Consider the following 72089-nt stretch of genomic DNA (forward strand, 5'->3'; position numbering starts at 1 on the left):
GAAATCCAACACCCTAGCCTTCCATGCTGAGCGGTAAACGTTGATACCACTAAACCTCTTGGGTCTTCTTGGTTGCATGAGGACCCATGAACCTTTGTTTATCCTTTGTCCAACCCATTGGTTGTCTGCACTTATTGAAGCTGGTATTGTAATTGAGGATATGCTACTACTTGGCCTTCTAGGCAAAGTGCCGTTGTTGTTTGTTGGTGTGAGAGACAGTAAACACCTTGAGGCTCTTGGGCGAGAAGACGTGGATGCCATAACTCTCAGAGAAAAGCTTTAGTGGAGGGAGATTCACTTTGAAAGCATTCTAATGGAGGGAAAGTGTTTCAAAATTCCAATATCTTGTGCGGGCTTAATGGTCACCCTCCAGTACGTTAATGACCATGAGAGAATATCAGAAGTGGGACCACACGCAAGCACCTAAAAGCTCGGTAAAAGTAAGGAAATTACTATGCTACAATCCTAGTTTCGTGAAAGTTTTATGCTATTTTCCTATTTTTTGAGTTTTTCCAGGTACTTTTCTACGTAACGTAGCCTTTATGCTCATTGGACGCGCTCTATTTTTCTCTCTCTTCATATGGCCCTCCAAATGACCTCCAAAATTTCCTAATGTGTAGATTACAAGATTGTGTTACTCAGTCTACTACAGAGGCTGAATATGTTGCAGCATCAGAGGCATGCAAAGAATCAATTTGGCTTAATCGACTAGTAACAGATTTGGGAATCAAAGAAGAGATGCCTGTGTTATATTGTGATAGTCAAAGTGCTATACAATTGGCTCGCAATCCAGTTTATCACTCAAAGACAAAGCATGTGGATGTGAAGTATCATTTCATCAGGGAAATGCTCGAGGATAAGCAACTTCAGCTTGTCAAAGTTCACACCATAGAAAATCTTGCTGATCTACTTACAAAAGGACTTCCCTCAGAGAGCTTTGCGCATTTTCGCAAGCAGTTAGGTGTAGGGTAGTACATCACTTCTCTACATCTCTTGTATATTAGCTTGTATAGTAGCTTCTCTCACACTTAAAGTACCACATTGGACTTTAAGTGGGAGGTTGTTGGGGTATAAATCCCAATGTGGTCGCCCAGGTAAGTGGGCGGGCCGCCAGGTATGTACACATATTCTTTTGTAAAAACCTAATAAAAACTCACTATGCTCTACACATTACAGTAGAGAGAGATTTCACCATATCCTCGTGCTCTTCTTCTTGCACTCTCTCTCGCGTCGCACTTCCGCTCGTACTCCTTCAATAACTTTCTCACGAAGGGAATGGGTAACACTTAGCCTATTGCCGTGGAGAAGATAACCATCCTGCAAGGTGAATGGTTCCTCTTTCTTCCCCAAAGCAAGGGCTGACATTATGTCTCTAAAGTCAGGGTCAGTAGCATACTCATCTATCATAGAGGATAGATCATTGTGAGTATCTATAGACACCGCATTAACTTTTGGTCGTCGTGAAAGTGCATCGACAACTTGATTGTGCTTACCAGCTATGTGAGCAATATGGAAATTAAATTGCGAAAGAAAATTTGCCCACCTCATTTGTTTGTCGGAAAGCTTGGTTTGCGTCATGAAATACTTGAGACTTTGGTGTTCGGTTTGTAGGATAAATGGAGTCCCCAATAGGTAGTGCTTCCATGTGTCTAGGGCATGTAGAACAGCTAAAATCTCTTTCTCATAAATGCCCAAGACTCGTTCATCACTATTGAGCCTTCGGCTCTCATATGCTATGGCATGCCCTTCTTGAAGAAAAACCGCTCCAAGGCAATCACCACACGCATCACATTGGACCTCAAATGGCTTTGAGAGATCCGGAAGCATGAGGACTGGTTGGGAAGTAAGCTTCTCTTTGAGTTTTTCAAAAGCATTTTGCTCCTTAGCAGTCCATACAAACTTAACGTTCTTCTTTGTTAAGTCGTGTAGTGGTCCTGCTACTTGAGAGAATTTTGCTATGCAGCGTCTATAGTATGCACACATACCAATAAATCTTCTTAGCTCATGTAGATTCCTTGGGTTAGGCCATGATTTTATTACCTCTAACTTTGATGGATCCATACGAATACCATCGTGAGAGATAATATGACCTAGATATTGAATCTCTTGAAGGAAGAATTCACTTTTCTTTTGGTTGAGAAAAAGTTTGTTCTCCCTCAAGGCTTGAAAAATCACTTGGAGATGTTGCTTATGTTCCTCCAAAGACTTGGAGTAGATGATGATATCATCAAAGAACACTCCAGTGATTTTACGATATGGTCTAAAAATTTTCTCCATGAGACGATTGAAAGTAGCTGGTGCATTAGTCAAGCCAAAGGCATGACTAGATATTCATAAAGACCAAATGTTGTGCGAAACGCGGTCTTTAGGATATCTTCATCCACTATCCTTATTTGATGATAGCCACTCTTAAGGTCAATCCTACTGAAGTAGGTAGAGCCTTATAGCTTATCAAACAGATCATCTACCCCGAGGCACGGGAAATCTGTTTTTGATAGTGATATGGTTTAGTGCTCGATAGTCCACACACATATGGTATGTACCATCTTTCTTTTGCACTAAAAGGACTGGAGAAAAAAAGGGAGAGGAACTAGGCCTCACCATCCCTTTGTCTAACAATTCCTGTACTTGCCTCATAATCTCCTCTTGTTGAGCTTGTGAGACTCCATAAGGAGGTTTGTTAGGCGGTGAGCTTCCTGGAAGGAGCTCAATACGATGGTCATCATCCCCTCGTTTTGGAGGTAGGTCCATAGGGATATCATCGATGAACACATCTTGGAATCCTTTTAGAAAAGTAGAACAGTCTAACTCTTCTTGATTCCTATCATTTTCATTTGATGAAACATTATTAGCTTTTAGAGACTCTTTGACATAAATCATGTACGTAGAAACCGAGCTCTTCATTGATTTATCAAAAGAAAGAGGATTTACAAGTGGAATAGTGCGACCACGCTCACTAGCATCTATATACATGTTCTTTCCCCTGTAGGTGAAGTAAATTCTCCTTTCAGGGAACTTCATGTTGGCAGCCATGCGATCAAACCATGGTGCCCCTAGGATAACATCCTGATGTTGGAGAGGAGAGATGAAGAAGTCTTCTTTGTCGACATAGCTTTGGACATGAAGCCTCAACTTCCCAATCAAGGGAGTAACGGAGGCTTGTTGTCCCTTGAAAGCTGCATCAGTTGTTACTATATCTCCCATCTCAAAAGCTTGAATGCCCAACTTGGTGGCCAACTCTATTGATATGAAGTTGAGAGTAGAGCCTGGGTCAAACAAGATGAAGGCATCATGCTCTCTTACCTTTCCCCACGCATAGGAAAGTGATGATCCTTTGCAATGAGCATCCTCTTTTGGAGCTTCGATGGTGGAATCCCTAGGAGTCTCATTGCGAGTATTCTTCTTGGGGCAAGAACGATAGCCATGTCCTTGTTCCCCACACTTGAAACACTTATGGTCCTTGCGAAAAGCTTCAAGCTCTTCAGGAGAGAGTTTGTTTTTATCTTTGTAAACTCCCTTCTCCTTGGACCGATTATTGTTGTTGTTATTGTTGTTGTTGGAAGTGCCTTGGGAATTATTTTGAGCATTGGATTTCCCCTTTGCATCATTTTTATCTTTGTTTTCCATGGGCTTGACATTACGTCTAGCCCCTTGATGGCAATTGATGCGTGAAGCAACCATGGTGTGGTGGATTACTTCGGTAATAGTACCGGGCCATTGAGAGTTGATGTATTCGGCCATCTCTTCAAGTAATCCCGCACAAAATTGCTGTCTTTGCTCAGCAAAGTCTATCTTTTGAAAGACAGTAGCTTTGAGATGTAAATCCCAAAACTTGTCTACATACTTGTTGATAGACTCATGAGAGAGAAGCTTCAAGCCGCGCCATTCGGTAAGAACTTTATCTTTAGTATCACTTGGAAGAAATTGCTTCATGATGGAAACTCGTAGAGTTTTCCATGTCTTTGGGGCTTCTCCATTGCCACGAAGGCTAGCCCACCATTGACGAGCTGATTTTTGAAGGTGCATAGCTACATGGAGTAGCTTGGAGGACTCTGTGAAGCCCTCGTCCCCAAAGGCCGCATCAAATTACTGGATGAAGGGTAACACTTTGTCGGTAGCACCAAAGGTGCCATCATAGGTGAGAAAAGAGACACTCTTTCATCCCTCCTTGAACTTCTTTAGCTTTTGTGACCTTCACCATGCAGGAAATGATTTGCAATTTCCTCCCCTCTTGTATTCTCTAGGAGAATAGTCATAACTTTCATCGTTTGAGGAAGGTGAAGAAGAAGGAGAAGAGGGTGACCTCTTCCTAGCCCTTTTCTTCCTTTGTTTCCTCTCTTGCCTTTCAGAGTGATGAGGAGAAGGACTATAGGTTGCTCTTTTCCTCTTGGGAGGAGTAGGCGATCGTCTAGACCGCCGTCTTCATGGAGCCACATCTTCAGAAGAACTTAGACTGTCATTGCTTTCTTTCTCTTTGGATTCCTCCTCTCGAATGGGAGAGAGTCTTCTTTTGGGGGTCTCTTCAAGAGGCCTCCTAAGCTCTCTCTCCTCTGGGAGAGGAAGGGAAATTCCATAAGCACGAAGTTGTTGAGTAACTTCGGCTTGCAAAACAGGGTTGCCCATAGCTTGTTGCAACCTAGTGACGAGATAATTCACAAACATGGGAGCATCATCATTAGCACCTTCATGTGCAAAATCAAAGCTATCAATGTTCATTCTACTCTCTTGATTATTGTCAGCCATGTTAACAAAATTTATGTTTATACTTAGTGTATGCTTTGGCAATACAAAACCTTAGTTGCCACTCCTCTTAGCCTTTGAAAATCGGCTCTTAAGTATCTACACCCACGGCTCAAAGTGGTTAATTATAGAGAGTAGAGGAGTAGGTCTAACATAGCAGAGTTGCCAAGGGCTAGCTCCTTTCGGACTTCTTATGGCTCAATAATGGTAAAGCCGTAGGCAAGTCTAAAAAGACTCCATTATTAAGTCCAAAGCTCCCGAGGTGTGCACCATCCCCCACATAGTGGGCTTAACAAAACCGATATTAGATCCCATTTCCACTTACTCTATTATAATTAACAACATCAACCATTTATAGGCTACTTAAGGACCTCTCTTCTTAAGCAAGAAAAGAGAAACCAAATGCTCTGATACCAATGTAATGGAATTTGCCTATTCAACTTGAGAGTAGCGGAATTTAATGAGAATACTTTCAAGAAATGATTTTGTGAGCATAGCGGGTAGACATAATTGAAGATAGCAACATAATCATAGCAATTAGTTAACTTGGCATAGACAATACTTTTGCAAGAGAGATAATTTAGAGAACATGACAACAGTTGAGGACCGGATTTATGTGGAGCCGGTCCCCCCTCCAATAGGCATTTGTATTATGATTTCTCCCATAAAGAGAGACTTGTTACAATACATTCTTTGTGTTCCTTGTGACCTAGGTGAAGCAATGAAGATGGAAAGCTTCATGCATCACCATCATAGCATAACCTAAACTTGAAGAAAGCTTTAACTATACCAAGCCTCAGTCCCAAAACCTCAAACACCTTCGAAGGTGGAGAGAGCTAGCAGGGAATGAGGGTAGGGAAGAGGAAGAAGAAACATTTCATACGAGAAAGAGCTAGTTCCTCACTTATCATAACTCTTGAGCTAGCATACATAATAGCACAATAATGAAGAATAAGGAGATGACAAGCTCAAGCATTGAAGCATGGCTCTTGGTTGGATTTGCACTCCATAGCCAAGAGTGTTTGTGTAGGCTCTCAACCTCTACTTGCTTGGAGAGGGAGCTCTTGCACTTTGCATAGCACACAATGAGAGTGTTTGTGAGTGTGTGTGGGTGAGTATACCCCCTAAGCACCCCCCTAGCTTGCTTGGGTCGACCCCCCCTTGTAGCTCATGCTTGAAGCTCATTGGACCCTTCCAGGCCTAGCCAATCACAAGCAGGAGCCATTACAAGCAACAGGGGTAGCCTTGGGACAAGTGTCCCCCTTTCCCCTTTGAGAGATAGGACTTGATAAATGCAAAATCAATTAATTAAATATCCTAAATTATCATTGGACCCCTTGGGTGGCCAACCAATAGGCTTCAGGCACACCATGAGGGCAACATGAGCAGGAACTTGACAAGTGTCCTTGCTGCCTCTTCAAGCTGGGGCTTCCCTTGTGTGTGTGTGTGTGTGTGTGTGTGTGTGTGTGTGTGTGTGTGTGTGTGTGTGTGTGTGTGTGTGTGTTCTCTCTCATCCCCCCCCTTGTAGGCTCGCCCCCCCTCCTTGTAGGGATCTTTTTGACTTTGGATGAGCAAGCCCCGTAGTCATCAAGCATGACTAAGCACTTGAAGTAGGGGGTGTTCCCACAAGCATCTCGGGCAAGCTTCTCAAGGCACCTCAAGCACCTTAATCATGCACCAAGTCAAGCACCTCAAGCATGGAGCCAGTCAAGCACCTCAAGCATGACAAGCACCTCAAGCACGACAAGCACCTCGAGCACCGAGGGCATGGTACCAAAAATTCCACAAGTTTATGCTTTCTCAAGGCTACAAACGTAGTGAGTTCGATCACTGTCTATATACAAAGAAGGCTAAGGATGGTAGTTGGCTGATCCTTATTTTGTATGTGGATGACATGTTGATTGCTGGCAAGCACTTGGAAGAAATTTCAGCTTTGAAGTCAAAGATGGAAAAATCGTTTGACATGAAAGACATGGGTGAGGCAAGTCATATACTTGGTATGCGCATTGAGAGAGACAGATCAAAGAAGTTGATTTGGTTATCTCAAACAGAGTATATTGACAAGGTTTTGCAACGTTTCAATATGGAGAAGGGAAAGGCATTGAGTGTTCCATTGCCACCATATGTGAAACTTAGCAAACAAGATTGTCCTGTGTTTTGAAGAACAGGCTGAAATGGATAAGATTCCATATGCGTCTGCAGTGGGTAGTTTGATGTATGCAATGATTGCTACTCGCCCAGACGTTGCATTTGCAGTGGGAGTAGTAAGTCGATACATGTCAAACCCAGGCAAGAAACATTGGGAGGCAGTGAAAGGAATATTGAGATACCTGAAAGCTACAAAGAGTATGCGTATATGCTATGGGAGTCAGGAGCTAAGTGTAAAGGGTTTTACAGACTCGGATTATGCAGGTGACTTAGACAACCGAAGGTCTACGTCAGGGTATGTCTTTACATTGGCTGGTGGAGCAGTATCATGGAGTTGTAGATTACAAGATTGTGTTACTCAGTCTACTACAGAGGCTGAATATGTTGCAGCATCAGAGGCATGCAAAGAATCAATTTGGCTTAATCGACTAGTAACAGATTTGGGAATCAAAGAAGAGATGCTTGTGTTATATTGTGATAGTCAAAGTGCTATACAATTGGCTCGCAATCCAGTTTATCACTCAAAGACAAAGCATGTGGATGTGAAGTATCATTTCATCAGGGAAATGCTCGAGGATAAGCAACTTCAGCTTGTCAAAGTTCACACCCTAGAAAATCCTGCTGATCTACTTACAAAAGGACTTCCCTCAGAGAGCTTTGCGCATTTTCGCAAGCAGTTAGGTGTAGGGTAGTACATCACTTCTCTACATCTCTTGTATATTAGCTTGTATAGTAGCTTCTCTCACACTTAAAGTACCACATTGGACTTTAAGTGGGAGGTTGTTGGGGTATAAAGCCCAATGTGGTCGCCCAGGTAAGTGGGCGGGCCGCCAGGTATGTACACATATTCTTTTGTAAAAACCTAATAAAAACTCACTATGCTCTACACATTACAGTAGAGAGAGATTTCACCATATCCTCGTGCTCTTCTTCTTGCACTCTCTCTCGCGTCGCACTTCCGCTCGTACTCCTTCAATAACCTTCTCACGAAGGGAATGGGTAACACTTAGCCTATTGCCGTGGAGAAGATAACCATCCTGCAAGGTGAATGGTTCCTCTTTCTTCCCCAAAGCAAGGGCTGACATTATGTCTCTAAAGTCAGGGTCAGTAGCATACTCATCTATCATAGAGGATAGATCATTGTGAGTATCTATAGATACCGCATTAACTTTTGGTCGTCGTGAAAGTGCATCGACAAATTGATTGTGCTTACCAGCTATGTGAGCAATATGGAAATTAAATTGCGAAAGAAAATTTGCCCACCTCATTTGTTTGTCAGAAAGCTTGGTTTGCGTCATGAAATACTTGAGACTTTGGTGTTTGGTTTGTAGGATAAATGGAGTCCCCAATAGGTAGTGCTTCCATGTGTCTAGGGCATGTAGAACAGCTAAAATCTCTTTCTCATAAATGCCCAAGACTCGTTCATCACTATTGAGCCTTCGGCTCTCATATGCTATGGCATGCCCTTCTTGAAGAAAAACCGCTCCAAGGCAATCACCACACGCATCACATTGGACCTCAAATGGCTTTGAGAGATCCGGAAGCACGAGGACTGGTTGGGAAGTAAGCTTCTCTTTGAGTTTTTCAAAAGCATTTTGCTCCTTAGCAGTCCATACAAACTTAACGTTCTTCTTTGTTAAGTCGTGTAGTGGTCCTGCTACTTGAGAGAATTTTGCTATGCAGCGTCTATAGTATGCACACATACCAATAAATCTTCTTAGCTCATGTAGATTCCTTGGGTTAGGCCATGATTTTATTACCTCTAACTTTGATGGATCCATACGAATACCATCGTGAGAGATAATATGACCTAGATATTGAATCTCTTGAAGGAAGAATTCACTTTTCTTTTGGTTGAGAAAAAGTTTGTTCTCCCTCAAGGCTTGAAAAATCACTAAGAGATGTTGCTTATGTTCCTCCAAAGACTTGGAGTAGATGATGATATCATCAAAGAACACTCCAGTGATTTTACGATATGGTCTAAAAATTTTCTCCATGAGACGATTGAAAGTAGCTGGTGCATTAGTCAAGCCAAAAGGCATGACTAGATATTCATAAAGACCAAATGTTGTGCGAAACGCGGTCTTTAGGATATCTTCATCCACTATCCTTATTTGATGATAGCCACTCTTAAGGTCAATCCTACTGAAGTAGGTAGAGCCTTATAGCTTATCAAACAGATCATCTACCCCGAGGCACGGGAAATTTGTTTTTGATAGTGATATGGTTTAGTGCTCGATAGTCCACACACATATGGTATGTACCATCTTTCTTTTGCACTAAAAGGACTGGAGAAAAAAAGGGAGAGGAACTAGGCCTCACCATCCCTTTGTCTAACAATTCCTGTACTTGCCTCATAATCTCCTCTTGTTGAGCTTGTGAGACTCGATAAGGAGGTTTGTTAGGCGGTGAGCTTCCTGGAAGGAGCTCAATACGATGGTCATCATCCCCTCGTTTTGGAGGTAGGTCCATAGGGATATCATCGATGAACACATCTTGGAATCCTTTTAGAAAAGTAGAACAGTCTAACTCTTCTTGATTCCTATCATTTTCATTTGATGAAACATTATTAGCTTTTAGAGACTCTTTGACATAAATCATGTACGTAGAAACCGAGCTCTTCATTGATTTATCAAAAGAAAGAGGATTTACAAGTGGAATAGTGCCACCACGCTCACTAGCATCTATATACATGTTCTTTCCCCTGTAGGTGAAGTAAATTCTCCTTTCAGGGAACTTCGCATAGCTACATGGAGTAGCTTGGAGGACTCTGTGAAGCCCTCGTCCCCAAAGGCCGCATCAAATTACTGGATGAAGGCCAACACTTTGTCGGTAGCACCAAAGGTGCCATCATAGGTGAGAAAAGAGACACTCTTTCATCCCTCCTTGAACTTCTTTAGCTTTTGTGACCTTCGCCATGCAGGAAATGATTTGCAATGTCCTTCCCTCTTGTATTCTCTAGGAGAATAGTCATAACTTTCATCGTTTGAGGAAGGTGAAGAAGAAGGAGAAGAGGGTGACCTCTTCCTAGCCCTTTTCCTCTTGGGAGGAGTAGGCGATCGTCTAGACCGCCGTCTTCGTGGAGCCACATCTTCAGAAGAACTTAGACTGTCATTGATTTCTTTCTCTTTGGATTCCTCCTCTCGAATGGGAGAGAGTCTTCTTTTGGGGGTCTCTTCAAGAGGCCTCCTAAGCTCTCTCTCCTCTGGGAGAGGAAGGGAAATTCCATAAGCACGAAGTTGTTGAGTAACTTCGGCTTGCAAAACAGGGTTGCCCATAGCTTGTTGCAACCTAGTGACGAGATAATTCACAAACATGGGAGCATCATCATTAGCACCTTCATGTGCAAAATCAAAGCTATCAATGTTCATTCTACTCTCTTGATTATTGTCAGCCATGTTAACAAAATTTATGTTTATACTTAGTGTATGCTTTGGCAATACAAAACCTTAGTTGCCACTCCTCTTAGCCTTTGAAAATCGGCTCTTAAGTATCTACACCCACGGCTCAAAGTGGTTAATTATAGAGAGTAGAGGAGTAGGTCTAACATAGCAGAGTTGCCAAGGGCTAGCTCCTTTAGGACTTCTTATGGCTCAATAATGGTAAAGCCGTAGGCAAGTCTAAAAAGACTCCATTATTAAGTCCAAAGCTCCCGAGGTGTGCACCATCCCCCACATAGTGGGCTTAACAAAACCGATATTAGATCCCAGTTCCACTTACTCTATTATAATTAACAACATCAACCATTTATAGGCTACTTAAGGACCTCTCTTCTTAAGCAAGAAAAGAGAAACCAAATGCTCTGATACCAATGTAATGGAATTTGCCTATTCAATTTGAGAGTAGCGGAATTTAATGAGAATACTTTCAAGAAATGATTTTGTGAGCATAGCGGGTAGACATAATTGAAGATAGCAACATAATCATAGCAATTAGTTAACTTGGCATAGACAATACTTTTGCAAGAGAGATAATTTAGAGAACATGACAACAGTTGAGGACCGGATTTATGTGGAGCCGGTCCCCCCTCCAATAGGCATTTGTATTATGATTTCTCCCATAAAGAGAGACTTGTTACAATACATTCTTTGTGTTCCTTGTGACCTAGGTGAAGCAATGAAGATGGAAAGCTTCATGCATCACCATCATAGCATAACCTAAACTTGAAGAAAGCTTTAACTATACCAAGCCTCAGTCCCAAAACCTCAAACACCTTCGAAGTGGAGAGAGCTAGCAGGGAATGAGGGTAGGGAAGAGGAAGAAGAAACATTTCATACGAGAAAGAGCTAGTTCCTCACTTATCATAACTCTTGAGCTAGCATACATAATAGCATAGTAATGAAGAAGAAGGAGATGACAAGCTCAAGCATTGAAGCATGGCTCTTGGTTGGATTTGCACTCCATAGCCAAGAGTGTTTGTGTAGGCTCTCAACCTCTACTTGCTTGGAGAGGGAGCTCTTGCACTTTGCATAGCACACAATGAGAGTGTTTGTGAGTGTGTGTGGGTGAGTATACCCCCTAAGCACCCCCCTAGCTTGCTTGGGTCGACCCCCCCTTGTAGCTCATGCTTGAAGCTCATTGGACCCTTCCAGGCCTAGCCAATCACAAGCAGGAGCCATTACAAGCAACAGGGGTAGCCTTGGGACAAGTGTCCCCCTTTCCCCTTTGAGAGATAGGACTTGATAAATGCAAAATCAATTAATTAAATATCCTAAATTATCATTGGACCCCTTGGGTGGCCAACCAATAGGCTTCAGGCACACCATGAGGGCAACATGAGCAGGAACTTGACAAGTGTCCTTGCTGCCTCTTCAAGCTGGGGCTTCCCTTGTGTGTGTGTGTGTGTGTGTGTGTGTGTGTGTGTGTGTGTGTGTGTGTGTGTTCTCTCTCATCCCCCCCCTTGTAGGCTCGCCCCCCCTCCTTGTAGGGATCTTTTTGACTTTGGATGAGCAAGCCCCTTAGTCATCAAGCATGACTAAGCACTTGAAGTAGGGGGTGTTCCCACAAGCATCTCGGGCAAGCTTCTCAAGGCACCTCAAGCAGTTTAATCATGCACCAAGTCAAGCACCTCAAGCATGGAGCCAGTCAAGCACCTCAAGCATCTTAATCAAGCACCTCAAGCATGACAAGCACCTCAAGCACGACAAGTACCTCGAGCTTGGGCCGGGTTCCCACCTCAAGCTCAGCCCTAGCTTATTACCTACGGTCAAAGGACTTTTACACACATTATTGGAGGTCTTCAATGAAGCTAACCCTAAGGTCTTATGCTCCATTGGTTAGCCTTGCTCTTGATAGAACATCTCCCATTTTGGGCCCCTTTACTATTGGCCCCGTGTTGAGATAGATCTATAAGCACATATCTATATCTTAACACTTGTTCCCGTTTATTCTCCCACATTAAGTGATCAATTTAATATGAGAAAATCATTTGGGTTGGTTAGATATTAGATTTTATGACAGACACAAACGCTGATTACTGCCTGGATATTTAGCCAATATGTGGAACTCCCCATCTTTGGTCTTTTTTGTAGCAACTCTACCAAAATCATGTATTTTCTAACGATGTAATAAACAAGGATCTCTGCACATGCAAGTCAAATGGTGGGACAAAGTAATATTTGACATTTGGTCTATCCCCAACGAATTTAAATTCAAGTTTTCTTTGTGGAGAGTCTGTATTGGAGTGCTCCCTACTACTCTTAACTTCTCTAAGAAGTGGTTCACTGATGGGAAATGCAATGTATGCAAGAAGGATGAGTCGGTCAGACATGTTTTTTTGGCATTGTAAACTTGTAGCTGAATGGTGGGAAAGTTCAATCAATGTGTGGTTAGATGCATGGGGGTTACATCTCACAAAATTTTAGTTGATATTCTGCAAAGTGTATACTCATCACGATTCTGCGCGGCATGCCTTGGAAGTTTCAATCCACTCATACCGAGTTTGGTTTTTGTGATTCATCTGGTCCATGCAAAATGCACGTGTATTTGAGGATGCTTCTAAGCCTAATCATATAGACCCTATGTCTCTCATTAGGGAAAGGATGACAGAAGATGCATTAGTATTCCCAAAAATTAATAAGGAAAAGAGATAAAAGCGTAATGATGCATACAATGAGAAATTTGAAGTCAATTCATGGATCAATACAAGTACTTGTCTCTATCTATCGAGCATGAAGTTAAAATAGTATAATGTCTAATTTAGCCTCTTAAGTCCTAGCACTGATACTAGTTGATGGATCTCAAGGAGGATCAAGCAGCACAATAGTTATAATTAGTTAAGCACGCACGTATTTCCTAAAACAAGCATTTACATGGAGACGATTTTATGTAGTGTCCGTTGATCTCACAAAAAGGATAGCTTTTACGTGTAACAACTTTTCATTTGACTTATCACCTTCATCACAACTTTGTGATCCTAATAAATACTTGAATGTAAGTTAGGTTTATAGTAGGGTTGGCTCTAAGTAAAGGATGTTGCAAGATCTACAATGCCATCATTTGTGCCGCTTTGGTGTCATTTGTCTTGCATCCCAATAGCTCATTAACCCATGCTATAAATGGATTACATCAACATCATACTAAAGCCACTATCACAAACTCACTCTCTATCTCTCCCCCCCCCCCTTGAGACATGTGTCATTTATAGATGGGGAGATAGGACTCTCCCCATCTTTGCAAGCACTATGCAGCATGCGCCAATCCGAAACTATCATTTGTAAACTTGCTAATTACGAGTAGTAGGCGTTTCATTTTTTATAACTAGCCTACAAAAGAAACTTCGCTGAACGCAAACTCACACACTTTCAAGGGCTAATTACAACGACAAAGAGGACTTGCTCTGCATCATCAACATCCACAAGAACTTCATGACATATTCCCTAATGGGTTTCCAAAGTGGAGAAACCTTTGGCATAAAGGAAAAGTCATTCCCATCAAGAAATACATGTATTTCTAGTGAGAAATTATGTATTCCCATATAATAATATGTAATTGTTCCATTTGGAAAAAAAAGTTCCTTATGATAATAAATATCCAAAGTGGAAATATAACTATTCCAACATGTTTTTTTCCCACTTTCATCAATCGTAAATATCTTCATTTCCACATGGAAGTTTTGGAGGGAGTTTTTTTCCCACATAGAAATAATAGAATGGAGAATCCGACATATCTTCATTTTCACATGGAAATTTTCATTTTCCATGTAGAAATAATGGCACTAATTTCTGTAACAAATTTGATCAAGTCTAGAAATAGTGTAGAATAATAGCACGAAGCTAAGCTTTATAAGCTACAAATCCCTCTCTTCTTCCGGGGTGTGTGTATGTGTGTGTGCTAATAAGAAGAGGAAAATGGTATAGCCTTTCTATCACACAAGTGTGGTAGATTGGTTATGCCATTTCCCTCTTGAAGAACGGATCTTGAGTTCAACTCTCCTCATCAGAAAGATCTTTAAGGTGTCTTGGGATAGTTTCCTACAATGTTAAAATTATTTCTCTCTCTCTCTCTCTCTCTCTCTCTCTCTCTCTCTCTCTCTCTCTCTCTCTCTCTCTCTCTCTCTCTCTCTCTTACACAAACATATTCACGCCTGCATGTGTGTGCACAGATTCCCTACTGAGTAGAAAACTTTGAGTTCAAGGCCAATCACATGGATCTTATAGGTATCTTGAGATTGATTCTATGATGTTAATAGACTGCTAGCTCAATGTAGAGAAATATAATTAGTAGCATAGGACTATTGAGATATGGTGGTGTTGAATATGGTGTAACAAGACAATCATGTGGTAATATCATCTGGTAATTAATACCGCATGCTTGATAAATGTTATATAATTGGATCGCTTTCTTTGTGGGTGACTACACTTTTTAAGAGTGACTACATCATATACTTTGAAAGGTTGTTATCATTGCTTACCACATGCAAGTAACATTAAAACATTGTGAGATAGATGTTTGAATGTTTGCCTACTTTAAACCTCTCATAACACAAGCAAGAATATTATTTTAAAAGTATAGGAAGATTATTTTAAATGTACATTTTATGCCTTCACGTTGTCAGGGACATTGTCATTTGCCAAAAAAACAATTTAGAGTGACAATATAACAACTATGAGAGAGCTCCACAATAACTCAAACTAATACCTTTTACTAGTAATACACAAAAAGACTCAAAAAATGCCATATGAAGCAACTTCAATTAACTTTTAAATAGCATGTGCCATCCAATACAAGCTTTGATAAAAAATCCTTAAAAGAGAAATTTCAATTCTTATCTAAAGACTGTACGCATCTATATATAATTGAAATCCTTATTTCTTTCAATCTCAATAAAATAATTTGAAAACTTGAAATAAGTCCCATCTATAGTTACAAGTTATATGTGATACATCATATTGTTTGTCCATGCTTTTGAATACCTGCAAAACAAGTCATAGACTAGTAAAAGACTTTTCATAAATCACTTACACAGTATATCACAAGACTTACCTAGTTGTTTCCACGTATCAGAATAGAGAAGATGAATTTCCAATCGACCCAAAAAGTTTCTTCATGATGATCACCTTTCTAGTAGAGCAATGCTTTCCTATTTACTGTATCAACACTTTGCACCAAAGCTTCTATTGTAGAAGCTTCAAGTCCCTTAGCAATTACAATGTCGCCCTCCTCTGGCCAAGAAGGAACACATCCTAGCCCCCTTGGAAGCACTAGACGATGACGTCGATCAGATCCATTGATTTCATACAAGACCTCCATATCAGCTCCTGCTCCTTGAATATAAAAAAACTTCCAGCAAATACAGTGAACTGGTAGCATCACTGAGATACACTGATTCCTTTTACTTTTGTGTAAGATGAACATTCCAGAATTGTCATCAATACCATCAAAGCTTTGCACAATGGCCTCCACCGTGACAAACACAACAACAACCCCTTCTTGCTCCACAGAAAATATTTTGATAGCCTCCCATAAAATTTTGACTCGTGATCTTTAGCTACTACCAAATAATCTCCTACATTGTACTTCACTTCATCTACAAAAACCTTGGAGTACTCGTAGCCATAGGAGCAGGGGTCTCCACTTGAGAGCCTCTTGATTGATTCTTTTTCATTGGCACTTAATAAGAAGGGAATTCTTCTCAATTTTTGTCCAATGACTATTCCATTTCTATTAAGCAAAGATTTGCAAGCACAAGAGTGCCCAATCTGAATAGCACTACTCCATAGCTCTCGAGCTTGCTTCTTTGAGGTTGCAAGAAAAGCACACAAAGAATGCCAATTATGACACACAAGGTTTGACGATTCATCAAAGCTCCTACATTGAGGTGAAAGCAAGCAAGAGTGAAGAGCTTTCATATATCTATTCTCACACAATAGCCCATCCTTTTAGATCTCTAATTGCTTCCATGTATTTGTAAACAAGATGCGACTATGGAAATTCGTATAGGATATCTCATTGGCTTTGTTGTTAGTTGGAATGCTTAAGTAGCCTGATATGCTTCTCTCAAAAGAAAAACACCAAAAACACCATGGCGTAAGATATCGTCAAGCATCTCATCGCTACCTATACAAAGAATTAATCCAAGCATCACCTAGTCAAAACTATATAATTCAAACACTTAAAAAAATCTCATTGAGATAGTATTCTTGAGAGTCTTATGTACCTGCCACATGCTCCAAAGGGGAGCTATTGGGACCCTTGTACTGTTCTGATAAGATTCTCCATGATAATAGTAGAGAGCGACATGTTTTGATGTCGCTCAATGACCATCCTTTTCTTCTAGAGAAATTGAAGAAGAAGTGAGCAATATCAACAAGAAGCATCCCAAGTTGACGTTGTTCGTCTGTGATTCCCTGCACTACATTTAGAATGTGAGGCAGACACCACTGTACAAATTTTTGGCACTCTTCTGCCTTGAACATTTTAAAGTGCTTCGATGGGTTCCTTGGCCATCGCCTTGAGTTCAAAATAATCTTTGGAATGACAGATGTAACCTCCTTAACAACATTGCCGATGGCACACTTCATTGGTGTAGTAGCAGATAAGATCAGCTTTTTGATGTAATTTTGAAATAAGTTCAGAGATAGTACATGCATAGAATCATATACTAAGTCTTTAGACTGGTCGAACGCATATAAGTGATACAATCTCCAAAGAACGGATTTACTAGAAAAACCTGCATCCCGAAGTATATCTTCCTTGCCTTCTTTAGTAGGAGAGTGTTTCGCTTGTCTGATTGCTGACCACATGTCTTCTACATTTTGACCTTGAGGAGGATGTCTAGCTTGAAACCTATTATTATCATACACATATCTTGACCCAGTTGCATCTTGCTGAAGTGATGCATGTGCTTTACACCGTCGACAAAAGCTCTTCCCGCCATCTTTCAACTTTCCTAGCTTACATTGAGCTGGATGGTCCCCACTGCACATCATTAAGATTCCTCACAACTTTGTTGTTTCATTTGGAAGCCCTTGATGAATACGGCTTTTACTATAGGCATAGTTGGCTTCAAAACCATCGAGAAATAAGCTTTCTAAATCCTGAAGCAAGGGTTCTAGAAAACAAGAGAGAATATCTCCATGCTTCTTTTCTAACTCTTTGTTTGACAGGGGAAGAAACAATACTGGAATAGAACCAAGAGTAGATCGTTTTCCTCCATTCAAGAAAGTGATCTCGACTACTGCACTATCTTTCATAGTTGTTGATGCTGCTTGAAATCCATCCCAATGCAAGAGAAGAGAAAAATTCCTTGGGTCTCCTCTAATAAGCTTCCTCTCTCCCCAAATTTGTTTTTTACACCTTGTACACGCAAACTCATAGACTTGTGTATCCTCGTTCTAGCTTCTAATAAGCTCTTTGCTTGACAAACACTTGGGAAATGCTCGATATGTCATCTTGCACTTGTCATTTTGACACACAACTGGAGCCTCCCAAAAGGCACCAGGATTCCAAAAGTCGTGATAAATCCGCATTTTCTCTCCATCCCATACTTCCTGCATAAATTCAGGATGTTGAGAGGGCTCCTTGCCCAACCATCTTTCTCGAGCTCTCCACATGCTTAAGAAATCATGACAATATTCTTCACTTTGACAGAGACATCTCAATTGATCTATCAAAGATGTGTATAAGAATGGCATCATCTCCTTTCTGCTTTTGCTGCACTTTGAACATCTTTCACAACAAACAAGGAAATCTCGCTCACGATGTCTTGATCGGACTCCATCAATGCAAACACACATGGAGGTGTCTCTATCAGCATCCTCTTTGCTAGGTGGAAAGACTTGTGGTTCATGGGGATGACTTTCACTGCCAAGACATAGTTTCCATTCTTGAGGGATAACCATACCTTTGTCTTTGTAGAGCTTCAGTATTCCAGAGAAGTTACTTGGTGTTTTGAAATCATTAAGACTTCCATTCCAATCATTGCTCTTCTCTGCCAAGAGCTTAGCAAGACATTTTTCGTTTCCTTCAGAAACAGAGCCTAAGCCTTGAAATAAGACACGCATTACATCGTCTTGAAGCTTTATGGAAGCTCGATGGGAATCCATCACAGATTGGATTCTAATAATGGTTTTCCAAATAGCTTCGTTAAGAGCATACTCCTGAGTGTGCTCTGTGTTCATTCTGAAAAATACGACAATCGCACATTACTAACTAGTAACAACCCATGATAACTCGACTACATGAAATCATTAGAGAAGTAGGCTCCTAAATTGCAATCTGGCTAGCACTTAACATTAGAGAAGCATGTTAAGCCTATCATTCGTGTTTCTCTCTCTCTCTCTCTCTCTCTCTCTCTCTCTCTCTCTCTCTCTCTCTCTCTCTCTCTCTCTCTCTCTCTCTCTCTCCACAGTAGCAATCAAGATACTATAAATCACACTGTTTGTACACCATTTGACATGTGCCGTATTCTAGCTTTGGAACCCTATGTGTACATGGACAAAGGTGTCAATGGGATGGATTATAGTTGGCATGTTTCTAAATTGAGCGGTAGAAAATGATGTTAATTATAGCTTTATGTGTGTTGAAGGGTAGATTCCGACTATACACCTTGCTAACATCCTATCAGAAGCAAAGCATTGTGGCGGTTGGCTTAGATAACTGCACAATATGATCTAGGGAGTGAAAGCATTTACCAAGATCTCCAGACTCCAGCTTAAAGTCTAGAAGATAATATTTGTGAATCTCCATCAAAAGAAACCCGGTAAGTTAGAAAAGGACTAATTATAAGCCTTTTCGATTCAAGACGTCCTAAGGGGCCAAATTAGTTCAGTTCATGCAACTACAACCAGACAAGCAAGAGAACCGACCCTGCTCTCAACCCATTTAAGGGCCAATACAATGGGAGTTGTGGAGATCTCGCATCGGGCCAGTGGCGACGATGATCAGCTAGCAAAATTAACGTTGCTGATCATCGTTAAGGAGGCCACACTCAAGGAGGCGCCTCCACAAGGATGATCAAAGATCTCTGGACTGAAGCCACCAACAAGCTTATCAATCAACTTGAATGAGCATAAGCTTATCAACTTGGATAGGGTTGGGTACTATAATGGAGCCTCATTATACAACATGGAGTAGCTTCTACATCCTACTTTTACAACATGAGCAGCGTTTTTTTTTAAAAACAGACTTAGCAAAATTCTCTATAATGCAAAGGTATGCTTTTAAGCATGCAACGGATGGGGGTTTGGGGTGTGGTCCCAGGCAAGGTGCACAAAAATCTCTTACTTCTATCAAATTTTCAGTGAGCCACTCTTTTGGAAGCATGGGCAACTTTATTTAACCAAGTAAAAACAATTCCAAAACCAGTTACGGTCTGACAAAGAAATAGCTGCATTAAATACACAGAGATAAAATCCATGCATGTATACTTATTCTCATTCACGTACATTAATGAACCAACTATCTATAGTAAAGCTTTTTCTATCATTGCTGTAATTACGTCCATCTATACATGCAAGCATGGCATTTGAGGCTAAGCTACACTAAAATTAAGTTTTGTCATGCACTGTTAATTCCGGAATCGAGAGAGCAGTGTACATGATGAGGGAATAAAGAGCTTGATTAATAGAGCGCCACGTCTAATTCCTCCGGACAATGGAAATAACTAGAGGAGAAAAAATGATAAGCACCTGAAAGATTTAAGAGAACTCAATGCCGATGAGTTGGAGTATTGCGACAGGCGACAGGCTACGCTGCTGCACGACGTCTTCTTCAATATGTCGAAGTGAAGCCTTCACAATTGATTTGAGCAACACGCTCGCGCGCTGGACCAGGCTTGATGGCGGCCTGCAGACTGCTATTCTGGCGTTGGCAGCTTCTTCACATGAGCTGAGATGCACCGAGAGATGAGGGAGATCAGCTACATCATGCGTTGGCAGCTCCTACACATGAGCTGGGATGCCCTGACAGACTACGGAGAGCAGCGCCACGCGTTCGCAGCCCCTACACATCAGCTGGAACCAGAGAGATAGAGAGAGACAGAGCAGCAAGTGATGGCGGCCCAGCTAGGCGCTAGTGTACCGATAGCTCCAGGCGATGGAGACCTGGCTTTCTGTGCCGCAGCTGAGAGAAGAAGAAGAAGAAGAAAAGTTTTCTGTGCCGCAGCTGAGAGAGAGAGAGAGAGGTGTGCTGGGCCCTGGCCATTTGGGCGGGACAAGGCGAGTGGGACCTGGGTCTGTTCATGGCAGCGCACAGTCAACATTGATTGAAGCATGATGTTGGTGGCAGCTAGCACCATGTGGAGACAGAAGGGAAAAAGACTGGCGCGCACTGGAATCTCCATGTCCACGGCAGAAGTCTCACGCTCAATGTGGGAGAGCCAAAAGGAGGAGTGATCTAATCGCTCATGCAGCACTGCTGGAGTGCGGGCCACCAACCAATCATTGAATATTGGAGCATTACATAATATTAATGTTAGTGTAACATACATACATACTTTCCTTGAATTTGCAAAGAGGAAATTTTAGAAAATCCGGCTATGTTTTTGGGTGTTTACACTACTTTTCTCTATTTTGGGGTGGAATTTCTTCTTTCCCCCTTGCTCTCAACCTACATTTTTGAAATTGAAAATGGCACGATATTAAGACCTGTGACGTGCGCTTCCGGGTTACTGTTTGAGAGATGGCCACCACTTTGGAAAGTTGGCTGGGCTTAAGAGGCTGGCCATCTGACAAAGCTTCTAGGCCCAAAATCACTTTTTGGCGGACGAATAGGGGGGCGCCACCTCCTCTTCGCCATGTTTTGGGTGCCCCAGTGTGACACGGGCCTAAGTTGAGACACATTTGTCGCAAACACTGAGTTTGACAATATTAGTATACAAGCTCGAAAAAAAGTAGGTTCTCTTTATCCACAGCTTGTTCAAAATAAAAAATGGCTGGCTCAAATTTGGGCAAGAAGGTTCTCAAGCCGGTTCATATTATGAAACTTTTAGTTATAATATGTGAAAAAGTTCCAAAGCCGGGTCCACAAAAAATGTTTCACGAGCCCTCATCCAAATTCGACTCAATAGACCCCGCCGGCTGTGCCTCGCACTTCAAAATTTACCAAAATATCCATGTGCCAATTTAGAGTGCATTAGCACGGGGCTCGGTTTACCCTTGCCAGGCTGGAAAGCTTGGCTTTTGCACAGGCTGCTACAGTTGATAACGTAGAACCCTACTCGGCAATCTCCAATCTCCACACTATATATCTATATATATATCCTCTTAGGGATTCTCTTACTACTCCTACTGCATACAATATTTATTCATAGATCCCATGTATTGGAATATGAAGGGAAAGTCAATCAATTAATTATCTATAAGTTGACACTCTACGTACATATAAAGCTTTACATATACAGTCATGGACATTGTGTATTTATACATGTGGTATCATAATTGTTATAGGTAGGTGTTTATATCCTATCTCACTAATTCCCAACTAGACAATACATGCAATACCATCATTAATATCGCCTCACATATATATATTTACATCGACGTAATAATTACTGTGGTATCATAATTATTATCACACCTTATTATCATGCACTGTCTTCTTATATCTCTTATTTACACATGCTGATGTAGTCGATATCAGAAACATGTACACTATCCACCCAAAGAAGGGGTATATTGAAAACTCTTCTAGCTTATTGTTGCTTATATGCTCAATCATTATCCAACTAGACTATATGTATCGCAATTATTAGTGTATATTATCTCTATTGTAGCTCATAGTTATTATCGTAGCTTATTAACTCTCTCGATGTTAATGTATCATATCTCAGTGTCCAACTAGACTAGAGGCATAGGCACATGTTATAAAGATTTACTAGATTGGCTCAATAGACAATATAACATTTAGACTAGCATCAGTACTATATAATAAACATTATAGCTCATGAAATGTAACAAGTCTATCTTTACATGTGGTATCATAATCATTGTAGGTTAGCGTTTATATCTTCTAGCTTACAAGTGACATGCTAACTCATCATCGATTTAGACTATATGTATCGTAACTATTAGAGTGCATCATTTATATCGTAGCACGTAAATATTATTGTAGCTCATCACCTCTCTCGATGTTAATGTATTATATCTGGGTGTCCAACTAGTCAAGAGGCCTAGGCATGCATCATTATTATCCTACATGCATAATTTATTTATAGATCGCACGTATTGAAATATGAAGGGCAACTCCATCGATTAAATATATATACGTATAGTCTACGTACGTATATACAAATTATCTTTATATATACAAGCATGGACATTGTCTATCTATACATGTGGTATCATAATCATTGTAGGTCAGGTTATTGTTTATATCCTATCTCACTACTTCCCAACTAGACAGTACTACATGCAGTGCCATCATTATTATATCATCATAATAATTTCATGTGGTATCATAGTTATTGTCAAACCTTACTATCATGCAATATCTTCTTCTATCTCTAATTTACAACCAATGTAGTGGATACCATAAACATGTACACTATCCACCCAAAAAAGGGTTATATATATTCACAACTCTTGTAGCCTATTATTGCTTATATGCTCAATCATTATTCAACTTATAGACTATATGTATCATATTCATTAGCGTGAATTATTTATATCATATCTTGTACTTATTATTCTAGCTCATTGTCTCTTTCGATGTTAATATATCATATACGAGTTTTTTTAGACTAGAGACCTAGGCATGCATGTATCATTATTATTTATTTATAGATTGCATGTATTGAAATATTCAAGGCAAGTCTGTCAATTAGTTATCTATATGTTGACATTTTACATTCATGTTAATATTAACTATCTATACATGTGGATCATAATTACTGTAGGTTTAGGGTTTATATCCATTTTCACTACTTTCTAGCTAGACAATATATGCACATGAATACCATCATTATTATCGCATCACATATCGTTGGGATCATCGTAATAATTACATGTGGTATCATAATTACTATCACACCTTATTACCATGCACTATCTTCGTATATCTCTAATTTACATCCTATCTAGTGGATATACGAAACATGTACACTAGCCACCCAAAGAATGAGTATCACAACAACTCTAGCTTGTTGTTTATATGCTAGATTGTTATCCAATTACTAGACTATATGTATCGTAATTTTTAGTGTGCATTATTTATATCGTAGGTCGTAGTTATTATTGTAGCTCATCATCTCTCTCGATGTTAATATATCATAGCTTAGGTCCAACTAGACAAGAGGCCTAAGCATGTATGATTATTATCCCGCATTACTTATTCATAGATCCCATGTGGATTAATTATATAGAGGTATAGTCTACGTACGTATATACATAGATTTATATATATAAGCATGTACATTGTCTATCTATACATGTGGTATCATATGTTGACGAGGGAGACGAGAGATGAGACGGAGAGAGAGAGAAAGAGAGAGAGAGACGGATCCATAGTATTTGCAAACCCCAAGAGTGTATAAAGTTATCACATGAGATAAGTTTATATAGAGGGGACCAGGGTGCTATATATAGAGATACTATATATAGCTCAACACCCCCACTCAAATGAAGGTCCCTAACTATGGATGAAAAAACCCTTGGGGGCTCAAGGGAAAAACCCACAGCTCTATATATACCCACTGTTATATTGAAATATTTCAAATATATATTTACAATGTTCAAAGGAGCTACATCACTCCTGTTTTACAATGTGTCCTTTCAAGGGTCTTTAACAAGACTATACATACAATTGATGCAAATTCTTCAATATCTTTGAAAAGCTTTAATATCTTTGAGTAGCTTGAATATCGTTGAGCCCCACATCACATCGGCATCTTGAATATCTTTGAACCTCTATACACAGTACTTGACATGACTTTCATCCTGTAAACAATATCAACTCAAGAAACATATCGAGATGCGAAGGTTAGAAATAACCACATCAGATTGTCCTTAGAGATGGTTTGCGACACTGCTCTAGAGACGACATAGAAGCAAACGTAATGCTGATGCAATCATATGTGCAGATGACATAGAAACAAATGCAATATCAATGTAATCACATGTGCACACATATATACAAAGCCAAGATGTAATGAACATATTGGGGCCCCCAAGATCTCAACAACTGGTAGTTGTCATCATCATGGCTTTACGTACCATGGCAACACGGTATTGACGATGACATAAGAGACGCTCAGAAAATCTTTGAAATAGAAATCATCATGGTTTTACGTACCATGACATCATATATGTCTTCTTCAAATCAAATAAAAACTGTAAAATAGTAATCCTCATCATGGCTTTACGTACCATGGCATCACGGTATTCACCATGGCATTAGAGACGCTCAGAAAAACTTTGAAATTTCAATCATCATGGCTTTACATACCATGCATGGCATCAGAGACTTTTTTCTCAAATTAAATAAAAACTATAAAATAGTAATCATCATCGTGGCTTTACGTACCATGAGATCGGAGACGCTAGTTTTGTGCAAAATCTGTAAAACCTCAAGACAATGATTAGTTAGTAGATAATGTCAAAGGAAAACTATCACACACATTAGTATACAGTCCCATAAGACGATCATAAAATTACGTGAAATATTTATGACAAATTGCAACAAGATCAATAGCAACAAATTACATGTTCTGACGTCCAAACATACAATCTCAATATGGCAAGACATCATAACTTGCAGGACAAGGACGCTTGTAATAGACTTGTCAAAGGATGCTAATAATAGACTTGCCGCGATTGCGTAGCACCTCAATATACAAATTAATCGGCTATTGATCACCATGTGCTAGTATAAAGCGTAACATACGCTTGTATGCACGCTCGCCACTCCAAAAATACAAGCTGCTAGGAGGATTCTAAGGATAAAACGCAACATACGCTATACAAAGCTCCGGCAGTATATGCACGCTCCTCATTATATATATACATATTTATAAATCTTTGTATTTCTTTAAAATAAAAATAGCATTCTGTTTCTCTGTTGCAGTCCCTTCACAAAACACAGATGATATCCTTTCAATCTTCAAAATGGAATATGCAAGAAATTAAGAATATAGTGTACAAGAAGGCTAAGGTCACTCTACTAACGCTACGCTTGCTACTGTGTTTTTATCCTCGGGCAAGTTCTACCCTAATTTGGATTAGCACGGAAGAGTTTCCTTGAACTAGAGTTCCTAAGAGTCACGGTAGAAGCAGTTCTCTCTATCGAAAACGCTGTCGTGCAGCTCCGCTCCCAAGCAAAGAAAGATGCCAGGAAAATGCACATTAAGTTTGTTTGAAGCTTATGTGTTTAATGAACAATGATGAAGGGCTGATTGCAGGACGAGTTCAATGCTGAATGTATGTCAAATGCGGCTGAAAGGGAAAAAATATGCTTTAATAATGCTAAAAAGTGGTATGCTTGAAGTGGACACGAATGGGGTATTGTGCCATAGGAATGCAATTCTCGATGTGCTCTACCGGCCTGTCTTTACGGCTCATCGATTGGAGCTACGGTGAAGAAGTTATGGCAGTTCGAAGTTTAAGTCAATTGCAGATCCGTGCCGGGTTGGGCAACAACGGCTGAGGGGATAGAAATGAAGTAAATGCACTAGGCTGAAGTGCTCGCTTTGTGGAGCATGTCGGTCTTTTCAGATCAGAGATATATCGATTGGACTTATGGTTATCGAATTATTAATTGTTTAACATTTACCGGGGGCCGAGTCCACGTTAGTCGGTCCACTCGGTTGGAGTGCCAACACTGCTATGGTTTGCTGTAGAAAACTGAGTAATTTGGCAGAGCTTCGCCGATATGTATGCAAAGGTGGCGGCTGCACAGAGATGTTTTTAATGGAAATACTTTAATCAGTATGTATGCCGATTGGGGAGGTGACAAGGCTGCAGAGTGTTTGGAAGTGCCTTTGCTGATTTGTATTCTACAAGTGATTCCTTTAGGAAGGCCGACCGCCCGAAATGATTGTGTCTGGCAATGCTTTGCCGATATGTATGTCAAATGTGGTGCCCTACAAGGGCATAAAACCTCCACCCAAAGCAAGGCCAGCCGTCCAAGGCCAAAAGCCAATGGCCGCCTTAACTAAAGAAAGTGTGAAGCCAAGCAAGGGAAAAAAAAAAAGAAAAGACCCATGGCGTGAAGACCAGGGGCGAAGGCGCAGAGGAGGGAGATGCACTCGTAGTGCGCGGTGTAAGGCCCGGATGAGCGCGCTGAAGAAACGAAAAACACTCAGAAGTGCCTCGCAATCGGATTTGGTGCTACTGCGGCTACAAACTGTGATGGGCATCCGACGGCCTGCCACGTCAGCAGGAGGCCGGACCCATTAGCGACATCGCTAATGGGTGCCTTGCCATTTTTAGAAAAGCATGCCCCATGGAACAAAGGGGAGGCTAAGATAAAAGCAAGAAAAACGACCCTGAGGAGGGGGAGAAGAATCATCTTGAGGGGGCTCCTTCTCATAATCTCAAAAGGCTCTCTGAAGCTCTCCTCTTAAGCTCCATCTTCGGGGAAGCTCCATAGCTTTAAACTCTTAAGCATAATCTTCGAACCTCCATAGCCGAAAATTCTTAATCTAATCCTCCTCATAATCTTATGCTCTTCTAGCCGCCTAATATGCTCGGAAGCTCTATACTCTTAAGCTCTGGATAACGGAAGCTCCATTTTCTTAATCTCCATAGCCTTAAGCCATTCATAATCGAGATTTTCTTAATCTCCATATCCGAGTCTCCATAGCCGGAACAAAGCCTAATCTCAAACTGTTAACAGTGTCCATTCGAATCAGGAAGCAGAAGGTAGAGTAAGCAGGATTCCATCAATTCTCTTGTTTAGCACCTGTTTTTTAGCCAGTATTTCTTCTTGTAAAGAGCATTTAAGCTCCATTAGTGATCGATTAATCATGGATTTTGTCAATTAACTGGGAATTAAATGGACTACCTATTTTAAATATTGTTGTCGATAAATTGTATCTGCTACACCTTGCTTGGAAAGCACCTCTCACAGCCAGGGCCCGGTGCCTTCCCGGCTCACATTTTGCACAATTATCCCCCGACATTCTTGGTGAACCCGACGCGAAACGAGCCGGGGTGGGAGGTAAAGATGGAGAACTTAGAGCAGATGATGAAGTTGATTGCAGAATTAAGTGCAAACGGTTTTGATGATAAGTCATCAGTTCCAGATTTTTCGAAGATGCTTCAATTGGTTCAAGGATCTCTGCTTGAAGTGGAGACCGTAAAGAAGAAAAATCAAATCGATGAAGCTTTGGATGCAGTATACGACGAGAGACGACTCTGTGATGGATACGATCCAGAGGGCTGAGCTAGAGACCAAGGTAACAGGGATACCAGAAGAGTTGATGGTCAAATATTTTGAGCAGTTAGTGAGTTCAGATGTGAAGGAGCAGATTCAAGAGGTTACCAGAGCCTGCAGCGGAAACTGGGAGTATTTCAAAGAAGTTATTGTGCAAGTAAGTTATGAGCAGTATGAAAGCTATCAGGAAAAGAGTACAAATTAAGTCTACCGGACTACGCAGATATCCGAGGACAAGTACGATCACAGTTAGAAGCTGTGATTGATGAGTTTATTGTGCAGGATGCTACCTTCTTACAGGCTAATGATGAAGACATAGTCAAAGCCGTGTATGCAAAGTTGGGTCTTGCAGATGCCGTACATGAAGTAGAAGCCTTTGAGGGTGAGTCTTTACAGCTTCAAGATACAGAAGTTGATTTTTGCCTAAAACATATACATGTAGTACAGGAGGAAAAGAGATCAGGAAATCAAAACAATGAAGTGGCTAAAGCTCAAGAGAAAATCGTACAGGTGAATGAGTGCAGCCATATTCAAGTAGACATGCATGAAGATTCGGTTACAACTGATACGTTTGTTACTGACTCAGAATCAGAGCAAAGTTTTTCTGGTACAGATTCTATCATAGAGGTGGGTACAGGTTTTGCCAAAGGGTTGATTAATGATGCAAATGTCAGAGGTCAAAGCAGGGCTGCTGTTGAGAGCAGCATGACCATGGTTTTTGGTATACCAGATTTATCGAATTTGGATGTACCAGATTTTGAGGACTTGGCTAAAAAAGATTATGTGCTTGCAGATCTGCAAAATGTTGATTCAAAGGGGGTGCAGACTCCTTTGATAAGTTTCTGTGACCTAGAGCTACACATCTGGCAGACTGGTCCTGAATTTGATGATATTGATTTAGAGAGAGAGAAAAATTCCTCTCTATCAAGAATTTGTGACACATGGCTCACACTATGACAGAATGATCATGACCTTGATGATGCTGATTCAGAGGGGGTGCGTAGTGAAGTGCCATCTCTTGTTGATGAATATGATTGGTTTCATTGTGCCGATGATACAGACAGGGCAGTAGATGAAATTTTCAATGGGCATGCTGAACTTTGTGCTACAGAAGTGCAAAGATATGTGGATGAGGGCGCAAGACTTGAAGAGAAATTTATAGTAGATACATTTAGTATGCATGTCATATGTGAAAATCTTGGTTTTCTGCAGCAGCCCGAGATGTGCGAGATGAAGGAACCTTCTCTAGCGGTGGACCTAGATCTTATGTGCTTACTGGATAAAGCTTTAGAAGGATTCTCAAACACAGATGCTAAGGATATCGATCAATCTGGATTCATGCATGAGCAAGTTTGTTCAGATACAGTAGATGATGACCTTATGCAGTTGTTAGATGCTGCACTACTTGATTTTGAGCCTCTACGAGATAGAGAAATGTTTTTAGATGCATCCTTTGAGCCTAATGAAGAGGATTTTACTAGAGACTTGATGTCCTCAGGTATGCATGATTGGGATTCCAATACTAATGAGAGTGAAGGTGCACTACCAATGCTTTTACCTGTGATTGATGATCGACAATTGGATGAGCCAATTGCACAGGGGATATGGTAGTATCTGATGCTACATGATGCTATATGGAATCTGATGTTACCTTATGATGTAGGGGATTTTGAGCAAGCTTTTGACCCAGGAGGTGACAAATATATGCATGGTCCTAGGCAATGGACTTATATGCCATATGATCCAGGCGGTTTGTATGAAGATTTGAGGGCTAATTTATGTTTATGCTATACTGATTGGAAATTCTTGTATTTTTCCTATGATCCTGGAGCATGGAGCAAAATTTTTAGATGAAGGCTCACAATGTGTCAAATGATTGGTTTCCCGTTTCATCCCGGGGGCTACTAAAGTGCCAGTTGCAAATTTGAAGAGTACCAGCTATCTAATGTAGCAGGTTGCATGGTACAAGGTTTTGTTTTCTAGATTATGCTAAGTCAGAATAGCTTTGGTTAGGCATTCAATAAGATTACATGGCTGGCTTCGAGCTGACTTCTTTGGACAATTGATGAAGTATCTTCACATCTTTTGAGTTGGTTCTGCTAACAGAACTTGAGGTAAATGACTTGACGGCCATTCCATGTGCAAACAGAGTAAGACATACTTGAGCTTGACAGGGTTCCCTTAAGAGAACTTAATGGTCAAGCCGTGTGCATAAGTAACCGGAGCACTTGAGTCAGGCGGGGTTCACTAAACCGGAGCACTTGAGTCAGGCGGGGTTCACTAAACAAGTTATCCATGATTGAATGCTTTGAAGATACAACAGATGTGATTCAGAGATTTTTGATGGTAGCTACCTAATGATGAAGCTAGAACATTGATGATAGACGGTGTAAGCCTTAGTTTATTTTTCATATGTTTACCAGTTGCATGAGTCTGATGATGGCAAGGACCTAAACCTATAACAGATGCAGATTGAAGTACAGTTGGCACAGACCGGAGGCTGTGCAAGTTCAGAGGGGGTGGATGTCGTGCAGATCCTCTCCCAAGCAAAGAAAGATGCCAGGAAAATGCACATTAAGTTTGTTTGAAGCTTATGTGTTTAATGAACAATGATCAAGGGCTGATTGCAGTCTGAGTTCAATGCTGAATGTATTTCAAATGCGGCTGAAAGGGCAAAAATATGCTCTAATAATGCTAAAAAGTGGTATGGTTGAAGTGGACACGGACGGGGTATTGTGCCATAGGACTGCAGTGTTCAATGTGCTCTACGGGACAGTCTTTATGGCTTGTCAAAAGGATCTACGGGTAAGAAGTTATGACAGTTTTAAGTTGAGTCAATAGCAGATCTGTACCGGATTGAGCATCTGCTAATAAAAGGTCAAAGGTGATAGGAATGCATGAGTCCGAAGTGCTCACTTTCAGGAGCATGTCGATCTTTTCAGTTCGTCAATCGGGGTTTCAGTTGGCAAGATATGGTCAAATTAAGTATCACCGGGGGCCGGGTTCGAACCGCCCTGGTCGGCTCGATTGGTGTCTCGGCCGAAAGTTTTGTTTATTGTCCAGGGTTGGGATGCGGGAGCAAAAATAGCTTGATGAGTCTCATGACCGGGATGTCGTTTGATGCTGCTTGGCCGGCAGTGGTCGTATTGGTAATACCTGGCTGACAAGAAAGTAACTCTGACATTTTTATCGGATGTGATGGAAAGCCCTTGCTTCAATGGAATCACTTGTATTTGCAGCTTAAAGATATGTATGCCAAATGTGATTCCCTTACGATGCTTATGGCCGCCAATGAACAAGCCTGGCAAAGCTTCGGTCGACATGCGTATCGGACACGAAGTCCCGAGCTTTTTGGCCGATTTGTATGCCAAATGTGATGCCGTTACGAAGGCCGACCGCCTAATTGTTGTGCTTGAAATTGCCATTGCCCACATGTATGTCAAATATGCCAAATGTGATGCCATTACGAAGGCCGACCGCCTAATTGTTGTGCTTGAAATTGCCTTTGCCCACATGTATGTCAAATGTGACGCCCTACAAGGGTATTAAACCCCTCCAAGCCCAACGTCCCAAGGCCCAAAAGTCGCCCGCCCATGGGGTGGCCACCTAAAACCAAAAGGGTTTTGAAATTAAGTGTGAAGAGGGGAGAAAAGAAAGAAGAGAATGGCATGGCGGCAGCGCGCAGAAGACGCAGCAAGACGAAGAAGCAATCGCGCTGGGCGCTAGAGTGGTCGGGCGAGCTCGACACAGAAGAGAAAAACGCTCAAAAATCCATCACGCACGATTTTGGCACCATCCGCGCAGCTTTTCACGCTAGTCGAAAAACGGCCCTGCCATGTCATTAGAGTGGCTACCGAGCGACGTCGCTAATGGGTGAGCCGAATTTAGCAAAAGGGGGGGTCCCATGCAACTATATAAAGAAAAGCAACGGTTTCCTTGAGGGCATCATCTTGAGGGGGTTCCTTCTCATAATCTCAAAAGGCTCTCTGAAGCTCTCCTCTTAAGCTCCATCTTCGGGGAAGCTCCATAGCTTTAAACTCTTAAGCATAATCTTCGAACCTCCATAGCCGGAAATTCTTAATCTAATCCTCCTCATAATCTTATGCTCTTCTAGCCGCCTAATATGCTCGGAAGCTCTATACTCTTAAGCTCTGGATAACGGAAGCTCCATTTTCTTAATCTCCATAGCCTTAAGCCATTCATAATCGAGATTTTCTTAATCTCCATATCCGAGTCTCCATAGCCGGAACAAAGCCTAATCTCAAACTGTTAACAGTGTCCATTCGAGTCAGGAAGCAGAAGGCAGAGTAAGCTGGATTCCATCAATTCTCTTGTTTAGCACCTGTTTTTTAGCCAGGATTTCTTCTTGTAAAGAGCATTTAAGCTCCATTAGTGATCGATTAATCATGTATTTTGTCAATTAACTGGGAATTACCTGTTTTAAATATTGTTGTCGATAAATTGTATTTGCTACACCTTGCTTGGAAAGCACCTCTCACAGCCAGGGGCCCGGTGCCTTCCCGGCTCACCTTTCGCACAATTATCCCCCGACAACGTGAACCCCCTTGCAACATGATCTTTATCCTCTAAACAAAATAAATAAGAACGTTCTCTTGAGAGGAACAAAAATATGACTTATCTTAGATCTTGCGATTGCTGTTGCAGCATGGTGCTCTGCAGACCACGACATATGCATTAACATTTTTCTTGGTGCAAATTGTTGGGAAATCGGTTGCAAGATCTTTCAATAGGCCTCTTTATACACCTCTTCCTGCCTTGCGCTATGACACAACCTGTTGCTTCGTCTCACACGCCTCTTTTGCAGCGACTTTTTGAGCGCCCACTTCACTTAGGATAGGCTTAAGTGTGCTTCCAAATAAAGTGAGCAAGCAAAAATCAGGCCGTTATGCGGACACCAGTGAAACTACCAGTATGAAAGTCTGGCTGAGTGTAGGTTTCTCCACAACGTTGTACATTTTTCTGGCTCGCCGGAGATGATCTCATGGGTTGAGAACACCCAGATTTCTGCAACCTTAATTATAGACAAGAGTGCACCTGACATCGACGGCCATGGTGACTGCGAGCTCGTCATAGTCATCCTCGTAGTGATCCACCCGTTCTTTACAGAACCGTCATCTGTGGTAGAGTTTGTCGAGAACTACTTTCTAGTTCTTAGAGCCGTGCATGAAGTTGAAGCTCTGATACCATGTTGACGAGGGAGACGAGAGATGAGACGGAGAGAGAGAGAAAGAGAGAGAGAGACGGCTCCACAATATTTGCAAACCCCAAGAGTGTGTAAAGTTATCACACGAGATAAGTTTATATAGAGGGGACCAGGGTGCTATATATAGAGATATTATACATAGCTCAACACTATATAGCTCAACATCATAATCATTGTAGGCCAGGTTATTGTTTATATCCTATCTCAATACTTCCCAACTAGACAATAGTATATGCAGTGCCATCATTATTATATCGACATAATAATTTCATGTGGTATCATAGTTACTAATTTACATCCTATCTAGTGGATAGCAAAAACATGTACACTATCCACCCAAAGAATGAGTATACACACAACTCTAGCTTGTTGTTTATATGCTAGATCCTTATCCAATTACTAGATTATATGTATTGTAATGATTAGCGTGAATTATTTATATTGTAGCTCATCATCTCTCTCGATGTTAATATATCATATATGAGCTAGTGTGCAACTAGACTAGAGGCCTAGGCATGCATGTATCATTATTATCTCGCATTATTTGTTCATAGATCGCATGTATTGAAATATGAAGGGCAAGTCCATCAATTAATTTATATTTATATGTTGACATTCTACGTACATGTTAATATTGTCTATCTATACATGTGGTATCATAATCATTGTAGGTTATCTAGCTAGAATATATGTATCGACACTATTACAGTGGATTATCTATATCGTAGCTCGACAATATTATTTAGCTCATCACCTCTCTTGACGGTAATATATCATATCTAAGTGTCCAACTAGTCAAGAGGCCTAGGCATGCATCATTTTTATCCTACATACACTATTTATTCATAGATCGCACGTATTGAAATATGAAGGGCAAGTCCATGGATTAATTATATATAGGTAAGACAGTCTAGGTATATACAAATATTTATATACTAGCATGGACAATGTCTATCCATACATGTGGTATCATAATCATTGTAGCTTATAAGTGTTTATACCTTCTAGCTTACAAGTTACATGCTAACTCATTATTTAGCTAGACTATACGTATCGTTACTATTAGAGTGCTTTATTTATACCGTAGCTCCAAAATATTATTGTAGCTCACCACCTCTCTTGATGTTAATATATCATATCTAAGTGTCCAACTAGTCAAGAGGCCTAGGCATGCATCATTTTTATCCTACAGACGTCAATTATTCATAGATCGCACGTATTGAAATATGAAGGGCAAGTCCATGGATTAATTATATATAGGTAAGATAGTCTAGGTATATATAAAGGTTTATATATACTAGCATGGACAATGTCTATCTATACATGTGGTATCATAATCATTGTAGGCCATGTTATTGTTTATATCCTATCTCACACTTCCCAACTAGACAATAGTACATGCATGCAATGCCATCATTATTATATCTTCATAATAATTTCATGTGGTAATATAGTTATTATCAAACCTTACTATCATGCACTATCTTCCTATATCTCCAATTTACAACCAATGTACTGGATATTAGAAACATGTACACTATCCACCCAAAAAAGGGTTATATTCACAACTCTTCTAGCCTATTACTGTTGTCATTCTACTTACATGTTAATATTGTCTATCTTTATATGTGGATCATAATTACTGTACGTTTAGGGTTTATATCCATTTTCACTACTTTCTAGCTAGACAATATATGCACATGAATACTATCATTATTATCGCATCACATATAGTTGGGACCATCGTAATAATTACATGCGGTATCATAATTATTATCACACCTTATTATCATGCACTATCCTCTTATATTTCTAATTTACATCATGTCTAGTGGATATCAGAAACATGTACACTATCCACCCAAAGAATGAGTATCACAACAACTCTAGCTTGTTGTTTATATGCTAGATCGTTATCCAATTACTAGATTATATGTATCGTAATTATTAGTGTACATTATTTATATATACTAGCATGGACAATGTCTATCTATACATGTGGTATCATAATCATTGTAGGCTATGTTATTGTTTATATCCTATCTCACACTTCCCAACTAGACAATAGGACATGCATGCAATGCCATCATTATTATATTGTCATAATAATCTCATGTGGTATCATAGTTATTATCAAACCTTACTATCATGCACTATCTTCCTATATCTCGAATTTACAACCAATGTATAAGATATCAGAAACATGTACACTATCCACCCAAAAAAGGGTTATATTCACAACTCTTCTAGCCTATTATTGCTTATATGCTCAACCATTATTTAACTAGACTATATGTATCATATTTATTAGTGTGGATTATTTATACCGTAGCTTGTACCTGTTATTGTAGCTCATCATCTCTCTCGATGTTAATATGTCATATATGAGTGTCCAATTAGATTAGAGGGCTAGGCATGTGTGTATCATTATTATCTCGCGTTATTTATTCATAGATCGCATGTATTGAAATATGAAGGGCAAGTCCATCATATGTATATCTATAAGTTGACATTGCTAGTACATGTTAATATTGTCTATCTATATATGTGGTATCATAACCATTGTAGATTAGTGTTTATATATTCTAGCTTACAAGTCACATGCTAACTCATCATCTAGCTAGACTATATGTATCGTAACTATTAGAGTGCATTATTTATATCGTAGCATGTAAATATTATTGTAGCTCATCACCTCTCTCGATGTTAATGTATCATATCTGAGTGTCCAACTAGTCAAGGGGCCTTGGCATGCATCATTATTATCCTACATTCATAGATTGCACGTATTGAAATATGAAGGGAAAGTTCATCGATTAATTATATATCGGTATAGTCTACTTATATACAAAGCTTTATATATACAAGCATGGACATTGTCTATTTATACATGTGGTATCATAATCATTGTAGGCCAGGTTATTGTTTATATCCTATCTCACTACTTCCCAACTAGACAATAGTATATGTATTGCCATCATTATTATATCGTCATAATAATTTCATGTGGTATCATAGCTATCGTCAAACCTTATTATCATGCACTATCTTCGTATATCTCTAATTTACACCCAATCTAGTGGATATCAAGAACATGTACACTATCCACCCAAAAAAGGGTTATATTAACAACTCTTCTAGGCTTCTATTGCTTGTATGCTCAATTATTATTCAACTACAATATATGTATCATATTTATTATTAGCGTGATTATGTATATCGTAGCTTCAACTTATTATTCTAGCTCATCGTCTCTTTCGATATTAATATATTATATATGAGTTTTCAACTAGACTAGAGGCCTAGGCATGCATGTATCGTTATTATCTCACATTATTTATTTATAGTTTGCATGTATTGAAATATTCAAGGCAAGTGTGTCAATTACTTATCTATAAGTTGACATTCTACGTACATGTTAATATTGTCAATCTATACATGTGGATCACAATTACTGTAGGTTTAGGGTTTATATCCATTTTCACTACTTTCTAGCTAGACAATATATGCACGTGAATACTATCATTATTATCGCAACATATATCATTGGCATCGTCATAATAAGTACATGCCTTATCATAATTGTTATCATGCACTATCCTCTTATATCTCTAATTTACATCCTGTCTAGTGGATATCAGAAACATGTACACTATCCACCCAAAGAATGAGTATCACATCGACTCTAGCTTGTTGTTTATATGCTAGATAGTTATCCAATTACTACACTATATGTATCGTAATGATTAGTCTGCATTATTTATATCATAGGTCATAGTTATTATTGTAGCTCATCATCTCTCTCGATGTTAATATATCATATCTTAGTGTCCAACTAGACTAGAGACCTAAGCATGTATTATTATTATCCCCATACTAAACTGGCCAAATTGAGTTGGAAAATACTTTCAGAAGGTTAGAGATTAATTATATTGATGACAACACCTTGTTATCATGCACTATCTTCTTATCTCCAATTTACACCCTATCTAGTGGACATCTTAAACATGTGCAATACTATCAACCCAAAGAAGGGCCATCACAACTCTTCTAGCTTACAAGTTGTATCCTAACTCAATGTCTAGCTAGAATTTCTGTGTCGTAACTATTAGAGTGCGTTATTTATCTCGTAGCTCGCAAGAAAATTAATGTGGCTCATCACCTCTTCTAGATGTCAATATATCATACTTGAGTGTCCAACTAGTGAAGAGACCTAGGCATGCATCATTATTATCTTGCATACATTATTTAATCAAAGATCACACGTATTGAAATATGAAGGGCAAGGCTATCATTTAATAATATATAGGTAATTGACAGTCTATGTATATACAAAGCTTCATATATATAAGCATGGACATTGTCTATCTATACATGTGGTATCATAATCATCGTAGGCTAGGTTATTGTGTATATCCTATCTCACTGCTTCCTAACTAGACAATACATGCAGTGCCATCATTATTATATCGTCATAATAATTTCATGTGGTATCATAGTTATTGCCAAACCTTATTATCATGCACTACGTTCCTATATCTCTAACTTCCACCCAATGTAGTGGATATCAAAAACATGTACACTATCCACCCAAAAAAGGGTTATATTCACAACTCTTGTCGCCTATTATTCCTTATATGCTCAATCATTATTCAACTAGACTATATTTATCATATTTGTTAGTGTGAATTATTTATATCGTAGCTCGTAATTATTATTGAGCTCATCATCTCTCTCGATGTTAATATATCACATATGAGTGTCCAACTAGACTAGAGGCCTAGGCATGCATGTATCATTATTACCTCACATTATTTGTTCATAGATCGCATGTATTGAAATATGAAGGGCAAGTCCATCAATTAATTATATCTATAAGTTGACATTCTATGTACATGTTAATATTGTCTATCTATACATGTGGTATCGTAATCATTGTAGGTTAGTGTTTATATCTTCTAACTCACAAGTTACATGCTAACTCATTATCTCCCTATACTATATGTATCGTAACTATTAGCTGAGTGCATTATTTATATCGTAGCACGTAAATATTATTTTAGCTCATCACCTCTCTCGGTGTTAATGTATCATATCTGAGTGTCCAACTAGTCAAGAGGCCTACACATGCATCATTATTATCCTACATGCATTATTTATTCATAGATTGCACGTATTGAAATATGAAGGGAAAGTCCATCGATTAATTATATATATGTACAGTCTACGTATATACAAAGCTTTATATATACAAGCATGGACATTGTCTATCTATACATGTGGTATCATAATCATTGTAGGCCCGGTTATTGTTTATATCCTATCTCACTACTTCCCAACTAGACAATAGTATATGCAGTACTGCCATCATTATTAAATCGTCATAATAATTTCATGTGGTATCATAATTATTGTAAAACCTTATTATCATGCACTATCTTCGTATATCTCTAATCTACACCCAATGTAGTGGATATCAAGAACATGTACACTATCCACCCAAAAAAGGGTTATATTAACAACTCTGCTAGCCTTCTACTACTTGTATGCTCAATTATTATTCAACTACAATATATGTATCATATTTATTATTAGCGTTAATTATTTATATCGTAGCTTGAACTTATTATTCTATCTTATCGTCTCTTTCAATGTTAATATATCATATATGAGTTTTCAACTAGACTACCTCACTATTTTTCAACTAGACAATGCATGCAGTACTATCAGTATTATCACCTCACAGACTAGACTATATGTATAGTACATATTAGTGTGCATTATTTATATCATAGCTCGTAGCTATTATTGTAGCTCACCATCTCTCTCGATGTTAATATATCATATCTTTGTGTTCAACTAGACTAGAGGCTTTATTCTTTAATTTTCTTGGGCATTTCTTGGCTAAGAAGGAGATACTTATAAGGCCATTAAGCAGATTCATGACTTCTTTCTTATTGGAAGCTCGACACTATACGTTCCAACTTCTAGCAAGGATCTCTTCGAATGAGCATCCCCACTAGCTGGTGCATGTTGGCTATGTAGTGCATAGTCGGAAAGTAACCTGTCTCCTTATTTTGAGTTGTAGCTTGGGATATCTGAGGAAGGATGGGAAGGGTTGCAATTTCGAGCACTCCAATTTCAAGTCAGGTGCATGTGAGCGGGGTAGGAGGGTAGTCCTATGAAAATACCTAGGTTGAGTGTAATTATGCATAAAACATTAGAAATTTTGAGGTTTTTCTCTAAATTTTAAAATTGAAGATTAAAAAGCCTCAATTTACTTTTTTATTGAGGTTGGAAAACGTCAATTTGAAGGTTAGAAAACTCAATTTAATGTGTGCTGTAGGCATATTGGTGCGTTGGGATATTTTAATTTGGCGGTCAGGGGGGATATGCATTGTGGAAAAATGATTTTTTCCCGAATACTGGTTGGACTCTATTGAGACTCAACAGCCAGACAGATCAACAAATAGGAATCAAGGGCGGGAAAAACTGCCCCTGAAAGTTGAAAATTGTCCTCCCCCCAGCTCGCTATTGTGGGCCACCCCACCAATCAAGGGACAAATTGTCAAAAAGCAACTGTATCACAAGAAGCAGGTCTCTCTCAAGTCTCCATGGTGCGGCTGTGCGCAGGTGGCAAACTCCAGTGCGCACCTCAAATCCTCACTCTTTTTCCCTCTATCTTAGTGTTCGGGAAAAATGTGTTTCAGCTTAATATCGTGCCGTTTCCAATTTTCAAAAAGGCCGGTTGAGTACAAGGGGAAAAGGAAAAATTCCGCCCCAAAATAGAGATAAATAGTGTAAAAACCCAAAAAAATACCCCTTATTTTTTAAATTTCCTTTAGGAAAACTCAAGGAAAGGAATTTTGTATGGTTTGAAAAATGATTTTTCCCGAACTCTGCTCTGTCTCCACATGGTGTTAGCTGCCACCGACATCATGCTTCTATCAATGTTGGTTGTGCGTTGCTGCCATGAACAGACCCAGGTCCCACTACTCACCTTGTCCCGCCCATATGGCCAGCACCTCTCTCTCTCTCTCTCTCTCTCTCTCTCTCTCTCTCACAGCTGCGGCACACAAATATTCTCTTCTTCTGCTTCTTCAGTTTCTCTCTCTAAGCTGCTGCTGCACGGAAAGCTAGGTCTAGATCTCTCAGCTGCGGCTGTGCGCAGGCGGCACCACTGGAGTTTGGACTCCTCTGGAGAGCTCTTTAAGCTTATACCATATTTAGGATTTAGGATTCCCAATCCAGACTGCGTGTAACGATGTAATGCAGCCACTGACGATTCCCACGGCCCCACCAAGCCGCGCACGCACACACACACACACACACACACGAACATGGTCAAGTACATAGTTGGAATCTGGATGATTACCGCCTAATTCCCCTCCCCCCCCCCCCCCCCCCCCCCCAAAACACACACACACTTACTGGTTTATTTGGTGCTCATGCTAATCTCCCGCCTGCACCTGCGTCTTCTCTCTCTCTCTCTCTCTCTCTCTCTCTCTCTCTCTCAATTCAATAGCCCCTGCGTATTTGCATATGAGTGCGCCCATGCAGCTTGAACATTCTGCTCCTCCTCTGTATATTCCCCATGTAAGAGGTTCAGCTTGAAAGCCTGTTGAGCTTTATTGAGCACGAATTTGCATCTCTTCATTGACTCAGCCACCCTCAACTTCACCTTCATACCTCCCATGGGGTGGCTACATTCTCTCACTTGAGGTCTCGCATTACAAGCTCTCTGCAGTGGTTCAGCCAGCAAGTTGAAGCTCTCTCCAGTGGTTCAGCGAGCAAGTTGTATTAGGAGCTCTCTGCAGCAGTTCCCGTATTACAAGCTCTCTACAGTGGTTCAAGGAAACGATGGCTTCTGAAACACGCTATGCCAGGCATGCATTTGCTCGAGTGTTGATTTCGGCTCATATTTCCTTGAACGTAAGTTCTTACTTTGATTGAGATTCTTTTAATTTTGCTTCCAGCTTTCCAGATTTGAACTTTGAGCTTAATAAGGTGATGACATGGGACACACCAGTAGTGGTTGATTTTGTAGAAAGATTCTGTGGTACATCCCAGTACATAGAGCCTATTTTTTTCAATTGTATCAATGGTAAGCTTCTCTTATACCTTACTATTGAAGGTTGGAATGAAATAGGCATAAAGTCAGTGGCCCATAGGTATGCTTTGGTAGGTTGGTCAAAGAGGGTATTAGAAGGTGGTTCCACTTTTGTTCCAAAGAATATAACATTACCAAGCTTTCATACTTCACAGAATGTGACCATGACCTCACAAAGTGAAGCTCTAGAATACAATCTTCAACCTCAAGAAAAAACTACTTTGCCAGATCTTGTAAGTGACTCTATTTCAAGTCATGTAGTAATCCCTCTTAACGGTGCACGTCCAATAACATACGATAGGATATTCTATCCTAGGAAGGTAAAGGAAATGTATTCCACTGTTGGAAAATCCTTTCTTATAAAATATTACCGTGAGGCATGGGCGTCCTTCAACAAGGGCATGGTGAATATTAGAGAGTTGTTCGAAATGGGTTTTTGCGGGCAAGACAAAGAGGATTTTTCATCCATCAATCTCCGTAATAGTCGAGAAAAGTCTAATCAAATTCTCGAATTCATTAAAGAAAATATGAAGCACATTCCACCTCTCGACTTTGGAAAACTTGGACTATTGCCATGGCGAGTCGAAGATGTGTATATGAAGGTCTTGGAGCATAGGAACTACATCAGAAAGTGTGGAAAGGGAGTGGTGGATGTAAAGAGGCGTAGATTTTACGCACAAGGCAACAATATTTATCAAAGTCTTGGTTCGAACCACACCGAATCGCAAACGGTATTACATGTATGTATATAGTTTCATTACTTCTTGTTAGTATTGCTTGTATTGGTTGCTTCTTGATCTAATTTCACTATATAATTATTGTTCATTTTAGAATGAGTCACTCATGGATGACATCCCTACTATTGAGGCCTCACAAATTTCCCCTCGTGGGAATATTGGGTCGACAACATTGCTCAAAGAGGAGCCTCCTCGAGGTGCATTCTACACGGGTCTCGTCCAAGGCGTCATAGCCCTCGACGATAGTGATGAGGTGATTTGATTAAAAAAAGTGAATTCAATTCTTTAAATGTATGTACGTCATCTTGAAATAGTTATGCATGGATTCTGTTTAGGAGGCATGGTTGCAGGGAGAATTACAAGCAAGCTACGAAGTCCTACATCCTTGCGTCAATAAAGGTTTCTTGGAGTCCTCTAAAGATTGCCACAATAATCAAGCTCTACATGTAAGTTTTAAAGAGCTCATGATTCTAGCATGTTTAAAAACTTAGTTTGTTTCTCTAGATTTTCTTGTGTACACTATCTCTCACTCTTACAGTGTTCTATTGTTATTGGTGAAGGAATTGTCTATTACAAACATCGTGAGTGTCTCATGGGAACATCACTCAACTAAAGGGCTCATTGAAGAGTTTAGCGTGATACATCCTTCTTACAAAAATAAGAAAAACTCAATTGATATGGAAAATGGCTTTACTGTAAGTCAAATCACATTTTTGTACTTTGTATATAAATGTGTGACAGTGTGTGTGTGTGTATTAACTCTTAACTCCATGTGTGCACTCTAAAAATGCTTATTGAAAGTCCTAAGGAAATGGAGTAAGTGAACAATGTCAAAGCTAGATGTTAGTTTGCTCACAAATTAGTACACTCTACCATTATTCATTTCTGTAATTCTTTTTTAATGCTAGTGGTATAGTAAAATATTTCTAGTCTCTGTCAAAATGTAAGTCCATGCTTTATGTAAGTCATGTTTTGTTGTGTAAATGTAAAGGTCATTCATTCAAAATGGAAAAATGATAAAATAGGAAAAGATAGCCATCGTGTCTTTGTGTTTGTCAAAATTAATGTAAGTCCATGCTTTATGTAAGTCATGTTTTGTTGTGTAAATGTAAAGGTCATTCATGCAAAATGGAAAAATGATAAAATAGGAAAAGACACTCATCATGTCTTTGTGTTTTTTAACATCAAGTAGATTAGCTCAAGTTTTTTTCTCCATTTAGTATCTCTTTTCTTTTGCTTTGGTATGTGTCCCTCTCTCTACACTAGAGCACTAACCTTACACAACACTAGCTCTTTTGTGATTTATGAGAAACCTGATGGATTTTATTTCATTTTTAGGATATGTCTAGGCCATTTTCAAAAGATGTAGAGTAGTTGAATAGAAGCACAATTGTTAGCGGCTCCATTTCTAATGAGATCCAAAATGATTTTGACTATAATGTAAGTCTTGAGGACTTTGTGCAGCAAGGTAGGACCAGTTTACAAGACAAGCGGATAGGAGCGAAGTTAGACACTCTCTGCTCTCTCTCTCTCTCCCCACCCCCCCCCCCCCCCCCCCCCCCCTTCAAATGACTTATTTTTAGTTGAAAACAATCTAGCACTTATCATTCTTTAAAAGGCTGAATTTTGATTCATGTATATTAGTAGTTGATTGTTAATGTTGTAGGAAAACATATTTATTCTATCTCATTCAAGCGGCTCGCCAGAGTCTAATGAAACAAGGGAGGATCTCAACATGCAATGCTTGGGTGGTAACGAACATTCAAAGCCGAGGGATAAATGTTGTCAACAAATGATCGATGACATAGGATTTAATAGTTTTGTAAGTAAGACCTGAGGTGTAAGAAAATTGCTTTCACTCCTTTCTTCCCCCATGTCCCACCTCTCTCTCTTCTCTCTCCCTCTTCCCCCCCCCCCCCAAACACACACTAAAAAAAAGATATAAAAAAACTATTCTTACTTGGTTTGTGTGTGCTCTTTGTTAAATTCTAACTTTGATTCATAGGATAAAGAAAACAATACCAAGAAGCCGACAAAAAAGTTTGCAAGCCTGTCTTCAGTGATGGTAATCATTGCCACTATGATTTAAACTAGCTTTAAATTTATATAATATCCTTATGTCCATGCCATGTACTTAATGAGAGTTTCGTCTCTTAGAACACCTCTAACAAGGAGCCTCTTAAAAAGAAAAAGAAGGTGCCAACTCTTAGTGGAAGGAAGGTACGCTCTGTGATTAACTCAAATGTTGCTATGAGCACGGTAGTTTATCAATTTTCTTGACCATATGTAGGCTCTTTGTGATCTCTCCAATAAAATCTCACCGTATATGGCCAACGAGAATAACCCCATAGTGAGTGGAAATTTAGTAATTTGATTTTGTGAATGTTTGGACATTCTTAAGGACGACTAATTTTGATTAATGGTTTTCTTGTGTAGATGCCTATAGCAACAAGGTTGTGTCGAATTGTTAAAAAGCTCCAAAGGTTCAACGATAACTATGATGAAGAGGTGAGATTAAGGAAATGTAAAACCTCCACATGATATTACTTCGTGATTGTAAACTAGCATTTCTTTAAGTTACTAATTTTTGGTTTGTTAAATTCTTAAGGTTGTGGAGGAGGTCTTGTGCAATGACCGCATGGAGGCAATCGCAATGGACGCGTTGAACCTAGATGATGTAGATGATATGTATGGCCAACTTTGGCCAACTGTAAGAGACCTGAAGAGCATTCACAAGTCACATTTCAAACATTGCACTAGCAAATCAAAGCAAGAAGATCTCTTGAGATCTTATGTGGAGTGGATTGCTACCACTAAAGCTTCTATTTAATCGCCCTCTGTATTTTTAATCAAATTAAAAATGAAGCTTTGCCAAATTCTCCACCCTTTTGCCCTTTTGTCTCTTCATTCTACATGTGCTCATATTTATGTTTTGCTTGAAATAGAGAAAGTTTTGATAATGGGTGAAAGAGAAGAATCATTCATTGTGTTATTATACATATATTGATAAACGCAGGTATATGAGGCCATGGGATACTGCCTAAGGGATGAGGTGTAAATGTGGCTTTAAAAGTAATGTCATGGTTGCTTTATTTTGAATGCTTTGTGGGTGAAAATGTGAACTATCTACTGGAAACTTAATTTTGACTCTAGCTTTAATTATTTTTTATATGGTTTCACTGTCCAGCATTTCCAAATGGGAAAAAGAGTTTCCCATGTAGAAGTTCTAATATCCCAATTGGTAATTGTAATATCCCAAGTGGAAAACTTTTCAAGTTGGGGGTGAAGTGTTTAATTTTTCCATGTTAGGAAAATTAGATTACCACGTGCATGAAGAAAAGTCTTGATTTCTTTATGGTAAAAATACCTAGAAGTATTTTACATCATGGAAAACTTTTCAACATGGAAATTCAGATGCTACACATTTCTCAATTGGAAAAGGGAATACCTCTTTCAATTTACAGTTGAATCTGGTAATCTTTATGGGAATAATGGTCTCTTTTCCAACTAGAAATTGGTCATGAAGTTCTTGTGATCAAGAGCCTCGTAACTCGACAAGATGAAGCGATTCTATGCAGCAGAAGAAGAAGAGCAAGTGGACCACAGAAGCTGCAAGGTGGCGCCACAACAGAAGCATGCCGAATGTAGCTCCTACACTGCTCTTCCTCTAGCGCCTGCTTTCCCCATGATCAGCTGCGCTCTCTCTGCCGCAAACCCGCCCTTTAATGGCGGCAATGAGCAGTACTACCTGTCTGCCGCCGCTGCTTGTTTTCAGGTACCAAGTGCTGCTTGTTCCATGCAGATGCAGCTTGTTGACATGCAAGGCCCCAGCAACACGTTGTCGGCCGCGCTGCTTACAAAGAAACTTGGCTTTCAATTACAGGCCAGCATGAGAAGGCGCTTCTCCTTGAAAAACCCTTATAATATACCCCACGCAAGGCCATCTCTGAATTGGGTATCATGCACGTCCCTGTGCCACCTTTCGATAAGGAGTCCCTTCTCCAAGCGTCAGGATGATGAAGGACCTGAAGTTGTGATGGTAATTTTCAAAAACCCTAAAATTTTGTAGAAGACGAACTCATCAGAATCGTCATGATTCATGCTTTAATGTCCCCACGATTAATGATATTGTAATTGTAATGAATTAATAATGATGATTTGTGCCTGAACGCCTGTGCCTGCTCTTTTGGATTTTTAATGTATTTTCTATGCCTGCATGCGGCCGAAGTTTTAATTATTGAGTATTCTTTAATTTGCATCTCTGCCTTGGCGAATTAAACAGTGGTTCGGTCACTGCGCCCTCGTGCCCTTTTGTATACATTTTGAGTTTAGTTATGTTAAAACACAAGAAGTTTTGGACAATTCTCACAATAATTCCACCTTATGGCCTACCTCAACATAATGAAAGCTTTTGTGAGGGAGGCACGACATACCTAGTTAGGTACCATTGGGGTAGGGGACCGGCATCCCCCCTTCCGGTTGGGGGGGGAGGGGGTCTGGCCCCAATCGTACCTAATAAGGTATGCCGTGCCTCTTTCACAGAGCTCATGATGTTATGCATTGTATGAAAAAACACTGAAAGGCTCCCTTTTCCTACATGAGAAACTTTCTTAATCTTCTTGTGAAACGCAAAGGGATTATTTTAACTAGAACTTTTCTTTTCCAACCAAACATTCATTAAGGTGTAGTACTGAGCAAATCTCCATATTTGGCAGTAAAATTTGTAGTGTTAACGCCATATTTCAGGTAGATCTTACGCTAGTTACCAAGGGCCAAGGGATCTATTGCGTTTAGTATGCGTTATATTTCCGTAGTTACTCCCGTTCCCACTTTTATTACCGAATGCTTTGGTGAAAAACATTCAAAGTTGGCTCTTCTCTATGATTTTTCCGGTGGCAAAAAGTAAAGAACACGATTGAAAATTCACAAAAAATAGAATAATAATGACAAATATGGCCGACATCTTCTGCCGCAGCATGGGCACTACTTTCTTGGGATTTCCATATGTCCACAAGAGCGATCCCCATGACATCCATCATGTTCTCAATTTGACCTCACAAATTGAGGCAGCTGCTTCGTCTCGTTAAAGCAAAACATAAACTAGATTGTTTTACAAGTGAACCCCCCTCGTCTTCTACCAACACCATCTAAGCGGGGAAATGGATTACTTTTGTGTTGGACCAGATAGCCCATCCTTCAACAAGGCGTCCTCACCTTGAATGTATTCCAGTGCTATTTGCTCAGGTACCCCTTTGGCCAGAGCTCACATTTTTCAACTTTCATCATGATAGAGTCAATCGTCCACATTTTACAAGATGTAGCATGTATGTTAGTTTCTTCAAGCTATATGTTGCCCATCAGGTAGGAGCTCCGAATTGTGTCAATGGAGTTCCGAGCCTTTACAATTGGGCTCAACATGACCACCTTACATTGAATTCATCTTCACAAACTGCAAATTCTTACCTTTCCCACACCCTTTCAAACTGACATAACCCCAATTGAAAGAGGGAGAGAAATTATAAAATCTCCCATCAAAAAAAAAATTAACATCACAAAACAAAAGATTAGAGAAAAAAACAATCTACAAATTTATTTTTTTTTTTTCATTTCTTAAAAAATTACCAAGCATAAATTTGTTATTTTTCATTAAAATTTTGTATTAAAATTGCAAGATATCTTATCATTAAATTAATTAGAGCCACTTGATTAACATAAAATTCATTCTTGAAAAAAAATAGAGAGAGAGAGAGAGAGAGAGAGAGAGAGAGAGACACTACAACAAGAAAAGGTGTCATACGACGCATCTATCAACGCCCCGCGTCGATATCTACGTCCCTGTGAAACTGTCACTATTTGCGTCGATATCTGCGTGGAAAGGCTTTATTTGCGACGCAGATATGACGCAGTTATAGACGCAGATAGCGACGCAGATATGGACGACCAAACAGAAAAAAATTCTTGGACAGAGGGCAGGTAACCTGGCCTGTGCCCAGTGAAAAGATGACCACAGCCACCACCACCCAGAGTTCCTGCCCTCTGCCCAAGAAAGTGAGCAGCCCAAAATCAACCGTGCTCGCAAAAATTTCGGCAGAGTTCCCATCATTTTTACATAAACTTTTGAAAAAAAAATATCATGTATACGCCTCCTACATGCTATCCATGTAGGATCTCACATGAGAAAAAGGCCAATGACCAAACGAACCATAACCATAACTTAAAAGCGTAACCATCACTACTAGCCAAGGGGGTGGTTAGCGACGGTTTTAGCGACGGAAAACGTACGACAAAAAAAAGACGCAAGAGTCAAGAATCGATGCGCTACTCTCCTAGTCGCATATACCACTCCATATCCATAGCAAGCATGGTTTTGCATCGACTTATCGTCGCTTATGCATCGGTTTAGCAGTGGCATTAGCATCGCTATTGGCATCGCCATTTGATGCTTATGCCCACGCTTGTAGCAACGAAAAAGCATCTGATTATTGATGCTTATTCACGCTTTAGCAATACTCCACGTCTCTTATGGGACGTCTCATTTTTTGTTAAAAAATGTGCGTTGCAAAGCAGCAGTTCAGGAACATTAAGAAAAAAATGACCATTTTTTATAGCCGCGAGCTTGTAACAGCTCGCGCTGCTATCTTAGCCTGCTCTCTATCTATCTCCAGCTTTCTCTCTCTCTTTTTGTTTGTTTAGCTAGTAGTGCTCTCTCTATCTCTCTCTCTGTCTCTGTCTCTTCTTGTTTAGCTAGTAGTGCTCTCTCTATCTCTCTCTCTCTCTCTGTCTCTTTTGTTTAGCTAGTAGTGCTCTCTCTCTCTCTCTCTCTCTCTCTCTCTCTCTCTCTCTCTCTCTCTCTCTCTCTCTCTCTCTCTCTCTCTCTCTCTCTCTTTGACATACACATACATACACACGCTCGCTTTCTTGCGTTCGTGATTGCTTACGGAGTTTTTATTATTTGCGAAAGTTGATTGAATCAGTGCGCAAGGAATTTCAGATAACTACTTCAACGGCAAGGATGAATTCTGGTAAACACACATATCCCACTCTTGTTGCTTTGTTATTTGATGCTCGACTAGATTTGGATATTAGAATGCGTAGCGTAGAATCCAACACTTATGAAGAAACTAGAGAATCATAAGCATGTTAAAAATAGATCATACCATAAAAACAACGCTTCTGGACTTAAAAAAGATGGACATCTATTAGGGCTTGCAGAAGCACCCCCCTCGCGGATGGGCACGTTTGCATACTATGGAGCTCGCCAATCGACGAAGGTTGTGAGCTCTCAGCGAGTTGTATCCCTTGGCCACACGGTGCATTGATCAATAAATTAACAAAAAAACAAAGAAAACTTTTTAGTGTTAGATTTAGTACTTGGTACTTGTGTGGTTTGGTACATGGTACATAGAATTTGATGCGCCACGTATGTTCTGACTCCTGGTACTTGGTACGTAATATGTATTTTGATTTGGTACGTATAATTTGATACCTGATAGTTCAAACTCGATACTTTGGTACTTTGTACTTAGTACTCGACTTTGTATGTGATACATAGAATCTGATAAGTATCGTATTTTCTCAAATCTCTGCAGAAACTATGGAAATCAAAAGCTTGTTTTAATATTAGAGTGTGACATAGAAAAATATTCGTAAACTTAAAAAATGACCCATCGACCAGCCACGTTTTTGTTTTTCCCAATGTAAAACGAATAAACTACGGTGCTAATTTTGGTGCACTTTTGAAGTACATGGATCAATAAATTAACAAAAAAACAAAGAAAACATTTTAGTGTTAGATTTGGTACTTGGTACTTTGTGGTTTGGTACATGGTACGTAGAATTGATAAGCCACGTATGTTCTGATATCTGGTACTTGGTACGTAGCATATATTCTGATTTGGTATGTAGAATTTGATACCTCATAGTTCAGACCCGATACTTGGTACTTTGTACTTGGTACCCGACTTTGTACATGATACATAGAATCTGATAAGTATCGTATATTCTCATATCTGTGCAGAAGCTATGGAAATCAAAAGCTTGTTAATATTAGAGTGTGACATAGAAAAATATTTGTAAACTTGAAAAATGACTCATCGACCAGCCACATTTTGTTTTTCTTAATGTAAAAACAAATAAACTACGTTTCAACACTAGTTTGGTACCAAAACAGGACACTTAGGTGTCCCTTTTTGAAAAAATTATATTAAATGCTACTTGCATTAGACAATGCATTTAAAAAAACCCTCTTAATGTGATCAAACATATCAACTAGGAGATCTTTTAAAATATAATCTTGCATTTTGGAAGCTATCATGGTCAAGAATTACACTCATCAAGTGGACCCTTGTAAGACTACGGTTGATGTTTTCAAAACATTGACTTTACAAGCTAAAATAAAAATGAATAGACCTTGTAGAAAATAATGACAAAAGTTTGATATTGACATTTTGAGACAAACACATTAAAATCCTCAAACTTTGCACGTAGATCAACTAGAATTGTTAAAAGACATGGTATGGACACAGTTGGGGCACCTAGAACCTTGGTTTCAATGTGCTTGTATAGGACTTAAAATTTTCAAGAGATTTTGCACGACAAAAAAATCAAGATTGGGTTCAAGCAACAAGATTTAATTTAGTTAGGGATCCAAAAAAATATCCACTCTCGTGGTTTTTTACATATAGAACAAGTGTCTCATCTCCATCAGCTCATATACAAAACGAGTCTCATCAGCACATATACAGAACGTGTCTCATCAGTGCATATATAAAACAAATATCTACTCTCATCAGCCACATATAGAAAACAAGTCTCATCTCCATCCTCAAATATACAACAAACAAATCCCTAGTCTCTATCACTATATGAGCCGTGCTCACTACCAGAACAAACTCACTAGCATCCGTGTGGTGACCAACAATGTCATCTCCATCAGCATCACCCGTGGCACTACGACTATGGATATCTCAAACCACGTCCCTAGGTCTGTCATCACTGACCGGATCGCCGCTCCTCTCAGCCTCTCGGCGTCGCTCCTCTGCCTCCTGTCGAGCCACCTCTGCTGGATCGGCCTCGCCATGTTGCTCCTGTATTAGTAGTGAAATCAAATAGCAACATATTACAATGTGCATGAAAACAAAGTACAAAATAAACAATCATACTCACAAGTGGATCTGGCCTGTCAGAAAGTGTCGTGCACAAAGCCCGGTAGCCGTAGTACGTAGCGTACTCTATCTCCTGCATCGTAGGTGGACAACCATAGTCTTTGGTCTGCAATAAGACATAACCAAAGACTTGTTGTAAAATTCATTCGCTAATATTAGCTTTGAAAGTTCAAATTTGAAGGGTCTATACTCACAAATGTGGCCACGAATCCGTTTCGTCCCATCTGGCCTAGTCTAGATGTGTGACCACTAGCCACTCTCTTTCGTGCTGCCTCCTATGTAGATTTGATTATATAAAATAACATACATTAGAGAATCGTATAATAGATAAGTTTCTAATAATTCTAGTATATGTTGGCAAAAACACACACCTTCTACTAAGGAAAAGTGATACGTAAGCTCATCTCCTTGCGGTAGTTCTGCATGTCTCCATGCAAATAGACGCCTTTCTCTTGTTTGTCTCCACCAAACAGTAGCGTCTGCTTATTTTTTCATTAGAATAAGCATTAGAGTATACTGTAAGACTTGTTAGATTTCAACATTATGTTACTTTTATTGAGTTCTTATTTTGTTCATTTGATAAATGTCTCTTGTTTTTATGTTAAATGCAAATTAGATTCGGATCGGTCAGAGGGTACACCGCCACCCCAACTACTCGTGATCGGGATGCAAATGAACCCGTTTATGATGATTTGTACTACGAAGAGTCTATTATATGTTTGTGCACTCGTTGTTGTGGCACATATCGGAGACCTAGACGGGAGTGTTTTTCACATCAAATGACTTATGGTACTTTTGAGCGAGCACCACCTCCTGAGGAGCGACATCGACCTATGGTATGTGACTGATCTCTCTTATTTTCATATTGAAATTTTATTAACAAAAAATTGATATGTAATAGAACCTATTATATATGTAGGTTCCTTCACCTGATGAGGAGGATGACTTCACTATTAGTGGTGCGCATGTCCCTCGCACACGACACGGATAAGTCATTTATCAGTTGCAGCTCGAGGTTTCTCGGCAGCCTCTACCTCTTGATTTGGACGCTGAGACGAGTGGAGATCACCTCTTGCCTACTCATTGCAAGCTCTAGTACAGACGTACGATCGAAGGCGATACGGAGGATGGCAGGGAGGATCACTTCCTTTAGATGGAGTTGTTTTTAGCTTTTGGGGCAATCGCTACATGATTGCTCCGTCCACCATCAGTGGAGCAGGACGAGGTCTCTTTATTGCACAGGATTTGCATGTTCCCCCTCATTCAGAGGTCACCCTTATGTCTTTTTGTTGACCTATATATGGATGGGGTCCATGGCATCGGCTTGCTCGTTACATCCAGAGCATGAGCACATATGGTTTATGTCTCAATGCAGCCTCTCTTTCTGATAGAGGGATTATACATGCAGAAGGACAAAGACTCTATGTTGATGGAAGACCTTACTCTCAAGGAAACATAGCAGGTTTAATCAACAGTAGTCGAGGGATGAGTGCAAGAACCAATTGCACATTTGTGGAGGGTGAGAATAGTCATGAACCAGGACATATGAGTAGGGTTGTACCACGATATATTGTTGTCAATGCTATCAGACCATTACTGGCTGGTGATGAATTGTTAGTAAACTATGGATGGCGTAGACCTCCGCGAGCACCCTTAACGAATTATGATTAAAAACTTCATTGTATACAAATTATTAATGTTATTTTGGACTCTTATATCCTAATTTTGCACTTTAATTTACATCTTGTTTCTTTTATCTCGGATTTATTGTGATGATCGTCTTGTCTGTTATTTTAATGTTTGTACATGTGTAACAAAGTGCAATTTCAATTATAAGGAAAAGTGCTACTTATATGTGTGTGCCTGTCTAAACATGCTAATGATACAATCTTATTTGCCTATGCAGATTCCGGATTATGACATTGATAATGTCGCAAACCAAAATCCACATGACGTATCTCACATGTCTATAGAGTGCATGAGGATCCTATGCAGAAGTGATCCTCACACGTATGCAAGACTTAAAGAACAATATTCAAAGGATTTTAATGGATGGGCTGATATCTTTGATAATGACGATGGCATGTCTGATTTTATTGAGGATTGGTATCAAAATGATAGTACAAATATTCATAAAAATGAGAAATATCTTCGAGAAGAAGCTCTAAAGCATATCTACACAGGAAGCCAGCTAACACGACTAAGTGCAAGCTTACTTATACTTAATCTTAAGAATCGTTTTGGATGGAGTAATATATCTACTTCAGCACTATTGAAGTATGTACTTTTGTGATTTTTATTGATCATAGTTTTTGTTCAACTTGCAGACTACTCTCTCAGAAGTTCTTGCCGACAAGCAATATCCTTCCTACATCACATGATGAGGTGAAAAGAAGGATAAGTAGTCTTGGACTTGACTATTCTTCTATACATGCATGTCCCAATGATTGCATTTTATACAGAGGTGAGTACAAGGACAATATGTCGTGTCCAAAATGTCAAACGTCTCGTTATAAACAGAAGAAAGGTAAGGTCCTTAGAAAGGTGTTGAGACATTTTCCCCTCGCTCCACGTATATAAAACATATGTTTCAAAGTCCCGAACTACCTAAGCTTATGATATGGGGAGTAGAGCACAAGAGCAAAGATGGAGTAATGCGAATTCCAATGGATAGTCCTACATTTGAGCATATTGAAACGCTATGGCCAGATTTTACAAAAGAACCACGCAATTTAAAGATGGGTGTAGCATTGGGTGGTGTGAATCCATTTTCTATGAAATCAAGTAAATGGTCTACATGGCCGGTGGTAGTTATCAATTATAACCTACCCCCATATCTCAGCATCAAGAAAGAACATTTAATGCTCTCACTCTTGATTCCCGGAAAACGACAAGTTAAAGACTTGAATGTTTATTTAGCTCCTCTTATCGATGATCTTCAAGAATTGTGGAGAGGGATTGATGTCGTTGATATGTCTAGAAGCATTGATCAGAGAAAATTTACTTTTCGTGGAATTTTAGCATGGACTATCCACAATTTTCCAGGATATGGATTTTGCTCAGGTAAATGCACTTTCATATATAAATTATCTCATATGCTAGGATATTTAATGCGCTAATCACCTTCATTATTTTTCTCATGTAGGGATATGTACGAAGGGCTATAAAGCTTGTCCTGTTTGTGGTGATTGGTTAAAATCGATTTATAGCAAAAATCTCAACAAAAATATATATCTTCGACATAGACGATTTTTACCTGAAGATCATCATCTATGAAACAGAAAGCAAGCCATACATTTTAATGGTTTGGTAGAAGATGGACGGGATCTACTCGAAGACGATCTCTGGTTCTGGTTCTGGTTCATCAAGATCAGCCATAGTCTGGGCTGTCTTGGTATACATAGAGAAAGCCTGTCAACCAATGTTAGCTGATGTATAGTGCGAACCCGGAACTTGATACAATGATTCCCGAGTATCTTTGGCAATCCTATAACAAATCACTCAACTTGCTCAGGACTTAAGAGTAACATTCCGAAACGAAGTCATCGGCAACTGTGCCTTCCAAAACTTTGATATGTATTATTCCATAGTCGAGCAACCAAGATATGAAAGTGTACTCCAAGTTGCTATCACATCTGCTTCAAAAGCCACAGTCATAAAGATAGCTGCAAATGTTCTCTTGAAATCCACCCAAGTCCTCGGCTGAATGCGGTTGTTCATAAGGCCATTCCACCATGACTGCGTATCGTCCTTCAGAAAAGTAGTGACTTTGCGAAGTTTGGAAGCCTCTGCAAAATTCTCACCATTAAAGGCGTTGTTGAACTAGTGGATAAAGGCTAAGGCCTTTACCTCATCCATCCCACCATGGAAAGTATTAAACTTGACTGACTGGCCACCTTCCTTGTAATCTTTTGCTGGTCCCACAGGAGTAAGGTCGTCGGGGATTGGAGCAGCAAAAGTCCTCGTCCCTCCAATGTATCCACCATGCTCTTGGCCTGCTCCCAAAGTGCCATCATGTGATGGTATTCCTCCCACAAAACTAGGTAGAGTTCTAAAATCATATGCGTATCTACCAAGTCAGCCTCCTCCGTTCACTTCGAGTCTATGCTTTAATGGATTCCAAGAGACAACGTTCAAAAGCACACTCCTCAAGAATTTTACATGCTTTCTTGAGTGCACCACATTTGGCATATATGTCAAAGAGACAGATAACGGCTTTGATCAATCTTTTAAATTAATATCTCCACCTGGACGTACGACAATGGACTAGTCTACCTCCTTGGCGCCTTTCCTTGTGGGCTAGAATCTGCTCAGGGTGTAATACTTTGTCGAGCTCATCAACCTCGGGTTGTGGACTGTACTCGGGTTGATTCCTGCAATTCTCCCATGAACTGTCGAAGAAGACTCACATGGAAAGCATTATGAATCTTCCACGAGGCACGCTCGCCTTCTCAAATCGAAGCAAAACCGAATCACCTTCTCTGAAGTGCAATCGGCATCTATGCTTCTCTTGAGCTTTTTGACTGGCTCATCAGATTGATCATGTATAATCTTGTGATTTTTGATGCTCTGTTGCTGAGGCAAGAGCCTCCCTATACAGGAACAGGTGAAGTTAATTACCTCGCCAAACAGGTACAAAAATTAGCATTGTTTGGTTGTTTCTTTTGAGCTATTTGGGGGATGTTTTGTGCTCGGAATCATGCCAGAATCAAGGGGCACATGGCCCAAGGTATAGAGAACAGTACAAGGACACTAGAGAGGTGAAAACAGGTCAAAAACAGGCCATAACTAGAAAATACAGCATCCTGAATTACCATTTTTGGATTGTTTTGCAATCGTATGGATGCTTGGAACATTGGAAACAGTGCCCAATTGTCAAGAGTTCACTTTTGGGAAGCGTTGGGACTGGAAACAGGTGAAAAACCAATTCTAGAGAGCTGTAGTTGCTCTTCTTGAGTTGGAATTAGAGGGTTTTTGTCGAAGCAAGTGAGTTCTTGGTTGGGAACTTGTTTGGGACCAGTTTCGAGTTGTTATGCTGCCAAAAATTGGTCTATACAGGTCAATAGGGTGGTGCATGACTCTCTGTCATAACCTTCTGTCGAAGAAGTCGATAAACGCAAAGCTTTCCATGAAACATCAGAAAAGGAATCAAGATGTTCGCCATGAACAAGAGCGTCATAGGGCTCAACAAAATCCGCATCTGTATTGTAATGATCTTGCATCTCATCCAACTCGGTCGCTACATGTGGGCGCCTAGACAAGGTATTTTCTACCATGTTCTCCTTGCCCACAACATGCACAAGCTGAAAATGAAACATAGACAAGAAGTTGGCCCATGACAAATGCTTCTCACAAAGCTTCGCCTAAGTGAGAAAATATCGCAATGACTGATGATCAGTCTGCATAGTAAAATCCGCTCCAAGAAGATAGTGCTTCCATGACTCTAGAGCATGGATAACGGCAAGCAACTCCTTCGCATAAATTTGCATAAGCTGCTTTGGCCCTCTCAATACCCTGCTCTCATAGTCAATAACATGTCCATCTTGCATAAGCGCAACACCAATACTACTGCCACATGCATCACACTGCCCCTGAAAAGACTTTCTCGAGTCCGGCAAAATAAGGACTGGCTCTGTAGTAAGCTTCTCTTTCAAAAGCTTGGATGCTTGCTGTTGTCTTTGGAAAGCCCTGCAGATCGTCGATGTAGAGCGAATTGATGGAAGCCCCTCCACCAAGAAATGCCTAGCCACGTGCTTTAACATCGCATAGCTAAGGTGGCCAAACCTAGCATACCAAAGGGTAGATGAAACCGCGCCCTGTGAGAGTAGAGCCTTGAGGTTGAATAACCAGCCATCACGCTCCCCTCTAGCAAGAATTGGACCTGTAGCACCATCTGTAATAATCACCTTACCATCCCCAAAAGTGACAAAAGCTCCCAAGGTGTCCAAGGAGGAAACCGAGAGAAGGTTGAAGGCTAAGTCGGGGACGAAAAGCGCATCAACCGCACTATACTTGGGGTCTACTGAAGAGCGGAAGATTGGAATCCTCCCAATCCCAGCCTGGAATCGAGTGATAATCACCCAAGGTAATGTACTGATCTGATGAAGAGGTAACCGAACTGAACCACTCCCGCATGGGAGTCATGTGAGTGGTCCCACCACTATCCACAATCCAAGCACCGGACTGTGAATAGGTCAAGGCAGGGTCCTGTGAGGCAATCAAAGAGACTCCAACACTCACCTTTACCTCCGGCACAAAACTCGGCTTGGCTCTCAATCTGCATGAGCTAGGAAAGAGCCTCCTCCCAAGTGGGTTGCGTGGTACACCTTGACTGAATGAGACACTGGTAGAAAGAGTCGAACCTGTCTAGAAGTTTGAATAGGAGTTGTTGCACCATCCGAGTAGAGGTCATCTCGCCTCAGATCGAAACCAAATCATCCCATAGCTTTGCATCGGCGGGAATGAGAGAGAGTTGAATTGGCTACACTGCAACTGGTAGAGCTCCTTCTCGATCGCATAATACGGCCAATAGACTTGTCTATGAAGAGATCTGAGAGTCTCTTCCAAAGACCATGGGCATGTGACTCCGTTCTGACTTCCTGAAGGATAGAATCAGAAAGGTTAAGCAAACGGAAAGTAAACACCTTGCGGTCTATCTTTTGCCACTCGTCTGCTGTTCCATGTGTATAGTCCTCCTCCGCTGGGTGAGGCATAACCGTCTGTGCCGCATCCTCGAGCCAATCCCAAACTTTGTTGTACATACGTATAGTACGCACCTTTGTCTTCCATATGGACCAGTTAGCACTGTCCAACTTGGCACTCTCGGGGAACATGGAGAAGCCGTAAGGAATAATTTGAAACTCCGATTAGTGCCCTCCTCAGCGGGCAAGGTACGCCACGTATGAGAGATGCAAGACTCCAAGATTGAATAGGCACAGAAACACAACCGCAAGTGGACTCCTCCTCAAAACAACTCGAGAAAACAGCCCAAGATGCCTCCAAAACACTTTCGAGAAGTGTATAAGCCTCCGAAATGTCGATGTCATCCAAAAGACCCACTAAATCCACTGCTGTCCGCAAAAAAACAGCAAGTGCAGAGCGCTGAAAAACACAAAAAACAATGACTTTCAGAGACTTACGCGCACCCATAAATGTCCAAGATGCGTAGTGCCGATGGGGAGAAGCCAATCCTTGCAAGGTAGGCTGAGTTTGGGACCTCTCAGTTTGAAATATTTAAACTAGATCTCTCTCTCTCTCTCTCTCTCTTTGTCTCTCTCTGTGTCTCTCTCAGAATAGAGCCACTACACTGCCTTGTTTTCAGAACAACCTACACTCAGAGAGCTCATGGAGTCCAGAGACCAGAGACAGCTTGGATGTTTTCTTCTAGAGATGCAAAGACACAGAGATCTGATGCTATAGTCACCTAGTGGAGATAGACAGTCCCAGCTTACAGATTTTTTTCATCGAACGACTCCAGCACCCCCTATTACTACCACACATAGAGGGGTCACTCTACAGAGGGGTCACTCTATAGCAGGAAGAGGTGGTTAGAGCTAGGAGACGACCTATAGTTGTGGGATATCGGACCCGACAAGCACACAAGAGGGAGATCCACCAGATCCGGGCACACCATGAGCATGACAGACAGAGAGCGATACAGCGAGTCTACTCCGACCCTACCACCATACTACAAGGACTCTTCACACCCTACCCACCTATGCATGATATCCTACACCCCAGTTTGGTACCGGATGGAGCTAGTTTGCATATCATGGTTGTATCTCCTGAGCATATAGCTACGCATCCATTAGAGATAGAGCTCCATCCCCTCATTTTACATGCACATGTACTCACCCTACCCTTGAGGAGATTACTCTAGCCTTGTATCACCTTTTTTTTAGCAGTATGTACCACTTTACTTTAGTTTTTGAGCACTTTAATCCTTTTTGGTTACCAGAGGATACACATATGTACATGGTTTTGTCTCATAGGCTGACTTCGGCCTCTAGAAGAAGCGTTAATAAAGCTTTCTCTCTCTCTCTCTCTCTCTCTCTCTCTCTCTCTCTCTCTCTCTCTCTCTCTCTCTCTCTCTCTCTCTCTCTCTCTCTCTCTCTCTCTCTCTCTCTCGCTCGCTCGCTCGCTCTCTCTCTCTCATGCATACCGTGTATTGTTTTGTCGATGAGCCATGAGCTTGCACATTCTCTTAAGCAACCATTTGTGGCTCCATCCTGTCCCATACTCCGCCTCGAGTGAGTTGATGACATATTTCTTGTCATCCTCAAGCTGATCACTACATTGCATCAAAAAGTCAATTAGTAATTCAAATAACAAACTATAAATCATACTTTTTGATGTTAATTAATACTTACTCCCATGGCATATGAACTTGCTTTAGATATGACATGCAGAGATCTCCAATCCGACATCTGAAGAGTAAGACGACTCCAAGAGGGAGAATAGACCCATCAGGTAGGATGTCGCACGTGACACCCAAATTGCCGATGCAAGTGCGCATCGGCAATGGCGGGGACACTGAGGGGGCACTGGTGGCTGAGGCGGTCTCTCGCGAGTCTATATCTCTGGTGGCGTGCTACTCTGTCGACAACGTGAGCTACATGAATACAAATATACGGCAGTTAGGATTGATAGTTCTTAAACACTACTTGATATTAATTCCATAATCGACATAAAAGAAATACCTCCAAGACTGACGGCCACTAGCCTGTGACTCAGGTGTCACCTGAGTACGAGGAGGTACATCAGGAGTAAGCCGCTGACTCTCGTGATGTGATGTACCTGGGATAGGGGTCCTAAGCAAGCAAAGATAGCAAAAGAAACAAGTTTTAAGTGTTGAGCTTATATGTGAAGCTACTCAATATATGGCTTCTCTATATATGGCATCCAGGTCCCCCTCTATATATACATCATCTCATGTGTGTATTCTACACACTTTTGGGGTTCTATTTCTTGTACTCTCTCTTTCTCTCTCAACATGGTATCAGAGCAGTACATTTTGTTTTGATTTCTCTGCTAATGAAAACGATTTTGCAGAAACTACCCGTTGTAGAGATCGGAAGCAATGTGGTCTACAACTTTGCAGAAGGAAGTTTTTTCAAATTCTTCACGATTTTGAGTTATCGTTCGCGGACTACGTACATGCCTGAAAAGCATGTTCCGCTTTTTGTTTTCAATTTTCTGCTAATTGAAAACGATTTTGTAGAACACTACCCGTTGAAAAGACCGGAATCGATGTGGTTTACAACTTTGCAGAAGGAAGTTTTTTCAAATTCATCACGATTTTGAGTTATCGTTCGCGGACTTCGTACATGCTGAAAAGCATGTTCCGCTTTTTGTTTTTGATTTTCTGCTAGATTAAAAGACGTTTTGTAGATTTTTACTCCGTCTGAAGGACCGAATCGATGTGTGATCTACAACTTTGCAGAAGGAAGTTTTTTCAAAATTTTGGCCTGATTTGAAGCTTATCATTCGCGGACTGCATACATACGTGAAAGCATGTTCGTTTTATGTTTTGATTTTCTGCTAATTGAAAACGTATTTGCAAAACTACCCGACCGTGACGCAGATCGCGTAATCGATGTAGAGGGTACAACTTTACAGAAGAGACTAGCCGCTGCAATGAGCATCGGAAATTGATGAGAACTTTCGCTTGAGCCATCGGAATTGATGTGTCTATAACTTTGCAGAAGAAAGTTCTCTAAATTCTGCACCGATTTTGGGTTATCGTATCGCGGACTCGTGAATATGTTTGAAAAGCAAAATTTTACTTTTTGCTTTTGATTTTTTCCATGATTGAAAACTTCTCAATTATATTTTTTTCTTCATCAATCATATATTTGTTACTGACGTAACTTTGCTGCAGAAGCCAGTTACATATTGTTCCGATTCAGTCGAGCAGTTGATGATCGTCCAAATTCTATCGACTACTGTTGGTACATGATCTTTTGTTATATGATATACTCGTTCATTGATTCTCGTATAATTATTCTTTTAGAGATATAGTTTCGTCGTTTTATTGATAATTTCTCGTTGATACCATAGTGGTTTTGATGGTACCATGATGATGTTTTGTTAGTACTTTGGTCATGGTGATTTTTGTTGATACCATGATGATGTTTTGTTAGTACTTTGGTAATGGTGATTTTTGTTGATACCATGATGATATTTCATTGATACCATGGTTATTCTCAGTGATGCCATGATGATGTTTCGTTGATACCATGGTTATTCTCGGTGATTCCATGATGATGTTTCGTTAATTCCATGGTGATTTTTGTTGATACCATGATGCTGTTTCGTTGATACCATGGTTATTCTAGGTGATACCATGATGTTGTTTCGTTGATACCATGGTTATTCCCGGTGATGCCATGATGTTGTTTCGTTGATACCATGGTTATTCTCGGTGATATCATGATGCTTTTTGTTGATACCATGATGATTTATTCATTTTTATTGATACAATGATGATGTTTTGTTAATACTTTGATGATATTCATTGATCACTACGTTGATAAATGTTGTTTATATAGTATATACAGATATCATTTGCATCACGTAATCACGCATCTTGTACTTTTACGTTCATACTCTATGTACCATATGTTTTCGTGCGTATATATGTCGTCAAAAGAGTGGCATCACGAACCATTTCTTATGGCATTGTGAACGTAAATTATTTCACTAACGATGCTAATAATTTTCATGACTATGTTTTTTTTTGAGTCTATGATCTATGTAGGATTCATCAAAGAATTGATTTTATGAAGACAAACTTGGTGACTTATGAAGATATGTTTGGTGATGTCATATATGATGACAACATGAAGATATGTTTGGTGATACGATAGTGATGACAAGCTACATAGCAGATTCATGGAGACACTTCTGATTACGAGCTAATCGATAGCCTTTACACCTCTTTATTGAACCTTTGTATTCATTATTGTATTTGATAGGATAGGAGTAATGTAACTCCTCATAAAACATTCATTGTAAAAGGAGTGATGTAGCTCCTCATAAAATATTCATTGTAAAAGGAGTGATGTAGCTCCTCATGAACATTTGTATATTCAATGATTTGTATAATATAACGGTGGGTGTATATAGAGCTGTGGGTTTTTCCCTTGATCCCCCAAGGGTTTTTTCATCCACAGTTAGGGACCCTTATTTGAGCGGGGTGTTGAGCTTATATGTGAAGCTACTCAATATATGGCTTCTCTATATATGGCACCCAGGTCCCCTCTATATATACATCATCTCATGTGTGTATTCTACACACTTTTGGGGTTCTATTTCTGTGCTCTCTCTTTCTCTATCAACATTAAGAGTACTTTACACAAAAGAAGATTGACATTACAATTTTATCACTCCAGAAGCTTACCTAAATGCTCTAGTGTGATCCTCTGCTCCTACATGTGGCTGGGAGGACGTACCCTCTCCCGGACGTACAGGCATACTAAACCTCCCAAGAATCTCGATGGCGTCATCTAAACCTACGGCATCCATCTCCACATAATCGGACATATCCTCTGTCAACGCCTCTCCTAAAAGTCCAGTGCTCCGTAGCAAAGTCTTGATGATGGTAAGCTTAACACTACGACCAGGGTCACTCATTGTATTTGTACATTTTAAAACAACTATATGTCAGACTAACACTTGAACATATATAATACAACTAGCTCTCTCTTGACTCTCCCTCCCTCTCTCAAAAATAGCCATAATCAGTCTTTTTTACTCCCCCGTTTTGGGAGCGTTTCTGTGAGTCAGGACCCTTCGGTTGCGGTTGCATTTGGGGCCTCTCGTTTCCATTTCCCATTTCCTTTGCAGGTAACTAATGCTATAGAGAGCATCTTCTCCAACTTATTGAGAATGGTCTTGTGAAGAGGCCGAGATACCCAGACACCCACTTATCTTATGGGATACGATGTACTATCTTCCATGGAGTCTACGACTCCAAATGGTTCTCGAAAAAGCAGGCAATTTGAAAGTCATTGATGAAACAGAGGCAGACCATGGTGTAATAGTTGCAGGAAAGCCACCTGCCACCTAAGCAGGCATTGATGCTTGTAATAAAAAGGACCTTGAAGCACTCACCGAAATCGTCCTTCATCTCGGGGGCAAACAACTACAACTAGTTCGGCAATCTCCAACAACACATGAGATGTGGAGTCTTCTAAAACAACAGTATCAACAAACCACTGTGGTTTCACGAGTTTTTTTACACAAACAACTAAATGAATTCACTATGAAATCTTTTCCTTCTACGAATGCTTTCCTAGAGCGCTCACAATGCCCCTATTTCTTCTTCCAAGCATGCAATGCCCTCTCTCTCTGTCTCCATCAATCACTCTCTCTCTCTCTCTCTCTCTCTCTCTCTCTCTCTCTCTCTCTCTCTCTCTCTCTCTCTCTCTCTCTCTCTCTCTCTCTCTGGACACAAGGTTGAGAACCCACATATTATTATGCTATCCCGTTTGATACACGGGAAACCCTCAGTGCCACATGACATCATCAGAGCAGAGCTAGCCACACCACCTATGCTAGTAGAGGCTCTTTTTTAGACAGTATGTTCTATCTAGCGAGTGCGACAACTTCCCCCAGATAGACATCACATGGAGCACTTGAGGCATCCCGCCAGCTAGCTGAGTCTGGAGAGAGTGGATCATGGTATGCACAGGTGACACAATGGTTCAACACCCATGGTTTGGATATTCAGTAGCTACCACCCCTTCAGTACAACCCCGAATCACCACTCATTCGCCTTTCCCATGAGGAGAGGAATCAGGTGCTCAAACATGATGTTTGGCAGCTATATATCAGGGAGACATGGATCACACCTAGACAGCATCTTCCACTAAAGATGTTGTACTACAAGGATCAGTTCATGACTATTCTAGAGGATGGCTTCATCGAAAGGCCTAGATACATGGATGTTTATATGCCCCACAACACTAGAGTAGCCATTGGACAGCTTCAAGTCTCTTCACACAGACTAGAGATTGAGGTAGGGCGAGTAGCTCATATCCCTAGAGAGCACAGGATATGCAGGATATGTAGAGCAGAGGTGCAGAGCAAGGAGTATTATGTTTGCAGCTCTCGAGCCTACCATGATATACGGAGCCACTACACTGCCTTGTTTTTAGGACAGCCTACACTCAAAGAGCTCATGGAGTCCAGAGACCAGAGACAGCTTGGACGCTTTCTTCTTGAGATTCAGAAACATAGAGATCTGATGCTACAGTCACCCAGTGGAGATAGACAATCCCAGCTTACAGATTTTTTTCATCGAGCGACTCCAGCACCCCCTATCACTACCACACAGAGAGGGTCACTCTATAGCAGGGAGAGGTGGTTAGATCTAGGAGACGACCTAGATTTGTGGGATATCAGACCTGACGAGCACACCAAAGATAGATCGACCAGATCCGAGCACACCAAGAGCAGGCTAGACAGAGAGCGATACAGCGAGTCTACTTGGACCCTGCCACCATACTACAGGGACTCTTCACACCCCTACCCACCTATGCATGATATCCTACACCCCTAGTTTGGTACCAGATGGAGCTAGTTTTCATATTATGGTTGTATCTCATGAGTATATAGCTACACATCCATTAGAGATAGAGCTCCATCGCCTCATTTTACATACACATGTACTCACCCCACCCTTGAGGGGATTACTGTAACCTTGTATCACCTTTTTCCTAGCAGTATGTACCACTTTACTTTAGTTTTTTCAGCACTTTTATCCTTTTTGGTTACCATAGGGTACACATATATACATGGTTCTGTCTCATAGGCCGACTTCGGCCTCTAGAAGAAGACGTTAATAAAACTTTCTCTCTCTCTCTCTCTCTCTCTCTCTCTCTCTCTCTCTCTCTCACACACACACACACACACACACACACACACACACACACACATAAACTGAAAAAGACCTCATGTACAAAAATGCATCACACACATGCACACATACCCAAGTTCTATAGAGAGTGAGTTAGACCATCACCAATTTTTTTACTATTATTATATGAAATTGTATCAATAAATTTTAAACTTATATCAATTTATTTGATTTACAAAAAATGGTGAGAGTATGAATCAAATAAACACACACACACACACACAGACACACACACACACTAGGTTTTGATGTTTTACAAAGCTCCAGTATATTTGCACATGTATACACACACACACACACACACTCACTCTCAAAGTTAGGAGATCCCCCCTCCCCCCCTTTTTTTGGGTGGGTATCTTATTATTATTTGCTTAAAATGTTTTTTGGGTATGACTCTCACCCAACCCTCAAATTTGAATGGTGGCCCTAGTTTGCATTTTGAAGGCTCATTAAAACTACCTTTTCACTAGATGTACAAAAAAGAACGTCATATAAGTGCAGCCGTTCAAGGCCTTGAGAAAGCTCTCAATTTCTTTCTATACAAATTGGAAGGGTACAAATAAGATATCCAAATACTTTTTTGAAAATCTTTCACTTGTTTAAAAATGTAGTGGCTTCAAGGCCTTGAGAAAGCTTTCAATTTCTTTCTATACAAATTGGAAGGGTACAAATAAGATATCCAAATACTTTTTTGAAAATCCTTCACTTGTTTTAAAATGTAGTGGCTGCATTGACAAGGAAACATGTAGGACCATCACATATACTTTTTCTTTTCAAACAAAGACGAAAGATGGTAAAATACTTTCCCTACTCTCTAAAAACTTCTCCCACTAGCTCTCATGCACACCATACAAAAGAAGTTTTGGACACACACACACACACACAACTCTCTCCTAGGCATTGATTTTTAAATAAAAGGGTATTGCTAAAAGAGGAGGAAATGGATTGCAGCTTTGTTGTTTTTTATCATTCTCTCTCCTTCTCACATGTACACACACACACACACTCACAATATTGTCTCTATGCAAAATAGAAATTGGTGTATCTAATAATAGGTCACTCTACTCTTCAACAGATTTAGGACATATGAGGATAAAAGGAGAAGAAGTGATGGCTGCCTACCAAGAGAGCCTTGAGTATACACAAGCTTGAGTTGTACTACACAGTAGAGCTTGAAAGACTATTTGCTAACTTTCAATTTAGCATAATTCTATGATAGCTACATATGTTGAGAAGCCAATCAAAGTATAAATTGTAGCACTATATCAATCATCAAGGTACCCTTGGACATCACAGTCTTGGAGGTGATTTGCAACATGGCATTACTTCTTGCCACAACTTCACAGGTGTTGTTTAATTCATCATTTTGTCATCAATTTTAAATATGGTGAAGAAATTGTTGCAATTTTTGTACAAATGTTTTCATATGTATTCACACACCCATAGGTACATTCATGCTTGTGCATGTATGTGCGCATGCACACTTGCACACACACACACACACACACACACAAAAGAAAATCAAAACACACCCTCACTTGAGAATACACTATACCTACAAAAATGCATGCACATGTATAAAATCCTGTGCGCATGTGCGTTCGTGTGTGCACATGTGCACACACAATCACTCATTCAAATGTAAGTAAGCAAAGCTAGAGATTATAACTAAATATACTTCTAATCGATATGTGCGCGTGCGTGCACACACACACACACACACAAACAAACAAACACACGGTAAGGAATTTTGACATAAGTGCATATGTATATTGGTTTATTTGTTACATCCATACAATGAAATGTAGGGTTTTGTGATAAATACAATAGGGATTATATACTACAAACGTGGTGATGGTTTTAAATCTATAAGTTTCATGGACACACCCTCTACATTTATAGATACATGCATATTCACAATAATATTTTTGTTGTGAATTCAATGTCTTGAGAAGATGTTCTCAACTTGTCTGATTACAAAATAAGAGATTGTTGGGAGTTAAAACTGATTTCTATTAAATGGTGATTATTTTTTTTCTTTCTCCTTCTCTCTCTCTCTCTCTCTCTCTCTCTCTCTCTCAATCTCATGGATAATTTACCTCATTATTGGAGAATGCAAGATGCTACGCATTGCTAGATGTGACAACTATAACACGTGGATAGGGGCGCTTTACACTTGTCACCCATTCAATACATGATTAATTCTAACTATGTGTTGTCTGGTTGGTTGGCAGGTGAGTCTCTCATCCCTTATCTAGGAATGCTTGTGGCAGAAAGCATCTCCTACAAAATCCAATTTCTTTGTGAATTTATCTTTGTAAAGCTGATTAATGCTATGTTTTTTTGGAATTTATGATCATAAAGATAATTTATTTTGTATTGAAACTTCAATCTAAATTGTACTTAAGCATATGATTCCAATTGTGGTTAGGATTAAAACATAAAACACACACACACCCTTGTTTCCTAACTAGCCTTTGGTCAGCTAGTATCATATGCTTAAGTGTCAATTTAGTTGAAATTTGTTTAGAGATCTAACTGTTTACATGTATTATTTAGGAGAAATGGATTCCATCATTGGTTAAACCTGGATATGCTGCTACTAAATCTCCTATTCCCATTCCTCCCATTGGTACACAATGCATTTTATCTTGTTTTAAGGGCCCTGATTTTCATAAGAAACTCCTAGATTTTGAAAAATTATCATGTGAAAACAAAACCCTGTCTGCCCTTAACATTGCATCTATAAATGATTGGATTTCTCTTCTCGTAACATCACGAAAAAACCCCACTGATTGTCTTGAGGCATTTAATAAGCTATTAGTCTCGTTATCATTAATAGATTGCCAAGATTCAAGTGATTTGAATTTTTACTTTTCATCCCTACCTAATATCGTAAATAAGCTTTTACAAATAAATGGTATTCCATCTATTCCTATAGAGCTTAAATCTCAAGTGGAAGTTGTCAACCCTCTCTTGGATTTAGACTTATTGGACCCTGAAGAGAAAGAAGCATTGTCTACTCTAGCTTTTCATTCTTCTGACTTATCTCCTTCTAAAAACATCTCTGTAGCCTTCTCTACTTTAGTTCGTTTACTTCCTCCTAGACAAGTCGAATTGGACTCTATTCGACTTGATCACAAGCTATGGGATTTTGAGCTCATGGCTCCTTTCTCACTAGAATCCTTAGCCCTTATTTGTAGCATCTCCCCTGATCTTGTAGAGAATTGTAAAACCACTGCTATCCAAGCAAAGCACTTACTATCTTCTGATTTCTTTTTTGAGCTTAGCCAAATCAAGCTTTCTGATATAGATTCTTCTAAATGCTCTAATTTGTCACTTATAGCACGAACAAAAGGGCCCATTAACCAAGACAAATCCAAGGATCCAAAAAAATTCCTTAAGAATTGTTGGAATACCTTTAGACCTTTTTTAAAATGTCAATGCAAGAGGGAAGACCCTAACTCATCTTGCACAGCCTCTATCCTTTGGCTAGACCACCTTTTATGGTTTGTCTTCCAAAATTTACCCAAATTTTTCTCATTCTCTTCTGGACCAGCACAAGTCTATGCATTCATTGGGTGGGTAGCAGCTATTCCCATAGAGGTAAGAACTGCTCTTATTGTATACTTTTGGTTTCATGAGCATATGCTAGAGGCATCCCGTGACCTATTCCTCTATAGTCCCAATACTCCATTACTCCCAAAGCTAGTAAATACTCCTATTGCAAACACCATTGAGTCTATTCTTAAGCCTTGTAAAAACAAAGACTCATTCAAAAGGCTTCCTTATACCCCTGGAAGTATGCAATCCGCTACCAAAAAGCCAAGACAGTTTCGTGGATCAGAGGAATTGGGAGAAACTTCGAAAGCTTTGGATTTCAATGATGATGATGACCAGGTTCGCTTCTTAACTAGAAAAGCTAATCATCTCTTCTCTTTTTCCACTAAGAAGAAATGTAGTAAGAGATTTGTTCATGTCCTATTTGTTAATAAGTTCTTTGATTTCTTATCCCCTGAAACTGTGTTTAAAGAGGTTTTGAAAGAATTTAATATTAACAAAACATTTAAGGAATTAAACATCGGGTTTGCATGGAAATACACTAAAACTTATCCACCTTACTATACAAACCCTTAGAAACTTTTTGCAACTTCTCTTTCCCACTAGTAGAATGTATTTGTTCCACTTCAAAAAGATTCAAACCATTTCTCAAAACTTTTGATAACTATGGTTGCCATGTAGTAACTACAAACCAAGAGATATGTAGACATCCATTGCTTAAAGAAGTGGTTAGTAAAGGCTTAAATCATATTCCATATGAACCATTGAATCCCAAAGCAATCATTAATGAATTATGTGATTGTTGGCCAAAAGTGTGTAAATTAATGTGCATCAATGAGTCTGTAGCACATCATATATTTATAACAAAGATAGTTATGAGAGAATTCTCTGCCATTTTTCCCAATCATAGACAGAATCAAAAATCTTGGTATAGAAATAAAGATTTATTAGATGAGATTGCTTATCTTACTACTCATCTTTTCATTTGTGGATTGGATAAGTCAACCCAAACACCCACTTTTATTTGTAAAAACCTCATTAGAAATGCCGCTAAATTAAGGATATCTTCTAGTGAGTTCGAATACTCCATGGTAGAGGAAAATAGTATATTTAAAGCAATTTGTAAATTCTCTTTGAATAATAATATTGATTCACCTTTGCATTATACATTCCCATACCTAATGGGAAATTTTAAAATTCATAAAAATGACTTCCGTTGGATCACTAATGCACATGGCATTAGGAAAAATATGAACCCTCTAGGGGCCCTTTGGGATTAAGGTTAATTAGAGGCCAGCCAATGAGAAGAGGGTGGTGGACACACTCTCTGCCCTCAAAAATGTAGGGGGACAAAGTAGTCTTACACTTTTTAAATGGGCTCTTACCTAGTGAGAAGGTGGGGGGGGGGGGGGGGCATATGGAACCTCCAACTTCCCTCCTTTTTGATCCGGTTTTGAAAAAATCCCAAAAATTTGAAATTTTTCAAAAATTTCAATACTCAAATTTCATCTTCTGAAAACCCCCCTAAAACTATTTTATGGTCAAAAAAGCATTTTCTGATCTCAAAAAGTCAAAACGTGCATCCAAAAACCCTAAAATTCAAAATTTTAAAAAATCTTTTTTTGCTATCCAGAGCTCCCCCAAAATTAGTTATTAGGCAAAAAGGGATTTTCTCTCTCTAGAACCCCTTTTCCAACCCCTCCTTGGTTGCAACCATCACACTCATCCTCTACTCCAACACTCTCTCTCTTTACACCATCTCCATTGTTGCAGCAAGGAAGCTCCTCTCTCCTCCCCTACCACCTTCCATTGCCACACCAAGCAAGGCTTATCCACCTTCTCCTCCCAGTGCCACGCCAAGCAAGGGTTTTCCACCTTCTCCTCCCATTGACACAAGGGTTGACCATTTTCTCATATCACTTTATCACACCTACATTGTAGCAACAAGCAAGGTTCTTCTCCTCCTCCTAGTTTGCTTTGCTCAACCATGGCCAACTCTACTTCGCAAAGGCGACCAAAGGATGAGGTCACAGCACTTGCATGCCACAACACTAGAGGTGTAGATGATGAGTGGGTGCCACAAGAGTTCACCAAAGGTGCTTGGGTATACATGCAACCATCTGCTGTTGGCCCTCATCGTGTGCGAAATCGTGAAAACTTGGATCTTCATTGGAAAGGAAAGCTCCTTGGCTTCAAGAACCGCAAAGACAAGGGAACCATAGCCATTGTGCAACATGTTTTCTCAATGTCAACCATGCACTTGCAACAACCACCTCGATTTCCAACACATTGTAAGTACATGTTTTGAGAATACAAAGCTAGGTGTGAAATCACAGTGTAATGTTATTATGGATTCATACTTAACATTTGTCATGAATTTATAGTCATATTTCCATCCACGTTGGTGGAGGAGCAGCCACTACATAGTCTCTCCGGCACATTCAATGCTATACATGCGGATATTGGAGCAATAATGTTCCCGCATCTTTGCCCAACCAAACTGGTTCAAAGAAGGATTTTCTTCTATTCTCACTCCTATATTGTCCCTACTTCTACACAAGCATTTGGAACGCTTGAACCCATCAAAGTAACTTCCTTATTAAGTATGGAGTGGCCGGTCCCAGATTTGTGGTCGGTAGCATCTTTCAAGCAAAAGATGATAATGGATGTCCAAAACTCTTTGAAATACTCTAAAGCTTCTAGGTCTGTGGGCTTGAGCTGGTGTTTGCCTATTCATTGTTTTGTGCACATTTTTAAAGAGTTTGGATTTGTGGAGACTACCACAATGCTTGTATGTAAAGATGCGCATTACGAGGAATTAGGAAGGCTTTTAGAAGAGGACTGGGGTTTTGTGGAGGGCATGCACAATGGGGACCGGTACCGTTGTAAGGTTGGAGCTTCAGGTATTGGAATGCGCTATTTGAAATCCCGCACCTCCTTGTACATACGATTTCACTATGATCGTTGGATGTGCAAGCTTGGAGTGTGGACTCCCTTACAGAGTGTAGACGGCACTATTGCAAGCTTTGACATTGCAGTGAAGATGCCCAACGATGCTTTGGAGGCAGTCCAAGTGAACAAGCATTGGACTCTCAGTAATGTTCGAGAACATTTGGTTATTATGGGTTTTGAGGCCCTTCAACAAGCACAATTTTGTTTACAAGGTCACAAGGTGAGAATCCTTCCACCACATTTTCAATACATCATGGTTTGTCGATCATTAGATGCTTATTGTAATGAATGTCCGCAGATTGGGAAGAGAATGGAAGACAAATTAAAGGTCGAGGAGGACTGGGGGATAGATGGAACTATGCTATCGATCTTATAACTTTGTAACTCTTGCAATTTTCATATTGATCCCCGCTGTAATCAACATGATTTGCTTCGGCAAATCATGCCTTTGAATATAATTTTTTGCATTGGGATGAGAAATCATTTTTTGGTGAAAGTGCCTTTTTTTTTTAATGTCTTAAAAAAAGGGTACATTATAAAAGGGGGGCCACCTAACTCATTCACTATTTTCACTTTTGCAACTCCTGAGCTCCTCCACTCTCTATCCACACCCCAGGCTAAACATGGATGCTGCCACAGCCTCTGCATCTGTACCCACATCCACCCCTTTGTCACGCTTCATCCTCTTCCTCGAGGACACCAAAGACAAAGGGAAGTTGGA

General features: G+C 40.0%; 3 protein-coding genes and 4 pseudogenes across 3 annotated transcripts; 3 read left to right on the top strand and 4 right to left on the bottom strand.

Annotated features, from left to right (window-relative positions):
- Positions 1-15209: 15209 nt before the first annotated feature.
- Positions 15210-16238, bottom strand: LOC147442005 (uncharacterized; annotated as a pseudogene).
- Positions 16239-17723: 1485 nt separating this feature from the next.
- On the bottom strand, positions 17724-18434 carry LOC147442006 (uncharacterized). Its single transcript, XM_086529559.1, has one exon. It carries the CDS (start codon positions 18432-18434, stop codon positions 17724-17726), a length of 711 nt encoding a protein of 236 aa, XP_086385685.1.
- Positions 18435-41197: 22763 nt separating this feature from the next.
- On the top strand, positions 41198-44600 carry LOC147442007 (uncharacterized). The gene is made up of 8 exons (XM_086529320.1): positions 41198-41764; positions 41871-42023; positions 42106-42216; positions 42331-42465; positions 43776-43835; positions 43928-43990; positions 44207-44278; positions 44379-44600. The coding sequence occupies exons 1-8, from the start codon at positions 41198-41200 to the stop codon at positions 44598-44600; spliced, it is 1383 nt and encodes a 460-aa protein (XP_086385446.1).
- Positions 44601-45216: 616 nt separating this feature from the next.
- Positions 45217-45979, top strand: LOC147442008 (uncharacterized). The gene has a single exon (XM_086529560.1). The coding sequence runs from the start codon at positions 45330-45332 to the stop codon at positions 45837-45839; it is 510 nt and encodes a 169-aa protein (XP_086385686.1). The 5' UTR covers positions 45217-45329; the 3' UTR covers positions 45840-45979.
- Positions 45980-50617: 4638 nt separating this feature from the next.
- On the bottom strand, positions 50618-51359 carry LOC147442009 (uncharacterized; annotated as a pseudogene).
- A 763-nt stretch (positions 51360-52122) lies between these two features.
- On the top strand, positions 52123-52605 carry LOC147442010 (uncharacterized; annotated as a pseudogene).
- A 4950-nt stretch (positions 52606-57555) lies between these two features.
- Positions 57556-58083, bottom strand: LOC147442011 (uncharacterized; annotated as a pseudogene).
- Between the last annotated feature and the right edge of the window lie 14006 nt (positions 58084-72089).

This window comes from Adiantum capillus-veneris, chromosome 14, assembly GCF_014529385.1.
Source record: "Adiantum capillus-veneris isolate H3 chromosome 14, ASM1452938v2, whole genome shotgun sequence".
Lineage (NCBI taxonomy): Eukaryota > Viridiplantae > Streptophyta > Polypodiopsida > Polypodiales > Pteridaceae > Adiantum > Adiantum capillus-veneris.

Bases quoted from the DNA above. Each gene is read 5' to 3' on its own strand.
- LOC147442006 (XM_086529559.1), bottom strand. From the start codon at position 18,434: ATGGATTCCCATCGAGCTTCCATAAAGCTTCAAGACGATGTAATGCGT.
- LOC147442008 (XM_086529560.1), top strand. From the start codon at position 45,330: ATGAAGCGATTCTATGCAGCAGAAGAAGAAGAGCAAGTGGACCACAGA.
- LOC147442007 (XM_086529320.1), top strand. From the start codon at position 41,198: ATGACCTCACAAAGTGAAGCTCTAGAATACAATCTTCAACCTCAAGAA. The intron at 42,217-42,330 runs GTAAGTTTTAAA...TTATTGGTGAAG, and splicing joins ACAATAATCAAGCTCTACAT to GAATTGTCTATTACAAACAT. The intron at 43,991-44,206 runs GTACGCTCTGTG...TTTCTTGTGTAG, and splicing joins CAACTCTTAGTGGAAGGAAG to ATGCCTATAGCAACAAGGTT.